The sequence below is a fragment of the Triticum dicoccoides genome, chromosome 5A, assembly GCF_002162155.2.
Source record: "Triticum dicoccoides isolate Atlit2015 ecotype Zavitan chromosome 5A, WEW_v2.0, whole genome shotgun sequence".
In the NCBI taxonomy this organism is placed as follows: domain Eukaryota; kingdom Viridiplantae; phylum Streptophyta; class Magnoliopsida; order Poales; family Poaceae; genus Triticum; species Triticum dicoccoides.
The window spans coordinates 566,710,450-566,777,416 of NC_041388.1; the positions used below are offsets into that span (position 1 = coordinate 566,710,450).

The 66,967-nt window shown below is 44.2% G+C and overlaps 4 protein-coding genes across 6 annotated transcripts; 1 reads left to right on the forward strand and 3 right to left on the reverse strand.

Moving 5' to 3' along the window:
• Positions 1-16,724: 16,724 nt before the first annotated feature.
• LOC119297895 lies at positions 16,725-19,188 on the reverse strand. 3 transcript variants are annotated; one of them, XR_005145756.1, is made up of 4 exons: positions 18,791-19,188; positions 17,885-18,689; positions 17,257-17,322; positions 16,725-17,164 (listed from the first exon to the last, which is right to left on the reverse strand). XR_005145756.1 is itself a non-coding variant. In XM_037575503.1 (4 exons), the coding sequence occupies exons 1-4, from the start codon at positions 18,945-18,947 to the stop codon at positions 17,080-17,082; spliced, it is 384 nt and encodes a 127-aa protein (XP_037431400.1). In that variant the 5' UTR covers positions 18,948-19,188; the 3' UTR covers positions 16,725-17,079. The 3 variants fall into 3 exon arrangements, 1 of the variants encoding a protein (XP_037431400.1); XM_037575503.1 differs by having other exon boundaries at positions 18,614-18,689; XR_005145755.1 differs by having other exon boundaries at positions 16,725-17,322.
• Positions 19,189-40,021: 20,833 nt separating this feature from the next.
• LOC119302878 lies at positions 40,022-44,368 on the reverse strand. Its single transcript, XM_037579925.1, has 5 exons — positions 44,120-44,368; positions 42,689-42,901; positions 42,226-42,374; positions 42,086-42,154; positions 40,022-41,544 (listed from the first exon to the last, which is right to left on the reverse strand). Exons 1-5 carry the CDS (start codon positions 44,354-44,356, stop codon positions 40,302-40,304), a joined length of 1,911 nt encoding a protein of 636 aa, XP_037435822.1. The 5' UTR covers positions 44,357-44,368; the 3' UTR covers positions 40,022-40,301.
• Positions 44,369-48,914: 4,546 nt separating this feature from the next.
• Positions 48,915-52,655, forward strand: LOC119300010. Its single transcript, XM_037577100.1, has 3 exons — positions 48,915-49,217; positions 50,044-52,241; positions 52,339-52,655. Exons 2-3 carry the CDS (start codon positions 50,063-50,065, stop codon positions 52,569-52,571), a joined length of 2,412 nt encoding a protein of 803 aa, XP_037432997.1. The 5' UTR covers positions 48,915-49,217; positions 50,044-50,062; the 3' UTR covers positions 52,572-52,655.
• Positions 52,656-53,538: 883 nt separating this feature from the next.
• LOC119302880 (uncharacterized protein At2g39795, mitochondrial-like) lies at positions 53,539-54,818 on the reverse strand. The gene is made up of 3 exons (XM_037579926.1): positions 54,583-54,818; positions 54,150-54,499; positions 53,539-54,056 (listed from the first exon to the last, which is right to left on the reverse strand). The coding sequence occupies exons 1-3, from the start codon at positions 54,784-54,786 to the stop codon at positions 53,897-53,899; spliced, it is 714 nt and encodes a 237-aa protein (XP_037435823.1). The 5' UTR covers positions 54,787-54,818; the 3' UTR covers positions 53,539-53,896.
• Between the last annotated feature and the right edge of the window lie 12,149 nt (positions 54,819-66,967).

Sequence of the window (66,967 nt, forward strand, 5' to 3'; positions counted from 1 at the left end):
TATATCAAATATACCCTTGTTCACATTGCCATCCTTCTTATCCATCAAATATTCAGGGCATTTCCGCTTCCAGTGACCATTTCCTTTGCAGTAGAAGCACCCAGTTTCAGGCTTTAGTCTAGCTTTGGGCTTCTTCACGGAAGTGACAACTTGCTTGCCATTCTACATGAAGTTCCCTTTCTTTCCCTTTGCCCTTTTCTTGAAACTAGTGGTCTTGTTAATCATCAACACTTGATGCTCTTTCTTGATTTCCACCTTCATCGATTTCATCATCATGAAAAGCTCGGGAATCGTTTTCGTCATCCCTTGCATACTATAGTTCATCACGAAGTTCTACTACCTTGGTGATGGTGACTAGAGAATTCTGTCAATCACTATCTTATCTGGAAGATTAGTGATTCAAGCGATTGTAGTACCCAGACAATCTGAGCACATGCTCACTGCTTGAGCTATTCTCCTCTATCTTTTAGCTATAGAACTTGTTGGAGACTTCATATCTCTCAACTTGGGTATTTTCTTGAAATATTAACTTCAACTCCTGAAACATCTCATATGGTCCATGACGTTCAAAACGTCTTTGAAGTCCCAATTCTAAGCTGTTAAGCATGGTGCACTAAACTATCGAGTAGTCATCATATTGAGCTAGCCAAACGTTTATAACGTCTGTATCTGCTCCTGCAATAGGTCTGTCACCTAGCGGTGCATCAAGGACATAATTCTTCTGTGCAGCAATGAGGATAAACCTCAGATCACGGATCCAATCCGCATCATTGCTACTAACATCTTTCAACTTAGTTTTCTCTAGGAACATATCAAAAATAAAATAGGGGAGCTAAACGCGAGCTATTGATCTACAACATAGATATGCTAATACTACCAGGACTAAGTTCATGATAAATTAAAGTTCACTTAATCATATTACTTAAGAACTCCCACTTAGATAGACATCCCTCTAATCATCTAAGTGATCACGTGATCCAAATCAACTAAACCATGTTCGATCATCACGTGAGATGGAGTAGTTTTCAATGGTGAACATCACTATGTTTATCATATCTACTATATGATTCACGCTCGACCTTTCGGTCCCAGTGTTCCGAGGCCATATCTGCATATGCTAGGCTCGTCAAGTTTAACCTAAGTATTCCGCGTGTGCAAAACTGTCTTGCACCCGATGTATTTGAACGTAGAGCTTATCACACCCGATCATCACGTGGTGTCTCCGCACGAAGAACTTTCGTAACAGTGCATACTCAGGGAGAACACTTATACCTTGAAATTTAGTGAGAGATCATATTATAATGCTACCGTCGATTTAAGCAAAATAAGATGCATAAAACATAAACATCACATGCAATCAATAAAAGTGATATGATATGACCGTCATCTTGTGCTTGTGATCTCCATCTCCGAAGCACCATCATGATCACCATCGTCACCGGTGCGACACCTTGATCTCCATCGTAGCATCGTTGTCGTCTCGCCAACTATTGCTTCTGCGACTATCGCTACCGCTTAGTGATAAAGTAAAGCAATTACAGGGCGATTGCATTGCATACAATAAAGCAACAGCCATATGGCTCCTGCCAGTTCCCGTTAACTCCGTTACAAAACATGATCATCTCATACAACAAAATATAACATCATGTCTTGACCATATCACATCACAACATGCCCTACAAAAACAAGTTAGACGTCCTCTACTTTGTTGTTGCAAGTTTTACGTGGCTGCTACGGGCTGAGCAAGAACCGTTCTTACCTACGCATCAAAACCACAACGATAGTTCGTCAAGTTAGTGCTGTTTTAACCTTCTCAAGGACCGGGCGTAGCCACACTCGGTTCAACTAAAGTTGGAGAAAGTGACACCCACCAGCCACCTATGTGCAAAGCACATCGGTAGAACCAGTCTCGCGTAAGTGTACGCGTAATGTCGGTCCGGGCCGCTTCATCCAACAATACTGCCGAACCAAAGCATGACATGCTGGTAAGCAGTATGACTTGTATCACCCACAACTCACTTGTGTTCTACTCGTGCATATAACATTTACGCATAAAACCTGGTTCTGATACCACTGTTGGGGAACGTAGTAATTTCAAAAAATTTCCTACGCACACACAGGATCATGGCGATGCATAGCAACGAGAGGGCAGAGTGTGTCCATGTACCCTCGTAGACCGAATGTGGAAGCGTTAGCACAACGCGGTTGATGTAGTCGTACATCTTCATGATCCGACCAATCCAAGTACTGAACGCACGGCACCTCCGAGTTCTGCACACGTTCAACTCGATGACGTCCCGCGAGCTCCGATCCAACAAAGCTTCATAGGAGAGTGTCGTTAGCACGATGGCGTGATGACGGTGATGATGTTGCTACCGACGCAGGGCTTCGCCTAAGCACCGCTACGATATGACCGAGGTGGACTATGGTGGAGGGGGGCACCGCACACGCCTGGGAGAGATCATGTTGGAAATATGCCCTAGAGGTAATAATAAAATGGTTATTATTATATTTCCTTGTTCATGATAATTGTCTATTGTTCATACTATAATTGTGTTATCCGGAAATCATAATACATGTGTGAATATATAGACCATAACATTTCCCTAGTGAGCCTCTAGTTGACTAGCTCGTTGATCAACAGATAGTCATGGTTTCTTGACTATGGACATTAGATGTCATTGATAACGGGATCACATCATTAGAAGAATGATGTGATGGACAAGACCCATTCTTAAGCATAGCACAAGATCGTGTAGTTCGTCTGCTAGAGCTTTTCTAATGTCAAGTATCATTTCCTTAGACCATGAGATCATGTAACCCCCGGATGCCGTAGGAGTGCTTTGGGTGTACCAAACGTCACAACGTAACTGGGTGACTATAAAGGTATACTATAGGTATCCCCGAAAGTATCTGTTGGGTTGACACGGATCGAGACTGGGATTTGTCACTCCGTATGACGAAGAGGTATCTCTGGGCCCACTCGGTAATGCATCATCATAATGAGCTCAATATGACCAAGTGTTTGGTCACGGGATCATGCATTACGATACGAGTAAAGTGACTTGCCGGTAACAAGATTGAACGAGGTATTGGGATACCGACGATCGAATCTCGGGCAAGTAATGTACCGATTGACAAAGGGAATTGAATACGTGATTGATTGAATCCTCAACATCGTGGTTCATCCGATGAGATCATCGTGGAACATGTGCGAGCCAACATGGGTATCTAGGTCCCGCTTTTGGTTATTGACCGGAGAGTCGTCTCGGTCATGTCTGCGTGTCTCCCGAACCCGTAGGGTCTACACACTTAAGGTTCGGTGACGCTAGGGTTGTAGAGATATTAGTATGCGGTAACCCGAAAGTTGTTCGGAGTCCCGGATGAGATCCCGGACGTCACGAGGAGTTCCGGAATGGTTCGGAGGTGAAGATTTATATATAGGAAGTCCAGTTTCGGCCATCGAGAAAGTTTCGGGGGTAATCGATATTGTACCGGGACCACCGGAAGGGTCCCGGGGGTCCACCGGGTGGGGCCACCTATCCCGGAGGGCCCCATGGGCTGAATTGGGAGGGGAACCAGCCCTTGGTGGGCTGGTGCGCCCCCCATGGGCCTCCCCTGCGCCTAGGGTCGGAAACCCTAGGGGTGGGGGGCGCCCCACCTGACTTGGGGGGAAAGTTGCCCCTTGCCCCCCCTTGGAGATGGGATCTCCTAGGGCCGCCCCCCCTAGGGGCCCTATATATAGTGGAGGGGAGGGAGGGCAGCCGCACCCAAGTCTCTGGCGCCTCCCTCTCCCCCCGTGACACCTCTCCCTCTTGTTGGTGCTTGGCGAAGCCCTGCCGAGATCACCGCTGCTTCCATCACCACGCCGTCGTGCTGCTGGATCTCCATCAACCTCTCCTTCCCCTTGTTGGATCAAGAAGGAGGAGACGTCTTCCCTACCATACGTGTGTTGAACACGGAGGTGCCGTCCATTCGGCGCTAGGTCATCGGTGATTTGGATCACGACGAGTACGACTCCATCATCCCCGTTCTCTTGAACGCTTCCGTTCGCGATCTACAAGGGTATGTAGATGCACTCCCCTCTCACTCGTTGCTAGATGACTCCATAGATTGATCTTGGTGATGCGTAGAAAATTTTAAAATTCTGCTACCTTCCCCAACAGTGGTATCAAAGCTAGGTCTATGCGTAGTTTCTATGCACGAGTAGAACACAAGTTGTTGTGGGCGTTGATTTTGTCAATTTACTTGCCGTTACTAGTCTTATCTTGATTCGGCGGCATCGTGGGATGAAGCGGCCCAGACCTACCTTACACGTACGCTTACGTGAGACTGGTTCCACCGACTGACATGCACTAGTTGCATAAGGTGGCTAATGGGTGTTTGTCTCTCCCACTTTAGTCGGATCAGATTCGATGAAAATGGTCCTTATGAAGGGTAAATAGAAATTGGCATATCACGTTGTGGTTTTGGCGTAAGTAAGAAACGTTCTTGCTAGAAACCTATAGCAGCCACGTAAAAACTTGCAACAACAATTAGAGGACGTCTAACTTGTTTTTGCAGCATGTGCCATGTGATGTGATATGGCCAAAAGGATGTGATGAATGATATATGTGATGTATGAGATTGGTCATGTTCTTGTAATAGGAATCACAACTTGCATGTCGATGAGTATGACAACCGACAGGAGCCATAGGAGTTGTCTTGATTTATTTATGACCTGCGTGTCAACATAAATGTCATGAAGACACGATTATGGAGATCATGGTGTCATGCCGGTGACGACGATGATCATGGTGCCCCAAAGATGGAGATCATGGTGTCATGCCGGTGACGACGATGACCATGGCGCCCCGAAGATGGAGATCAAAAGGAGCAAAATGATATTGGCCATATCATGTCACTATTTGATTGCATGTGATGTTTATCATGTTTCACATCTTATTTGCTTAGAACGACGGTAGCTTAAATAAGATGATCCCTCACAATAATTTCAAGAAAGTGTTCCCCCTAACTGTGCACCGTTGCGAAGGTTCGTTGTTTCGAAGCACCACGTGATGATCAGGTGTGATAGATTCTAACGTTCGAATTCAATGGGTGTAAGCCAAATTTACGACGCAATACACTTAGGTTGACTTGACGAGCCTAGCATGTACAGACATGGCCTCGGAACACGGAAGACCGAAAGTTCGAACATGAGTCGTATAGAAGATACTATCAACATGAAGATGTTCACCGATGATGACTAGACCGTCTCACGTGATGATCGGACACGGCCTAGTTGACTCGGATCATGTATCACTTAGATGACTAGAGGGATGTCTGTCTGAGTGGGAGTTCATTAAATAATTTGATTAGATGGACTTAATTATCATGAACTTAGTCTAAAATCTTTGCAATATGCCTTGTAGATCAAATGGCCCACGCTAATGTTGCCCTCAACTTCAACGCATTCCTAGAGAAAACCAAGCTGAAAGACGATGGCAGCAACTACACGGACTGGGTCCGTAACCTGAGGATTATCCTCATAGCTGCCAGGAAAGCATATGTCCTTGATGCACCGCTAGGTGAAGCGCCAGTTTTCCCTGCAGAACAAGACGTTATGAACGCTTGGCAGACATGTAGTGATGATTACTCCCTGGTTCAGTGCGGCATGCTTTACAGCTTAGAATCGGGGCTCCAAAAGCGTTTTGAGCAACACGGAGCATATGAGATGTTCCAAGAGCTGAAAATGGTTTTCCAAGCTCACGCCCGGGTCGAGAGATATGAAGTCTCCGACAAGTTCTATAGTTGTAAGATGGAGGAGAACAGTTCTGTCAGCGAGTACATACTCAAAATGTCTGGGCTGCATAACCGCTTGTCTCAGCTAGGAGTTAATCTCCCGGATGATGCGGTCGTTGACAGAATCCTTCAGTCGCTCCCACCTAGCTACAAGAGCTTTGTGATGAACTTCAATATGCAGGGGATGGAAAAGACCATTCCCGAGGTATATTCAATGCTGAAATCAGCGGAGGTGGAAATCAAAAAGGAACATCAATTGTTGATGGTGAATAAAACGACTAAGTTCAAGAAAGGCAAGGGTAAAAAGAACTTCAAAAGGACGGCAAGGGAGTTGCCGCACCCGGTAAGCAAGCTGCCGGGAAGAAGTCAAAGAATGGACCCAAGCCCGAGACTGAGTGCTTTCATTGCAAGGGAAACGGTCACTGGAAGCGGAATTGCCCCAAGTACTTAGAGGAAAAGAAGGTCGGCAATACCAAAGGTATATGTGATATACATGTTATTGATGTGTACCTTACCAGTGCTCGTAGTAGCTCCTGGGTATTTGATACCGGTGCAGTTGCTCATATTTGTAACTCAAAACAGGAACTGCGGAATAAATGGAGACTAGCGAAGGACGAGGTGACGATGCGCGTCGGGAATGGTTCCAAGGTCGATGTGATCGCCGTCGGCACGCTACCTCTGCATTTACCTACGAGATTAGTTTTAAACCTCAATAATTGTTATTTAGTACCAGCTTTGAGCATGAACATTGTATCTGGATCTCGTTTAATGCGAGATGGCTACTCATTTAAATCTGAGAATAATGGTTGTTCTATTTATATGAGAGACATGTTTTATGGTCATGACCCGCTGGTCAATGGTTTATTCTTATTTAATCTCGAACATGATGTTACACACATTCATAGTGTGAATGCCAAAAGATGTAAGGTTGATAATGATAGTCCCACATACTTGTGGCACTGCCGCCTTGGTCACATTGGTGTCAAACGCATGAAGAAACTCCATGCAGATGGACTTTTGGAGTCTCTTGATTATGAATCATTTGACACGTGCGAACCATGCCTCATGGGTAAAATGACCAAGACTCCGTTCTCTGGAACAATGGAGCGAGCAACCAACTTATTGGAAATCATACATACTGATGTGTGCGGTCCAATGAGCGTTGAGGCTCGCGGTGGCTATCGTTATGTCCTCACCCTCACTGATGACTTAAGTAGATATGGGTATGTCTACTTAATGAAACACAAGTCTGAGACCTTTGAAAAGTTTAAGGAATTTCAGAGTGAGTTTGAGAATCAACGTGACAGAAAAATCAAGTTCTTACGATCAGATCGTGGGGGAGAATATTTGAGTCACGAATTTGGCACGCACTTAAGGAAATGTGGAATAGTTTCACAACTCACGCCGCCTAGAACACCACAGCGTAATGGTGTGTCCGAACGTCGTAATCGCACCCTATTGGATATGGTACAATCTATGATGTCTCTTATCGATCTACCGCTATAATTTTGGGGTTATGCTATAGAGACTACCACATTCACTTTAAACAGGGCTCCGTCGAAATCCATTGAGACGACACCGTATGAATTGTGGTTTGGCAAGAAACCTAAGCTATCATTTCTGAAAGTTTGGGGATGCGATGCTTATGTCAAGAAACTTTAACCTGAAAAGCTCGAACCCAAATCGGAAAAATGCGTCTTTGTAGGATACCCTAAAGAAACTATTGGGTATACCTTCTATCTGAGATCCGAAGGCAAGACCTTTGTTGCCAAGAATGGATCCTTTCTAGAGAAAGAGTTTCTCTCGAAAGAAGTAAGTGGGAGGAAAGTAGAACTTGATGAAGTATTGCCTCTTGAACCGGAGAGTGGCGCAACTCAAGAAATTGTTCCTGAGGTGTCTGCATCGACTAGGGAGGAAGATAATGATGATGATCATGAAACTTCAGATCAGGTTGCTACTGAACTTCGAAGGTCCACAAGGACGCGTTCCGCACCAGAGTGGTATGGCAACCCTGTCCTGGAAATCATGTTGTTGGACAATGGTGAACCTTCGAACTATGAAGAAGCGATGGAGGGCCCAGATTCCGACAAATGGCTAGAAGCCATGAAATCCGAGATAGGATCCATGTATGAAAACGAAGTATGGACCTTGACTGACTTGCCCGTTGATCGGCAAGCCATAGAAAATAAATGGATCTTTAAGAAGAAGACAGACGCGGATGGTAATGTGACCATCTATAAAGCTCGGCTTGTCGCTAAGGGTTATCGACAAGTTCAAGGGGTTGACTACGATGAGACTTTCTCACCCGTAGCGAAGCTGAAGTCCGTCCGAATCATGTTAGCAATTGCCGCATTCTATGATTATGAGATATGGCAAATGGACGTCAAAACGTCATTCCTTAATGGTTTCCTTAAGGAAGAATTATATATGATGCAACCAGAAGGTTTTGTCGATCCTAAGAATGCTGACAAGGTGTGCAAGCTCCAACGCTCAATCTATGGGCTGGTGCAAGCATCTCGGAGTTGGAACATTCGTTTTGATGAGATGATCAAAGCGTTTGGGTTTACGCAGACTTATGGAGAAGCCTGCGTTTACAAGAAAGTGAGTGGGAGCTCCGTAGCATTTCACATATTGTATGTGGATGACATACTATTGATGGGAAATGATATAGAATTCTTGGAAAGCATAAAGGCCTACTTGAACAAGTGTTTTTCAATGAAGGACCTTGGAGAAGCTGCTTATATATTAGGCATCAAGATCTATAGAGATAGATCGAGACGCCTCATTGGTCTTTCACAAAGTACATACCTTGACAAGATATTGAAGAAGTTCAATATGGATCAGTCCAAGAAGGGGTTCTTGCCTGTATTGCAAGGTGTGAGATTGAGCACAACTCAATGCCCGACCACGGTAGAAGATAGAGAAAAGATGAGTGTCGTCCCCTATGCCTCGGCCATAGGGTCTATCATGTATGCCATGCTGTGTACCAGACCTGATGTAAACCTTGCCGTAAGTTTGGTAGGAAGGTACCAAAGTAATCCCGGCATGGAACACTGGACAACGATCAAGAATATCCTGAAGTACATGAAAAGGACTAAGGATATGTTTCTCGTCTATGGAGGTGACGAAGAGCTCATCGTAAAGGGTTACGTCGATGCTAGCTTCGACACAGATCTGTATGACTCTAAGTCACAAACCGGATATGTGTATATTTTGAATGGTGGGGCAGTCAGCTGGTGCAGTTGCAAGCAAAGCGTCGTGGCAGGATCTACATGTGAAGCGGAGTACATGGCAGCCTCGGAGGCAGCACAAGAAGCAATCTGGGTGAAGGAGTTCATTACCGACCTAGGAGTTATTCCCAATGCGTCGGGCCCGATGACTCTCTTCTGTGACAACACTGGAGCTATTGCCCTTGCCAAGGAGCCCAGGTTTCACAGGAAGACCAGGCATATCAAGCGTCGCTTCAACTCCATTCGTGAAAATGTTCAAAATGGAGACATAGATATTTGCAAAGTGCATACGGACCTGAATATCGCAGATCCGTTAACTAAACCTCTTCCTCGAGCAAAACATGATCAACACCAGAACTCTATGGGTGTTCGATTCATCACAATGTAACTAGATTATTGACTCTAGTGCAAGTGGGAGACTGTTGGAAATATGCCCTAGAGGCAATAATAAAATGGTTATTATTATATTTCATTGTTCATGATAATTGTCTATTGTTCATACTATAATTGTGTTATCCGGAAATCGTAATACATGTGTGAATATATAGACCACAACATGTCCCTAGTGAGCCTCTAGTTGACTAGCTCGTTGTTCAACAGATAGTCATGGTTTCCTGACTATGGACATTAGATGTCATTGATAACGGGATCACATCATTAGAAGAATGATGTGATGGATAAGACCCAATCTTAAGCATAGCACAAGATCGTGTAGTTCGTCTGCTAGAGCTTTTCTAATGTCAAGTATCATTTCCTTAGACCATGAGATCGTGTAACCCCCGGATGCCGTAGGAGTGCTTTGGGTGTACCAAACATCAGAACGTAACTAGGTGACTATAAAGGTATACTACAGGTATCCCCAAAAGTATCTGTTGGGTTGACACGGATCGAGACTGGGATTTGTCACTCCGTATGACGGAGAGGTATCTCTGGGCCCACTCGGTAATGCATCATCATAATGAGCTCAATGTGACCAAGTGTTTGGTCACGGGATCATGCATTACGATACGAGTAAAGTGACTTGCCGGTAACGAGATTGAACGAGGTATTGGGATACCGACGATCGAATCTCGGGCAAATAACATACTGATTGACAAAGGGAATTGAATACGGGATTGATTGAATCCTCGACATCGTGGTTCATCCGATGAGATCATCGTGGAACATGTGCGAGCCAACATGGGTATCCAGATCCTGCTTTTGGTTATTGACCGGAGAGTCGTCTCGGTCATGTCTGCGTGTCTCCCGAACCCGTAGGGTCTACACACTTAAGGTTCGGTGATGCTAGGGTTGTAGAGATATTAGTATGCGGTAACCCGAAAGTTGTTCGGAGTCCCGGATGAGATCCCGGACGTCACGAGGAGTTCCGGAATGGTCCGGAGGTGAAGATTTATATATAGGAAGTTCAGTTTCGGCCATCGGGAAAGTTTCGGGGGGTAATCGGTATTGTATCGGGACCACCGAAAGGGTCCCGGGGGTCCACCGGGTGGGGCCACCTATCCCGGAGGGCCCCATGGGCTGAATTGGGAGGGGAACCAGCCCCTGGTTGGCTGGTGCGCCACCCATGGGCCTCCGCCTGCGCCTAGGGTTGGAAACCCTAGGGGTGGGGGGCGCCCCACCTGACTTGGGGGGCAAGTTCCCCCTTGGCCGCCGCCCCCCTTGGAGATGGGATCTCCTAGGGCTGGCGCCCCCTAGGGGCCCTATATATAGTGGAGGGGAGGGAGGGCAGCCGCACCCAAGTCCCTGGCGCCTCCCTCTCCCCCCGTGACACCTCTCCCTCTCATTGGTGCTTGGCGAAGCCCTGCCGAGATCACCGCTGCTTCCACCACCACGCCGTCGTGCTGCTGGATCTCCATCAACCTCTCCTTCCCCTTGCTGGATCAAGAAGGAGGAGACGTCTTCCCAACCGTACGTGTGTTGAACGCGAAGGTGCCATCCGTTCGGCGATAGGTCATCGGTGATTTGGATCACGACGAGTACGACTCCATCATCCCCGTTCTCTTGAACGCTTCCGTTCGCGATCTACAAGGGTATGTAGATGCACTCCCCTCTCACTCGTTGCTAGATGAATCCATAGATTGATCTTGGTGATGCGTATAAAATTTTAAAATTCTGCTACGTTCCCCAATAGATCAACAGATCAACTTCTGTGTCTAGAGGTGCCCCCTTGCCCCCGTATATAAAGGAGTGGAGGAGGGGAGAGCCGGCCCTCTCTAGGGCGCGCCATGGGGAGTCCTACTCCCACCGGCAGTAGGATTCCCCCCTTTCCAACTTGGAGTAGGAGAGGGAAGGAAGAGGAAGGAGGGAGGAAGGAAAGGGGGGCCGGCCCTCTTCCCAATTCGGATTGGGCTTGGGGGGTGCCACCTCCCTTGCTCCTTTCCCCTCCTTTCCACTAAAGCCCAATAAGGCCCATATACCTCCCGAGGGGTTCCGATAACCTCCCGGTGCTCCGGTATATTCCCGATCTCACCCGGAACCATTCTGATATCCAAATATAGTCGTCCAATATATCGATCTTTATGTCTCGACCATTTCGAGACTCCTAGTCATGTCCGTGATCATATCCGAGACTCCGAACTACCTTCGGTACATCACGATCGTCACCGAACTTTAAGCGTGCGGACCCTACGGGTTCGAGAACTATGTAGACATGACCGAGACACGTCTTTGGTCAATAACCAATAGCGGAACCCGGATGCTCATATTGGCTCCCACATATTCTACGAAGATCTTTATCGATCAAACCGCGTAACAACATACGTTGTTCCCTTTGTCATCGGTATGTTACTTACCCAAGATTCGATCGTCGGTATCTCAATACCTAGTTCAATCTCGTTACCGGCAAGTCTATTTACTCGTTCCATAATACATCATTCCGCAACTAACTCATTAGTTACAATGCTTGCAAGGCTTATAGTGATGTGCATTATCGAGTGGGCCCAGAGATACCTCTCCGACAATCGGAGTGACAAATCCTAATCTTGAAATACGCCAACCCAACAAGTACCTTTAGAGACACCTGTAGTGCACCTTTATAATCATCCAGTTATGTTGTGATGTTTGGTAGCACACAAAGTGTTCCTCCGATAACAGGAGTTGCATAATCTCATAGTCATAGGAACATGTATAAGTCATGAAGAAAGCAATAGCAACATACTAAACGATCAAGTGCTAAGCTAACGAAATGGGTCAAGTCAATCACATCATTCTCCTAATGATGTGATCCCGTTGATCAAATGACAACTCAGGTCTATATATGCTAGGAAACATAACCATCTTTGATCAACGAGCTAGTCTAGTAGAGGCATACTAGTGACAGTCTGTTTATCTATGTATTCACACATGTATCATGTTTCCGGTTAATACAATTCTAGCATGAATAATAAACATTTATCATGATATGAGGAAATAAATAATAACTTTATTATTGCCTCTAGGGCATATTTCCTTCACTAGGGTCGCCTCCTTGCTTTGATTTAAGTGAGGCTGAATGAGAGTAATTCTTAAGGGCACCCTCAAGGTGGTAGGTGGAAAGGGTGGTTGAGGTTATCTTGATCCAATAGTCCATGATGGAGTAGGGAAGAAGAGGGTGGTGCATGGTCCATGGTGGAGTAGGCCATGTATCCCTCCTAATGAGCTTCTTTGTCTCGGGCCTTTATAATTTTCCTTCTCCTTTTAGTTTCCTATTTTTTTTTACTTTTTGACCATGACTTGTTTCTTTGAATTTCGTTAATTGACTTTGAAAAATTGCCATGTAGAACTAGGTGGGACCTACTAGGTAGGACTAGTTGATATTAAAACAGGAAACCCCTTGAGTTGTAGTCACAAAAGTTATCATTGTGGTCGCCAGTCAAATTTCTCGAGTCTTGACGATCTTCACTCTGCGTGCTCTCCATGTATTATAGATATTTTTCCTGCTTCTCATGGAGAATCCTCAATTTTCTACGATAGTGATGTCTTGTCAAAGATTCAACATCATTTTTCCTCCGACTTGTCCAAACAAATGAATGTTCTCAAATATATTTGGATCGATGAATGATGTCTTGTAGGTGGTGGACTTTAATCTTTACTTTGCTTTTTTGGGTTGTATCCAGCAGATGTAAGGGAGAAAATGTTGGTACCATCTTAATCCAACATCAAGAATAATAAAATCGATGCCTCAGCCGCCCATAACCTCAAAAAAATCCTAGAAGACTTCTCGGCTGCTACTGGCCTCTCTATTAACATCTCCAAAAAAACTTTCGTCCCGCTCAATATTGAACGAGAACTGGCAACACAAATGGCCTCGACTCTTGGGATCTCGGTCTCCTCTTTCCCACAGACATACCTGGGACTACCACTCTCCCCGCACAAATTACCACCGTCGGCTTTCCAACCAGTAATCAATTGTTGTGATGTTTACCTTTCTGGTTGGCGTGCGCTCCTACTCTCTCATGGCGGTCGCCTCATTCTGCTATCTGCGGTCATAGATAGTATTCCCACCTATTTCATGATGTGCTTCTCACTACCAAAAAGCGTTCTCGAGGATATTGACAAACGTAGATGGATTTTCTTCTGGTCAAATGATGACTCCTTCTCTGGGGCTAAGTGTCTGGTAGCATGGGCGGGTGTGCATGCCCAAGTTGGCAGGCGGTCTAGGTGTTAAAAACTTACAAGCACAGTTTTTTTTGCCTTATTTTGAAATTTGCTTTCAAATTCCTCCACTCCCCACTTCTGCCTTGGAAGGATTGGATGTTAAACCATTCCCCCCTCCACATAGGTCTAGGTAGAAATGCCTCCTTCCTTGGCAAAGCTATTTTTAAACACTTACACACGCTCAGAGAGATTCCCTGATATGTCTCCGTCGTATCTATAATTTTTGATTGTTCCATGCCAATATTCTACAACTTTCATATACTTTTGGCAACTTTTTATACTATTTTTGGGACTAATATATTGATCCAGTGCCCAGTGCCAGTTCCTGTTTGTTGCATATTTTTGGTTTCGCAGAATATCCATATCAAACGGAGTCCAAACGGGATAAAAACGGACGGAGATACTTTTTGGAATGTTTGGAAAATTCCGGAAGAAAAATCCACGCGAGACGGTGCACGAGGTGGTCAGGAGGCAGGGGGCGAGCCTGCCCCCCTAGACGCGCCCCTACCCTCCTGAGCCACCCGTAAGGCGGTTGACGCTCTTCTTTTGCCGCAAGAAAGCTAATTTTCGGAAAAAATCACGGTGAAGGTTTCAGGCCAATCGGAGTTATGGATCTCCATATATACACGAAACGGTGAAACAGAGCCAGGAGAGAACGCAGAAATAGAGAGAGACAGAGAGACAAATCCAATCTCGGAGGGGCTCTCGCCCCTCCCACGCCATGGAGGCTAAGGACCAGAGGGGAAAGCCTTCTCCCATCTAGGGAGGAGGTCAAGGAAGAAGAAGAAGAAGAAGGGGGGCCCTCTCCCCCTTGCTTCCGGTGGCGTCGGAGTGCCACCGCACCAACAACTTCACCGCCTTCACCACCAACTCTTCCCCCCTCTATGCAGCGGTGTAACCTCTCTCTTACCCGCTGTAATCTCTACTTAAACATGGTGCTCAACGCTATATATTATTTCCATATGATGTATGGCTATCCTATGATGTTTGAGTAGATCCATTTTGTCCTAATGGCTATTTGATGATCAAGATTGGTTTGAGTTGCATGTTTTATTATTGGTGCTGTCCTATGGTGCTCTCCGTGTCGCGCAAGCGTGAGGGATTCCCGCTGTAGGGTGTTGCAATATGCTTATGATTTGCTTATGGTGGGTGGCGTGAGTGAACAGAAGCACAGACCCGAGTAAGTAGGTTGTTTGCGTATGGGATAAAGAGGACTTGATGCTTTAATGCTATGGTTGGGTTTTACCTTAATGAATCTTTAGTAGTTGCGGATGCTTGCTAGAGTTCCAATCATAAGTGCATATGATCCAACTAGAGAAAGTATGTTAGCTTATGCCTCTCTCTCAAATAAAATTGTAATAATGATTACCGGTCTAGTTGTCGATTGCCTAGGGACAAATAACTTTCTCGTAACAACAAACTCTCTACTAAACCTAACTTAGTTGTGTCTTTATCTAAACAGCCCCTACTTTTTATTTACGTAATCTTTATTATCTTGCATACCTATCCAACAACACCTACAAAGTACTTATAGTTTCATACTTGTTCTAGGTAAAGCGAACGTCAAGCGTGCGTAGAGTTGTATCGGTGGTCGATAGAACTTGAGGGGTTATTTGTTCTGCCTTTAGCTCCTCGTTGGGTTCGACATTCTTACTTATCAAAAACTATTGCGATCCCCTATACTCGTGGGTTATCATTCCCCAGGTTACTATTGGCAATGGTTCCTCAACCTTTTTCTGGCTTAATCGTTGGCTCCTGCTAGAACCACTCTCCATTGCCTTCCCTGCCTTGTTTACACACCATACTAAGCCTAACACTCTTGTTGATAAAATTATGATGGATGGGATTGAACTCGGCTTGCGTAGCCGGCTAACCGTAACCACTACCAATGAACTTGTTTCCTTGAGATCTTTGTTGCAGGGAGTGTGCCTTACAGGAGTACCCGACGACAGGTCCTTGCTTAACGGCACCACTTTTTCCACTAAGGGCGCTTATGTTGCTCTTGCTCCCCAACTATCGGATCCATCTCTTACCCACATCTGTGACTCTCGTGTTCCTAGTAGGGTTTGAGTGTTTGGCTAGCTTTTCTATCTGGACAGGTTAAACACGCAGGCAAATCTCCATCGCAAGACCACCATCGACTCTCCATCGTGCCCATGTTGTAATGCCGCGCCAGAAGACCGTGCTCATCTCTTCTTCACATGCCCAACGGCTGCCTCCATTTGGGGTGCCATGCATAGGGCTGCTTCCCCGTCACTCTCCCCTGCCTGACTTGTGGAATGCGCCGGTTCAAGATGGCCTACCTCAGTCAATCTGGCCTTTCATTTTGCTACTCATATTATGGAAAATTGGGACGCTCGCAACGACAAAACCTTTAGGGACTTGTCCCCTTCTCCGTATAATGTAATTAGGGCTATTATCTCTGATCTCACTCTTTGGTCCCACCGCCTTAAAAGGCGGATAAAAAAATCCACGCCGGATTGTGGCGGGATTTTTTCACCTCTCGTCTTGTCTGAACTATTTTTTTTGAAATATATTCAGGTGGGGAGTCTTCCCCCGGTGATAGTTTCAAAAAAAAAAAGAATAATAAAACCCTCCATCATCATCTAAAGAACATAGAGTAACAAACTGTTTTCATGCATGAGTCAATGCAGAGGTCGAGAGGAAAATAGATAAAGAAAACAAGGTTACAAATAGCAACTATCGGGACAGACTAAGGCACCTGAAAAAAGATCTAGTCCCAGTCACTTTCTTTATGCACCATCCGATTCCCAACCAACTGTTGTAAACAAATAAAGGCACTATTTATCTTCTTCATCCTCGCAACGCCCTTCGTCCTCATTGCGATGCGCCTGACCTGCCCTGCCCTAACCACCGACCTCCACCACCCTAAGATAGATGGTGGGGCAATGGCTTCTCCGACGAGGTTTTTTCTACTCTGGTGAGGTTGGAAGGAAGGAAGGAAGGAAGAGGCGATTGACGGCTGAAACAATTTCCAGGTACCTGATAAATAGCAAAACTGCAACTATCCTGCAGACATGCACTTTTCAACAACATAGGTTTTTGTTAATGAAGGTCTTGCTTGCAACAATTCAAACTGGCGTATTTTTTCATAACCTTATTTTCAATACAGTAGATGCACCCTCATTTGGTCGATCTTACAAGCTCGTCCACATCATTGCTTAGATCTAACCTCGACACCCAACACAACAAGACCACTCTTGTACTCCTCCTGTTGTCTGCATCAGGATGACAGACACCTCATCGTCGTCTTCCTCGTTGTAGAACTCACCCAACTCGACCTCCATCCAGCCGTTAGCCCTTCTCCGAGAGAGCACAATGTTGTCTGTGAGATGAATTGCTCCAGTAACGCGACTGCGCTTGCAAGGTCCCCATTTTTCCTCCCAGCTAGACCTCCAAATATTTTTGTGAGTCACTCCGTCATCCCCAACTTCCATGTAGCCTTGAAGGCAAACTTGCCGTGTTGAATGGATCCATCCAATGCTGACTGATGCCACCTGAAACGGAAAATCCAGCTTGTTGAACCCACTATCTGCCAACTTGAACACCATGTAAGCGGCGTACGCCGAGTTCTGCGAGAGCATCCTACATTGTGCGCATCTTCCCACGGATTTCCAACCGCGAAACCTTGCGGAGCTTGGCTGCTTCCAAGAACCTGCCGAAGAAGTTTGTGGTAATGAGGACCGGGCATTTTGGCTCCCGGGCTCAGATGAGCCCGGAAGTGAACAGCGAACCCACCAAAAATAGTAAACAAAATTTTAAAAATCTATTTTTTGTGATGAAAGATGCTTGAGTTTGTTATGTCCGTGCAAAAGTTTAGGGCATTTGAACATCTGACAAGTTCTCAGCAAAAAGACAAATTTGGGATTTGTGAAAAAGTTAACTGTTTTGCGCTCCTCAGATCTGATTTTTTTTGTGAGAGCTACTCATATTGTCAAAATGAGCCGAAACTTGGCACAACACATACTCAACTATCTTTCACCTGATTTTTTTTTAGAATTTTTCTGTATCTTTTTAAATTTACTGTCCAGAGGGTGTAGATGAGCTCGAAAGCCTAATTGGATATTCACCGGTAATGATTAATATATTCATGTCATCTCATAGCAATGTGTTATACTAGTAGTATATCAAACTTATCGTGAAAAGAAAAATCCAATGGAAAACTAATTGGCCCCCCAAAACACCACAATCGAAAAGGAGGCTCGACTCGATCGAACCTCTCGTTTCCTTGGATCTCGTCGCCGCGGAGGTGGATCCATTGCCAGGAGGAGGGCGTCTCGCCCCGCGAGATATGCAGCGCCCTCGCCGAGAGCAGGAAGCACTTGGCGCCCGTGATATTAGAAATTCTAAAATCTGTTAAATTGATCTCGTGTGATCCTAGCTTCACACACAAGTTTTAGCCATGTACTAGTGTCTATGGAAGATAAAGCCCTAGGGGTAGTGTACGGCAAATCATCTATCTATCGTTCCTGTTAACTCACCTTTCAATAGATGTAGAAACAATATAAATGGAAAAATAATTTGAGAGGGCCAATGATCTTCAGCATGAATATTATCATTTAACGAAAGTAAGAAACTGATCTCCCTCGGAGAAACTACTACTGTTAGCACTGCCATGCTGCCAATTTTTCGTCGAATTTAGTAGGGAAAAAATGCGTTTACAAAAACTCATCCTCTTCAGTTGAAAAAAAAACTCATCCTCTGTACTATGAGAACGCACAATAGACTTGGCAGGGAACTCTAACATTGCTATTAGGTGAGCTAAATGAAATCTCCGTCATTGACCTCATCCATACAGTAGCATTGATTACTTGATTTGTACTCCCTCCGTTCCAAATTACTCATCGCAGTAATGGATGTATGTAGAACTAAAATACACTTAGATACATCCATACCTGCGACAAGTAATTCGGAACGGAGGGAGTACAAGAAAGGGTTTTTCTTACTGTTGCAATGCCTGTACAGCTGCAGTAGCCAGCCTGCCCGTACCCCATGCATTCATTTCGAAATGATAACAGATACCTGAAAAATAAATTATGAACAATCTTTAGATAGATACATGTGCTTTTGAGTTTTGGCATGTACATCCACACCAAGTAGATTATACAGATCGATGCACTTACATTTGGTTAACAACGAAAGTTGAGTTACAAATTGCTGTGCAAAGTTCTGGATCAATCCAGACAACAAGGTTAGTCCAAACAACAAATTTCTGGAACAATCATTCCGGCAGACAACCACACAATCAAGGCCAGCATAGAGAAGCGCAAGAGCAGGCATGCCGATTGAGGGTATATATGCCTCATTCAGCACATGATCTGGTTAGAATTGCTTCACCTCCAGCCGCATGCTCCGCGCCAAAGAAACGAACGAACGAACGGTACGGGGGATTAGTTCATCGTCAGCCGATTCCGATCAAGCGGAAACGAGGAGAGAAATCAAGAGGGCATGGGGAGTCTGTTATCGATGCGTACAACGAGCTTGCATGGCAGGAGGGCCGGGGTGACGGAGAGGCGCCGGAACAGGGCCTTCCTGGACGGCGGCGCGCGGGGGAGCTCGCCCTCGGCGACGAGCTGCGGGAGGTCGCGGGACAGGAAGCCGGACCAGACGGTGTCGGAGTCCGCGGTGGCGAGGAAGGCCCGGGAGACGGCGGCCGCGCGGCAGGCGTCCTGCGGCGACGTGAGGGAGATGATCGTCGCGAGGAGCTCCTCCGGCAGGCGCGGGACCTCGCGGGCTGCGGCAGCTGCCTCCATGGATCCCTGGTCTCTTCTTCACGTCGGAACCAATCTGGCGGTTGCGCGATTGGCCACGCGAACACTACCGGAATCACATATTTTACCGACTGTCACGTGTTTACTAAGTTTTTTTTAACTGAGGTCAGATTAACGATAACCATAAGTATGGGAGTGAGTTGAAGGCGTGTCGTCATCATCGCCGCCTCTCCCTCATCGAAACCAGATAAACCTTGTTGCTGTAGACAGTTAAAAAATCATCGTGCTAAGGCCCCCAAAAAAAACCAGCGCACCAGAGCAGCAAGCATCGCCGATGAAGACGAACGAAAACTGAATCCAAATAGATCCATCAAAGACCAGCACCTACCGAATCTCGCGAGATTCGACAAAGACACACCTTCACACGTAGTCCTGGCCATCTCAGACCCGGCCCTGTCGGCCCACCCAGGCCCGGCCCTAAAATCCAGGGCCTAGGCCCGATGGGCTTGACCGTGGCCCGGCTTGGGCCTGAGTTTTGAGCCCACCAGCAGGGCCTGGGCGGGCTTGGGCTTAGCATATTGACATTTTAAGGAAGAGGCCCAGCCCACGGCCCTAAGCCCTAAGGGCTTTTTACCAAATGGGCCGGGCTTGGGCTTGAAAAGTAGGCCCGATGGTAGGGCCTGGGAGGGCCTGGGCCTCAGTTTTCTGCCATGGGCTTTTTTAGGCCCGGCCCAAGCCCGGCCCGGCCCATGGCCAGATATATTCACACGCCATCCGATAATGTTATGCGCATCGCGAACCAACCTCTGGTTGAGATGGTTAGGTGGACACTGGTATCCCCAACCCACCAGGGTTCAAATCCTGGTGCTCGCATTTTTTCTGGATTTATTTCAGGAATTCCGGTGATACGCTTTCAGTGGGAGGAGACGTTCCCGTCGACTACGAGGCGCCTACGGTGACTTCGTAAAATCTCAAGATGATATGCCGGCTCAGTCTCTCGGAGGTGCTCATAAGGGTAGGGTGTGCGTGTGTGCGTTCATACGGGTGAGTGTATGCGTGTTTATATGAGCGCTTGCGTCTGTACTGTGTTCAAAAAAAAGATAATGTTATGCGCATCATAGGGACGGAAAATCGAACGTGAAAGACATTATTCCTACTGAGGGACATCACCACAGCCACACAGCCCCAACGAAAACGTTGAACTTAACAAAAACGAGATCGGGTCCCTCCCGTCGGCGGGGGCCCGAGATCCTCCACACCTTGATGGCCCAAAGCCCATCGGAGGCGAGGCGGACCGGCGGCGACACCGACGGGAGGAGGAAGGAGACATAGAGTCATCTGGTTGTTATGATGTCGGATTTTAAACATGACAAATCCAGTCTTTTATAGCAATTTATGGTTGTGTGGGGATGACCAATTTAATTTACAAACACTGTAAATTTTTGAGAAAAAAAACTGAAACAGATTTGTCATGCTTACCAACTAAATATAAATTGCCATAAAATAGTTTCTACTTGAGTCTTACTTAATACTGTAACATCTATGTGCAAACACATACACTCGGTCATACACATAGTATGTTTTTAACACAGTACATACAAAGATGCTTACATACATGCACATACACTCATTCTTTTGAATACCGGCAGAACATGTTAAGATTGACTATGAGAATATCTCCTCCCATTAAACAAGCATTGCAGAAAAGCCTAAAATTAATCCAGAAAAATGCAAACACTAGTGCAAAGTGTATGACTTAACCTCTGGTGAGCTGGTTCCACCACAAGAAACTCAACCATCTGAACTATGCTCAATTCACCATACACATGTATGTGAGGATAACTAGTGAAGGAAATATGCCCTAGAGGCAATAATAAAGTTATTATTTATTTCCTTATATCATGATAAATGTTTATTATTCATGCTAGAATTGTATTAACCGGAAACATAATATATGTGTGAATACATAGACAAACAGAGTGTCACTAGTATGCCTCTACTTGACTAGCTCGTTAATCGAAGATGGTTATGTTTCCTAACCATGAACAAAAGAGTTGTTATTTGATTAACGGGATCACATCATTATAAGAATGATGTGATTGACATGACCCATTCCGTTAGCTTAGCACTCGATCGTTTAGTATGTTGCTATTGCTTTCTTCATGACTTATACATGTTCCTATGACTATGAGATTATGCAACTCCCGTTTACCGGAGGAACACTTTGTGTGCTACCAAACGTCACAACGTAACTGGGTGATTATAAAGGTGCTCTACAGGTGTCTCTAAAGGTATATGTTGTTGGGGAACGTAGTAATTTCAAAAAATTTCCTACGCACACGCAAGATCATGGTGATGCATAGCAACGAGAGGGGAGAGTGTGATCTACGTACCCTTGTAGACCGACAGCGGAAGCGTTAGCACAACACGGTTGATGTAGTCGTACGTCTTCACGGCCCGACCGATCAAGCACCGAAACTACTGCACCTCCGAATTTTAGCACACGTTCAGCTCGATGACGATCCCCGGACTCCGATCCAGCAAAGTGTCGGGGAAGAGTTCCGTCAGCACGATGGCGTGGTGACGATCTTGATGTTCTACCGTTGCAGGGCTTCGCCTAAGCACCGCTACAATATTATCGAGGATTATGGTGGAAGGGGGCACCGCACACGGCTAAGAATAAGATCACATGGATCAACTTGTGTGTCTATGGGGTGCCCCTTGCCTCAGTATATAAAGGATGGAGGAGGAGGAGGCCGGCCAAGGCTTGGTGCGGCCAGGATGTGGAGTCTTACTAGGACTCCAAGTTCTAGTAGGAGTCCATCAAGAGGGGAGGAAGGGAGAAGGAAGTGGAGGAGAAGGAAAGGTGGCCGGCCCCCCTTTCCCTAGTCCAATTCGGACCAGAGGGGAGGGGGGGCGCAGCAGCCCCTTGGCCCTTTCTCCTCTTCCCACTAAAGCCCATCAAGGCCCATTGCTTCTCCCGTAACTACCCGGTACTCCGAAAAATACCCGAATCACTCGGAACCTTTTCGATGTCCAAATATAGTCGTCCAATATATCGATCTTTACGTCTCGACCATTTCGAGACTCCTCGTCATGTCCCCGATCTCATCCGGGACTCCGAACTCCTTCGGTACATCAAAACTCATAAACTCATAATATAACTGTCATCGAAACCTTAAGCGTGCGGACCCTACGGGTTCGAGAACAATGTAGACATGACCGAGACACGTCTCCGGTCAATAACCAATAGCGGGACCTAGATGCCCATATTGGCTCCTACATATTCTACGAAGATCTTTATCGGTCAGACAGCATAACAACATACGTTGTTCCCTTTGTCATCGGTATGTTACTTGCCCGGGATTTGATCGTTGGTATCCAATACCTAGTTCAATCTCGTTACCGGCAAGTCTCTTTACTCGTTACGTAATACATCATCTCGCAACTAACTCATTAGTTGCAATGCTTGCAAGGCTTAAGTGATGTGCATTACCGAGAGGGCCCAGAGATACCTCTCCGACAATCGGAGTGACAAATCCTAATCTCAAAATACGCCAACCCAACATTTACCTTTGGAGACACCTGTAGAACTCCTTTATAATCACCCATTTACGTTGTGATGTTTGGTAGCACATAAAGTGTTCCTCCGGCAAACAGGAGTTGCATAATCTCATAGTCATAGGAACATGTATAAGTCATGAAGAAAGCAATAGCAACATACTAAACGATCGGGTGCTAAGCTAATGGAATGGGTCATGTCAATCAGATCATTCACCTAATGATGTGATCCCGTTAATCAAATAACAACTCTTTGTCTATGGTTAGGAAACATAACCATCTTTGATTAACGAGCTAGTCAAGTAGAGGCATACTAGTGACACTCTGTTTGTCTATGTATTCACACATGTATTATGTTTCCGGTTAATACAATTATAGCATGAATAATAAACATTTATCATGAAATAAGGAAATAAATAATAACTTTATTATTGCCTCTAGGGCATATTTTCTTCAGTCTCCCACTTGCACTAGAGTCAATAATCTAGATCACATCACCATGTGATTAACTTTGATAGTTCACATCATCATGTGATTAACACCCATAGTTCACATCGCCATGTGACCAATACCCAAAGGGTTTACTAGATTCAGTAATCTAGTTCACATTGCTATGTGATTAACACCCAAAGAGTACTAAGGTGTGATCATGTTTTGCTTGTGAGAGAATCTTAGTCAACGGGTCTGCCACATTCAGATCCGCATGTATTTTGCAAATTTCTATGTCAACAATGCTCTGCTTGGAGCTACTCTACCTAATTGCTCCCACTTTCAATATGTATCTAGACCGAGATTTAGAGTCTTCTAGATCAGTGTCAAAAACTTGCATCGACGTAACCCTTTACGATGAACCCTTTTTGTCACGTCCATAATCGAGAAACATATCCTTATTTCACTAAGGATAATTCTGACCATTGTCCAGTGATCTACTCCTAGATCACTTTTGTACTCCCTTGCCAAATCAGTGCAGGGTATACAATAGATCTGGTACACAGCATGACATACTTTATAGAACCTATGGCCAAGGCATAAGGAATGACTTTCATTCTCTTTCTATCTTCTGCCGTGGTTGGGCTTTGAGTCTTACTCAACTTCACACCTTGTAATACAGTCAAGAACTCTTTCTTTGACTGCTCCATTTTGAATTACTTCAAAATCTTGTCAAGGTATGTACTCATTGGAAAAACTTATCAAGCGTCTTGATCTATCTCTATAGATCTTGAAGCTCAATATGTAAGCAGCTTCACCGAAGTCTTTCTTTGAAAAACTCCTTTCAAACACTCCTTTATGCTTTACAGAATAATTCTACATTATTTCCGATCAACAATATGTCATTCACATATACTTATCAGAAATGCCGTAGTGCTCCCACTCACTTTCTTGCAAATACAGGCTTCACCGTAAGTCTGTATAAAACTATATGCTTTGATCAACTCATCAAAGCGCATATTCCAACTCCGAGATGCTTGCACCAGTTCACAGATGGATCGCTGGAGCTTGTACATTTTGTTAGTACCTTTCGGATTGACAAAACCTTCTAGTTGCATCGTATACAACTCTTCTTCAATAAATCCATTAAGGAATTCAGTTTTTTTATCCATTTGCCAGATTTCATAAAATGCAGCAATTGCTAACATGATTCGGACAGACTTAAGCATAGATACGAGTGAGAATCTCTCATCATAGTCAACACCTTGAACTTGTCTGAAAACCTTTTGCGACAATTCTAGCTTTGTAGATAATAACACTACTATCAGCGTCCGTCTTCCTCTTGAAGATCCATTTATTTTATGGCTTGCCGATCATCGGGCAAATCCATCAAAGTCCATACTTTGTTCTCATACATGGATCATTTCTCAGATTTCATGGCCTCAAACCATTTCGCGGAATCTGGGCTCATCATCGCTTCCTCATAGTTCGCAAGTTCGTCATGGTCTAGTAACATGACTTCCAGAACAGGATTATCATACCACTCTGGTGCGGATCTTACTCTGGTTTACCTACGAGATTCGGTAGTAACTTGATCTGAAGTTACATGATCATCATCATTATCTTCCTCACTAATTGGTGTAGTAGTCACAAGAACAGATTTCTGTGATGAACTACTTTCCAATAAGGGAGAAGGTACAATTACCTTATCAAGTTTTCTACTTTCCTCCCACTCACTTCTTTCGATAGAAACTCCTTCTCTAGAAAGTTTCCGAATTTAGCAACAAAAGTCTTGCCTTCGGATCTGTGATAGAAGGTGTATCCAATAGTTTCCTTTGGATATCCTATGAAGACACATTTCTCCGATTTGGGTTTGAGCTTATCAGGTTGAAACTTTTTCACATAAGCATTGCAACCTCAAACTTTAAGAAACAACAGCTTAGGTTTCTTGCCAAACCATAGTTCATACGGTGTCGTCTCAACAGATTTAGATGGTGCCCTATTTAACGTGAATGCAGCTGTCTCTAATGCATAACCCCAAAACGATAGTGGTAGATCGGTAAGAGACATCATAGATCGCACCATATCTAATAAAGTACGGTTATGACGTTCGGACACACCATTACATTGTGGTGTTTCAGGTGGCGTGAGTAGTGAAACTATTTCATATTGTTTTTAACTGAAAGCCAAACTCGTAACTCAAATACTCTTCTCTACGATCAGATCGTAGAAACTTTATTTTCTTGTTACGATGGTTTTTCACTTCACTCTGAAATTCTTTGAACTTTTCAAATGTTTCAGACTTATGTTTCATCAAGTAGATATACTCATATCTGCTCAAATCATCTGTGAAGATCAGAAAATAATGATACCTGTCGTGAGCCTCAATATTCATCGGACCACATACATCAGTATGTATGATTTCCAACAAATCTGTTGCTCGCTCTATTGTTCCGAAGAACGGAGTCTTAGTCATCTTGCCCATGAGGCATGGTTCGCAAGCATCAACTGATTCATAATCAAGTGATTCCAAAATCCCATCAGCATGAAGTTTCTTCATGCGCTTTACACCAATATGACCTAAACGGCAGTGCCACAAATAAGTTGCACTATCATTATTAACTTTGCATCTTTTGGTTTCAATATTATGATTATGTGTATCACTACGATCGAGATCCAATGAACTATTTTCATTGGGTGCGTAACCATATAAGGTTTTATTCATGTAAACAGAACAACAATTTATTCTCTTACTTAAATGAATAACCGTATTACAATAAACATGATCAAATCATATTCATGCTGAACGCAAACACCAAATAACACTTATTTAGGTTCAACACTAATCCCGAAATTATAGGGAGTGTGCGATGATGATCATATCAATCTTGGAACCACTTCCAACACACATCGTCACTTCACCCTTAACTAGTCTCTGTTTATTCTGCAACTCCCGTTTCGAGTTACTAATCTTAGCAACTGAACTAGTATCAAATACTGAGGGGTTGCTATAAACACTAGTAAAGTACACATCAATAAGATGTATATCAAATATACTTATGTTCACTTTGCCATCCTTCTTATCCGCCAATCACTTGGGGTAGTTCCGCTTCTAGTGACCAGTCCCTTTGCAGTAGAAACACTTAGTCTCAGGCTTAGGACCAGACTTGGGCTTCTTCACTTGAGCAGCAACTTGCTTGCTGTTCTTCTTGAAGTTCCCCTTCTTCCCTCTGCCCTTTTCTTGAAACTAGTGGTCTTGTCTACCATCAACACTTGATGTTTTTTCTCGATTTCTACCTTCGTCAATTTCCGCATTACGAAGAGCTTGGGAATCGTTTCCGTTATCCCTTGCATATCATAGTTCATCACGAAGTTCTACTAACTTGGTGATGGTGACTAGAGAATTCTGTCAATCACTATCTTATCTGGAAGATTAACTCCCACTTGATTCAAGCGATTGTAGTACTCAGACAATCTGAGCATATGCTCACTAGTTGAGCGATTCTCCTCCATCTTTTAGCTATAGAACTTGTTGGAGACTTCATATCTCCCAACTCGGGTATTTGCTTGAAATATTAACTTCAACTCCTGGAACATCTCATATGCTCCATGACGTTCAAAACGTCTTTGAAGTCCCGATTCTAAGCCATTAAGCATGGTGCACTAAACTATCAAGTAGTCATCATATTGAGCTAGCCAAACGTTCATAACGTCTGCATCTGCTCCTGCAATAGGTCCGTCACCTAGCGGTGCATCAAGGACATAATTCTTCTGTGCAGCAATGAGGATAAACCTCAGATTATGGATCCAATCCGCATCATTGCTACTAACATCTTTCAACACAATTTTCTCTAGGAACATGTCAAAATAAACACAGGGAAACAACAACGCGAGCTATTGATCTACAACATAATTTGCAAAATACTACCAGGAGTAAGTTCATGATAAATTTAAGTTCAATTAATCATATTACTTAAGAACTCCCACTTAGATAGACATCCCTCTAATCCTCTAAGTGATTACGTGATCCAAATCAACTAAACCATGTCCGATCATCACGTGAGATGGAGTAGTTTCATTGGTGAACATCACTATGTTGATCATATCTACTATATGATTCACGCTCGACCTTTCAGTCTCCGTGTTCCGAGGCCATATCTGTATATGCTTGGCTCGTCAAGTATAACCTGAGTATTCCGCGTGTGCAACTGTTTTGCACCCGTTGTATTTGAATGTAGAGCCTATCACACCCGATCATCACGTGGTGTCTCAGCACGAAGAACTTTCGCAACGGTGCATACTCAGGGAGAACACTTCTTGATAATTAGCGAGAGATCATCTTAAAATGCTACTGTCAATCAAAGCAAGATAAGATGCATAAAAGATAAACATCACATGCAATCAAAATATGTGACATGATATGGCCATCATCATCTTGTGCCTTTGATCTCTAACTCTAAAGTATCGTCATGATTTCCATCGTCACTGGCATGACACCATGATCTCCATCATCTTGATCTATATCAATGTGTCGTCACATGGTCGTCTCGCCAACTACTGCTCTTGCAACTATTGCTATCGCATAGCAATAAAGTAAAGAAATTATTTGGCGCTTGCATCTTATGCAATAAAGAGACAACCATAAGGCTTCTGCCAGTTGCCGATAACTTCAACAAAACATGATCATCTTATACAACAACTTATATCTCATCATGTCTTGAACATATCACATCACAACATGCCCTGCAAAAACAAGTTAGACGTCCTCTACTTTGTTGTTGCAAGTTTTACGTGGCTGCTACAGGCTTAAGCAAGAACCAATCTTACCTACGCATCAAAAAAACCACAACGATAGTTTGTCAAGTTGGTGCTGTTTTAACCTTCGCAAGGACCGGGCGTAGCCACACTCGGTTCAACTAAAGTTGGAGAAACTGTCACCCGCTAGCCACCTTTGTTCAAAGCACGCCGGGAGAACCGGTCTCGCGTAAGCGTACGCGTAATGTCGGTCCGGGCCGCTTCATCCAACAATACCGCCGAACCAAAGTATGACATGCTGGTAAGCAGTATGACTTATATCACCCACAACTCACTTGTGTTCTACTCGTGCATATAACATCAACACATAAAACCTAGGCTCGGATGCCACTGTTGGGGGAACATAGTAATTTCAAAAAATTTCCTACGCACACGCAAGATCATGGTGATGCATAGCAACGAGAGGGGAGAGTGTGATCTACGTACCCTTGTAGATCGACAGCGGAAGCGTTAGCACAACGCGGTTGATGTAGTCGTACGTATTCACGGCCCGACCGATCAAGCACCGAAACTACTGCACCTCCGAGTTTTAGCACACGTTCAGCTCGATGACGATCCCCGAACTCCGATCCAGCAAAGTGTCGGGGAAGAGTTCCGTCAGCACAATGGCGTGGTGACGATCTTGATGTTCTACCGTTGCAGGACATCGCCTAAGCACCGCTACAATATTATCAAGGATTATGGTGGAAGGGGGCACCGCACACGGCTAAGCATAAGATCACGTGGATCAACTTGTGTGTCTATGGGGTGCCCCTTGCCTCAGTATATAAAGGATGGAGGAGGAGGAGGCCGGCCAAGGCTTGGTGCGGCCAGGATGTGGAGTCCTACTAGGACTCCAAGTCCTAGTAGGAGTCCACCAAGAGGGGAGGAAGGGAGAAGGAAGTGGAGGAGAAGGAAAGGTGGCTGGCCCCCCTTTCCCTAGTCCAATTCGGACCAGAGGGGAGGGGGGTGCAGCAGCCCCTTGGCCCTTTCTCCTCTTCCCACTAAAGCCCATCAAGGCCCATTGCTTCTCCCGTAACTACCCGGTACTCCGAAAAATACCCGAATCACTCGGAACCTTTCCGATGTCCGAATATAGTCGTCCAATATATCGATCTTTACGTCTTGACCATTTCGAGACTCCTCGTTATGTCCCCGATCTCATCCGGGACTCCGAACTCCTTCGGTACATCAAAACTCATAAACTCATAATATAACTGTCATCGAAACCTCAAGCGTGCGGACCCTACGGGTTCGAGAACAATGTAGACATGACCGAGACACGTCTCCGGTCAATAACCAATAGCGGGACCTAGATGCCCATATTGGCTCCTACATATTCTACGAAGATCTTTATCGGTCAGACCGCATAACAACATACGTTGTTCCCTTTCTCATCGGTATGTTACTTGCCCAGGATTTGATCGTCGGTATCCAATACCTAGTTCAATCTCGTTACCGGCAAGTCTCTTTACTCGTTCCGTAATACATCATCTCGCAACTAACTCATTGGTTGCAATGCTTGCAAGGCTTAAGTGATGTGCATTACCGAGAGGGCCCAGAGATACCTCTCCGACAATCGGAGTGACAAATCCAAATCTCAAAATACGCCAACCCAACATTTACCATTGGAGACACCTGTAGAACTCCTTTATAATCACCCATTTACGTTGTGACGTTTGGTAGCACACAAAGTGTTCCTCCGGAAAACGGGAGTTGCATAATCTCATAGTCATAGGAACATGTATAAGTCATGAAGAAAGCAATAGCAACATACTAAACGATCGGGTGCTAAGCTAATGGAATGGGTCATGTCAATCAGATCATTCACCTAATGATGTGATCCCGTTAATCAAATAACAACTCTTTGTCTATGGTTAGGAAACATAACCATCTCTGATTAACGAGCTAGTCAAGTAGAGGCATACTAGTGACACTCTGTTTGTCTATGTATTCACACATGTATTATGTTTCTGGTTAATACAATTATAGCATGAATAATAAACATTTATCATGAAATAAGGAAATAAATAATAACTTTATTATTGCCTCTAGGGCATATTTCCTTCATATGTTGGGTTGGCATATTTCGAGATTAGGATTTGTCACTCCGATTGTCGGAGAGGTATCTCTGGGCCCTCTCGGTAATGCACATCACCTAAGCCTTGCAAGCAATGCAACTAATGAGTTAATTGCGAGATGATGTATTACGGAACGAGTAAAGAGACTTGCTGGCAACGAGATTGAACTAGGTATTGAGATACCGACGATCGAATCTCGGGCAAGTAACATACCGATGACAAAGGGAACAACGTATGTTGTTATGCGGTCTGACCGATAAAAGATCTTTGTAGAATATGTGGGAGCCAATATGAGCATCCAGGTTCCGCTATTAGTTATTGACCGAAGACGTGTCTCGGTCATGTCTACATTGTTCTCGAACCCGTAGGGTCCGCACGCTTAAGGTTTCGATGACAGTTATATTATGAGTTTATTAGTTTTGATGTACTGAAGTTAGTTCGGAGTCCCGGATATGATCACGGACATAACGAGGAGTCTCGAAATGGTCGAGACATGAAGATTGATATATTGGACGACTATATTCGGACACCGGAAGTGTTCCGGAGTAGTTTCGGATAAAACCGAAGTACCGGGGGGTTACCGGAACCCCCCGGGGGGTTAATGGGCCTCATGGGCCTAAAGTGGAGAAGAGGAGGGGCAGCCAGGGCAGGCCGCGCGCCCCCTCTCCCCCTAGTCCGAATTGGACAAGGAGGGAGGGGCGGCGCCCCCCCTTTCCTTCCTCTCTTCTCTCCCTTCCTTCCCCCTCTCCTACTTCGACAAGGAAAAAGGAGGGAGTCCTACTCCCGTTAGGAGTAGGACTCCTCCCTGGCGCGCCTCATCATGGCCGGCCGCCCCTCTCCCTTGCTCCTTTATATACGGGGCTAGGGGCACCTCTAGACACAACAAGTTGATCTTCATGATCGTTCTCTTAGCCGTGTGCGGTGCCCCCCTTCACCATAATCCTCGATAATATTGTAGTGGTGCTTAGGCGAAGCCCTACGACAGTAGAACATCAAGATCGTCACCACGCCGTCATGTTGACAGAACTCTTCCCCGATACTTTGTTGGATCGGAGTCCGGGGATCGTCATCGAGCTGAACGTGTGCTAGAACTCGGAGGTGCCGTAGTTTCGGTGTTTGATCGGTCGGGCCCTGAAGACGTACGACTACATCAACCGCGTTGTTATAACGCTTCCGCTTTCGGTCTACGAGGGTACGTGGACAACACTCTCCCCTCTCGTTGCTATGCATCACCATGATCTTGTGTGTGCCTAGGAAATTTTTTGAAATTACTACGTTCCCCAACAGTGGCATCCGAGCCTAGGTTTTATGTGTTGATGTTATATGCACGAGTAGAACACAAGTGAGTTGTGGGCGATATAAGTCATATTGCTTACCAGCATGTCATACTTTGGTTCGGCGGTATTGTTGGATGAAGCGGCCCAGACCGACATTACGCGTACGCTTACGCGAGACTGGTTCTACCGACGTGCTTTGCACACAGGTGGCCGGCGGGTGTCAGTTTCTCCAACTTTAGTTGAACCAAGTGTGGCTACGCCCGGTCCTTGCGAAGGTTAAAACAACACCAACTTGACAAACTATCGTTGTGGTTTTGATGCGTAGGTAAGATTGGTTCTTGCTTAAGCCCGTAGCAGCCACGTAAAACTTGCAACAAACAAAGTAGAGGACGTCTAACTTGTTTTTGCAGGGCATGTTGTGATGTGATATGGTCAAGACATGATGCTAAATTTTATTGTATGAGATGATCATGTTTTGTAACCGAGTTATCGGCAACTGGCAGGAGCCATATGGTTGTCATTTTATTGTATGCAATGCAATCGCGTTGTAATGCTCTACTTTATCACTAAGCGGTAGCGATAGTCGTGGAAGCATAAGGTTGGCGAGACGACAACGATGCAACGATGGAGATCAAGGTGTCGCGCCGGTGACGATGGTGATCATGACGGTACTTCGGAGATGGAGATCACAAGTACAAGATGATGATGGCCATATCATATCACTTATATTAATTGCATGTGATGTTTATCTTTTATGTATCTTATCTTGCTTTGATTGACGGTAGCATTATAAGATGATTTCTCACTAAATTTCAAGATAAAAAGTGTTCTCCCTGAGTATGCACCGTTGCCAAAGTTCGTCATGCTCAGACACCACGTGATGATCGGGTGTGATAAACTCTACGTCCATCTACAACGGGTGCAAGCCAGTTTTTGCACACGCAGAATACTTAGGTTAAACTTGACGAGCCTAGCATATGCAGATATGGCCTCGGAACACTGAGACGGAAAGGTCGAGCGTGAATCATATAGTAGATATGATCAACATAGCAATTTCACCATTGAAAACTACTCCATTTCACGTGATGATCAGTTATGGTTTAGTTGATTTGGATCACGTGATCACTTAGAGGATTAGAGGGATGTCTATCTAAGTGGGAGTTCTTAAGTAATATGATTAATTAAACTTAAATTTATCATGAACTTAGTCCTGGTAGTATTAGCATATTTATGTTATAGATCAATAGCTCGCGTTTAGCTCCCCTGTTTTATTTTTGATATGTTCCTAGAGAAAACTAAGTTGAAAGATGTTAGTAGCAATGATGCGGATTGGATCCGTGATCTGAGGTTTATCCTCATTGCTGCACAAAAGAATTATGTCCTTGATGCACCGCTAGGTGACAGACCTATTGCAGGAGCAGATACAGACGTTATAAACGTTTGGCTAGCTCAATATGATGACTACTCGATAGTTTAGTGCACCATGCTTAACGGCTTAGAATCGGGACTTCAAAGACGTTTTGAACGTCATGGACCATATGAGATGTTCCAGGAGTTGAAGTTAATATTTCAAGCAAATACCCGAGTTGAGAGATATAAAGTCTCCAACAAGTTCTGTAGCTAAAAGATGGAGGAGAATCGCTCAACTAGTGAGCATGTGCTCAGATTGTCTGGGTACTACAATCGCTTGAATCATGTGGGAGTTAATCTTCCAGATAAGATAGTGATTGACAGAATTCTCTAGTCACCATCACCAAGTTAGTAAAACTTTGTGATGAACTATAGTATGCAAGGGATAACTGAAACAATTCCAAGCTCTTCGTGATGCTGAAATCAATGAAGGTAGAAATCAAGAAAAACATCAAGTGTTGATGGTTGACAAGATCCGTAGTTTCAAGAAAAGAGCAAAGGGAAAAGGGGGAACTTCAAGAAAAACAGCAAGCAAGTTGCTGCTCAAGTGAAGAAGCCCAAGTCTGGTCCTAATCCTGAGACTAAGTGCTTCTACTGCAAAGGGACTGGTCACTGGAAGCAGAACTACCCCAAGTGATTGGCGGATAAGAAGGATGGCAAAGTGAACATAGGTATATTTGATATACATGTGATTGATGTGTACTTTACTAGTGTTTATAGCAACCCCTCAGTATTTGATACTGGTTCAGTTGTTAAGACTAGTAACTCGAAACGGGAGTTGCAGAATAAATAGAGACTAGTTAAGGGTGAAGTGACGATGTGTGTTGGAAGTGGTTCCAAGATTGATATGATCATCATCGCACACTCCCTATACTTTCGGGATTAGTGTTGAACCTAAATAAGTGTTATTTGGTGTTTGCGTTGAGCATGAATATGATTTGATCATGTTTATTGTAATACGGTTATTCATTTAAGTAAGAGAATAAATTTTTGTTCTTATGAATAAAACCTTATATGGTTACACACCCAATGAAAATGGTTCATTGGATCTCGATCGTAGTGATACACATATTCATAATATTGAAGTCAAAAGATGCAAAGTTAATAATGATAATGCAACTTATTTGTGGCACTGCTGTTTAGGTCATATTGGTGTAAAGCGCGTGAAGAAACTCCATGCTGATGGGATTTTGGAATCACTTGATTATGAATCACTTGGTGCTTGCGAACCATGCCTTATGGGCAAGATGACTAAAGACTCCGTTCTCCGGAACAATGGAGCGAGCAACAGATTTGTTGGAAATCATACATACTGATGTATGTGGTCCGATGAATATTAAAGCTCGCGACAAGTATCATTATTTTCTTACCTTCATAGATGATTTAAGCAGATATGAGTATATCTACTTGATGAAACATAAGTCTGAAAAGTTCAAAGTATTTCAGAGTGAAGTGGAAAATCATCGTGACAAGAAAATAAAGTTTCTACGATCTGATCGCAGAGACAAATATTTGAGTTACGAGTTTGGTCTTCAATTAAAACAATGTGGAATAGTTTCACAAACTCATGCCACCTGGAACACCACAACATAATGGTGTGTCCGAACGTCATAACCGTACTTTATTGGATATAGTACAATCTATGATGTTTCTTACCGATTACCAATATCGTTTTGGGATCATGCATTAGAGACAGCTGCATTCACGTTAAAAAGGGGCACGATCTAAGTCCATTGAGACGACACAATATGAACTATGGTTTGGCAAGAAACCGAAGTTGTCGTTTCTTAAAGTTTGGGATTGTGATGCTTATATGAAAAAGTTTCATCCTGATAAGCTCAAACCCAAATCGGAGAAATATGTCTTCGTAGGATACCCAAAGGAGACTGTTGGGTACACCTTCTATCACAGATCCGAAGGCAAGTTATTCATTGCTAAGAATGGATCCTTTGTAGAGAAGGAGTTTCTCTCGAAAGAAGTGAGTGGGAGAAAAGTAGAACTTGATGAGGTAACTGTACCTGCTCCCTTATTGGAAAGTAGTTCATCACAGAAATCTGTTCCTGTGACTACTAGACCGATTAGTGAGGAAGCTAATGATGATGATCATGTAACTTCAGATCAAGTTACTACCGAACCTCGTAGGTAAACCAAAGTGAGATCCGCACCAGAGTGGTACAGTAATCCAGTTCTAGAGGTCATGTTACTTGACCATGACGAGCCTACGAACTATGAGGAAGCGATGATGAGCCGAGATTCCGCAAAATGGCTTGAGGCCATGAAATCTGAGATGAGATCCATGTATGAGAACAAAGTATGGACTTTGATTAACTTGCCCAATGATCGGCAAGCCATTGAGATTAAATGGATCTTCAAGAGGAAGACGGACGCTGATAGTAGTGTTACTATCTACAAAGCTAGAATTGTTGCAAAAAGGTTTTTGACAAGTTCAAGGTGTTGACTACGATGAGAGTTTCTCATTCGTATCGATGCTTAAATCTGTCCGAATCATGTTAGCAAGTGCCACATTTTATGAAATCCGGCAAATGGATAAACAAAACTGCATTCCTTAATGGATTTATTAAAGAAGAGTTGTATATGATACAACCAAAAGGTTTTGTCAATCCTAAAGGTGCTAACAAAATGTGCAAGCTCCAGCGATCCATCTATGGACTGGTGCAAGCATCTCGGAGTTGGAATATGCGCTTTGATGAGATGATCAAAGCATATAGTTTTATACAGACTTGCGGTGAAGCCTGTGTTTACAAGAAAGTGAGTGGGAGCACTACAGCATTTCTGATAAGTATATGTGAATGACATATTGTTGATCGGAAATAATGTAGAATTATTCTGCAAAGCATAAAGGAGTGTTTTGAAAGAAGTTTTTCAAAGAAAGACCTCGGTGAAGCTGCTTACATATTAAGCATCAAGATCTATAGAGATAGATCAAGACGCTTGATAAGTTTTTTCAATGAGTACATACCTTGACAATATTTTGAAGTAGTTCAAAAATGGAACAGTCAAAGAAAGAGTTCTTGGCTGTGTTACAAGGTGTGAAATTGAGTAAGACTCAAAGCCCGACCACGACAGAAGATAAAAAGAGAATGAAAGTCATTCCCTATGCATCAGCCATAGGTTCTATGAAGTATGCCATGCTGTGTACCAGATCTATTGTATACCCTATACTGTGTTAAGCAAGGGAGTATAATAGTAATCTAAGAGTAGATCACTGGACAGCGGTCAAAATTATCCTTAGTGGAATAAGGAAATATTTCTCAATTATGGAGGTGACAAAAGGTTCTTCGTAAAAAGTTACGTCGATGCAAGTTTTGACACAGATCTGGATGACTCTAAGTCTCGATCTAGATGCATATTGAAAGTGGGAGCAATTAGTTAGAGTAGCTCCGTGCAGAGCATTGTAGACATAGAATTCGCAAAATACTTACGGATTTGTATGTGACAGACCCGTTGACTAAAATTATCTCACAAGCAAAACATGATCACACCTTAGTACTCTTTGGGTGTTAATCACATAAACGATGTGAACTAGATTACTGACTCTAGTAAACCCTTTGGGTATAGGTCACATGACGATGTGAACTATGGGTGTTAATCACATGGTGATGTGAACTATTAGTGTTGAATCACATGTCGATGTGAACTAGATTATTGACTCTAGTGCAAGTGGGAGACTGAAGGAATTATGCCCTAGAGGCAATAATAAAGTTATTATTTATTTCCTTATATCATGATAAATGTTTATTTTTCATGCTAGAATTATATTAACCGGAAACATAATACATGTGTGAATACACAGACAAACAGAGTGTCACTAGTATGCCTCTACTTGACTAGCTCGTTAATCAAAGATGGTTATGTTTCCTAACCATGAACAAAAGAGTTGTTATTTGATTAACGGGATCACATCATTAGAAGAATGATGTGATTGACATGACCCATTCCATTAGCTTAGCACTCGATCGTTTAGTATGTTGCTATTGCTTTCTTCATGACTTATACATGTTCCTATGACTATGAGATTATGCAACTCCCGTTTATCGGAGGAACACTTTGTGTGCTACCAAACGTCACAACGTAACTGGGTGATTATAAAGGTGCTCTACAGGTGTCTCCAAAGGTATATGTTGGGTTGGCGTATTTCGAGATTAGGATTTGTCACTCCGATTGTCGGAGAGGTATCTCTGGGCCCTCTCGGTAATGCACATCACCTAAGCCTTGCAAGCAATGCAACTAATGAGTTAGTTGCGAGATGATGTATTACGGAACGAGTAAAGAGACTTGTCGGCAACGAGATTGAACTAGGTATTGAGATACCGACGATCGAATCTCAGGCAAGTAACATACCGAAGACAAAGGGAACAACGTTTGTTGTTATGCGGTCTGACCGATAAAAGATCTTCGTAGAATATGTGGGAGCCAATATGAGCATCCAGGTTTCGCTATTGGTTATTGACCGGAGACGTGTCTCGGTCATGTCTACATTGTTCTCGAACCCGTAGGGTCCGCACGCTTAAGGTTTCGATGACAGTTATATTATGAGTTTATTAGTTTTGATGTACCGAAGTTAGTTCGGAGTCGCGGATATGATCACGGACATAACGAGGAGTCTCGAAATGGTCGAGACATAAAGATTGATATATTGGACGACTATATTCGGACACCGGAAGTGTTCCGGAGTAGTTTCGGATAAAACCGGAGTACCGGGGGGTTACCGGAACCCCCCGGGGGGTTAATGGGCCTCATGGGCCTAAAGTGGAGAAGAGGAGGGGCAGCCAGGGTAGGCCGCGCGCCCCCTCTCCCCCTAGTCCGAATTGGACAAGGAGGGAGGGGCGGCGCCCCCCCCCTTTCCTTCCTCTCTTCTCTCCCTTCCTTCCCCCTCTCCTACTTGGACAAGGAAAAATGAGGGAGTCCTACTCCCGGTAGGAGTAGGACTCCTCCCTGGCGCGCCTCATCATGGCCGGCCGCCCCTCTCCCTTGCTCCTTTATATACGGGGGCAGGGGGCACCTCTAGACACAACAAGTTGATCTTCATGATCGTTCTCTTAGCCGTGTGCGGTGCCCCCCTTCACCATAATCCTCGATAATATTGTAGTGGTGCTTAGGCGACGCCCTGCGACAGTAGAACATCAAGATCGTCACCACGCCGTCGTGCTGACAGAACTCTTCCCCGATACTTTGCTGGATCGGAGTCCGGGGATCGTCATCGAGCTGAACGTGTGCTAGAACTCGGAGGTGCCGTAGTTTCGGTGCTTGATCGGTCGGGCCGTGAAGACGTACGACTACATCAACCGCGTTGTTATAACGCTTCCGCTTTTGGTCTACGAGGGTACGTGGACAACACTCTCCCCTCTCGTTGCTATGCATCACCATGATCTTGTGTGTGCGTAGGAAATTTTTTGAAATTACTACGTTCCCCAACAACTAGTATATCACCAAAATAGATTGGAAGTTTCTCACGGAAAAAAAAACCCTAGTATATCACCACTCACATGATGCCATGCTCCCATTTTGGAAAAAAAAACTTAAAAATTGGTGTTTTGATAAATTTTGATCTTTTGAATTATTTAGAAGGCACTTCTCTACATCCCCTGAAAAATTCAAATTTCAATTGAAATACACAAAGGAAAAAAGAAATAAATAAAAAACTGGCATGCATAATGTCAAATTTTGTTTCTCCCATAGCTTTCGATACTCCCCCTCCCATCATCCGCTTAGCTCGCGGCATCGACCAACTCTGCCGGCAAGTTTAAATTTGAAAGTGGGTGAACATGTTGGTGGATTAGCACAATAGTCCAACCAGGCTCGACATCGACAATCTCAGCCAATAACATTATCAATAAAAACAAATATTACCCAGTAGTCAACTCCAGACGCAGTCGTCACCTTTTTCTTCAAGAAAAAAACTTGTGGTTATTCTACCTCCGCCTCGTCTTCTGTGGTCCTAGGATCATGGAGGCCAGGTGGACCCCGGCCCTTGCGACAAGAGGGATCATGCTTCGTTTTTAGGTTTTTTTTGTGATTGTGTTTAGAGTTTTTGTTCTTGTTCTTGTCGGGAAGATGAGATGGTGATAACTCCCTGAAGATGGAATAATATTCTCCCCGCTTAGCCCTTGTTCTAGCGATGTGTCTAGCGTTTAGCGTCATCGGTGGGCGTGTGGAGTTGCGTCTCCGACGGATCTCACGGGAGTCGGTCGGTGCTGGTATTCGGTCGATTTGCTGGGATCCGGTCCTTATTTATTTTTGTCCATGTGTCTATAGATTGGATCCTTTCGATCTATACTTTTCTTCGTCGACGACGGTTGCTGTTCTAGTGCATTTGTTATGTGGGTCCTTAACACGACGACTTCACGATTGTCTACTACAATAAATTTGGCCTGACTCTGGTGAGGAAGAGTGATGACGGTGGCGCACCTTTGGCTCTCACTTTAGTATTTGTAGTCGTCGCCAGGTGGTATATGGATATGAATGTAATTTTTGTTATTTGCGGTGTTTTTTTTTAACTTTTATTTGTGGTGTTCTTTGTGTTGTCATTAGAAGATGAATAGATCAAAAGTTTTCTCGGAAAAAAAAAGTCGGCCCAGGTTGTTTATTTAATTATTTTGAATGAATTGGTTGAGACAGGTCAGTTTGTTTATTTACTTATTTTGAATGAATTGGTTGAAACAGGTCAGTTTGTTTATTTACTTATTTTGAATGAATTGGTTGGTGCATGCGTCCCTGATCGAGGCATACGGGTACGGCATCGATCGTCTCGGCCTGCAGGTCAGGCCGTCAGGGCGCGGTGAAGCTCAAGGCTGCCATTGCTGCTCTGCTGCCTGCTGAGAGGTACACCACAACTATGCTAGCTAGCACCCTCGATGGATGCAATGGGAGGAATCCACCTGCCTCCAGTGTGTAGAGAGACAGGGTAGAAATGCCGTTGAGGGCGAGCACCATGCAGATCGACGCAGATGCATGGTAGCCCAGTCGGTGAACTGCATTCATTTGCCACCATTGCAAACAGCTCAGATCTTGCAAAAGGCCCACCATGCATTGCACGCCATGCAGCAGAAAGAAACCACATGTGCAGCAAATGAACCATGCACTCGAAAAAGTATACAGCTAAAAAGATATCTACTTGGATCTCAATAGAGTTTATTCATGGACTTGCTAGGAATATGGACCGACTGTCATCGACAGTTTTTCAGCGAGTTCCTTGGCTCTGCATGACTCTTCTAGTTAAATTCTCTTTGAGCGCCGTTGACACTCCAATGCTAATTACTGCCTCTTTTCGTCTCCTGTGGAAAACACCAACTAATAGTTACCGGTAGCAAGAGCTTCCATCAACAGTGAGCGAAGAATAAGGATCTATAGCTATGCAGCCTTCTGGTTCATCTCGTTTGTGATTTCCTGGAAGGCCCGCCGGCGGTCCGGTGTCCTCCACCGTCCTGTGCTCGCCGGGTTCTCAGGCCAACGGCTGTGACTGGCACCCTGAGAGCGCCCGCCAACACCTAATGGTACAGGGCCGTGGAAGAGCGAACGCTGAGCTGCACTGCTTCTCACTGAGCTTGGTGTTTGCTCGCCTCGAGCTTTCTCACTGAGATGGGTCGTGTTAAGCCTTTGGCAGACTCGGTCGCCGCGATCTTGAACCTTCCGCTGCTTCCATGCTGGAGCTGTCCTGACGAAACTCCGGTTCACGTTCTCGTCTGTCGAGGTTCTGGCTGAGTCATTGCGTCTCCATGAACCCGCTGATGAGCTCTGTGGCCGAACACCTGCGGCCGGGGTTCTGAGGCTGCTGCTTCCTTGAGATGATGAGGATGGTGTTTTGTCCCTCTGCTCACTCACATGCTTGCTGCTTTCACTTTGCGGGGCGGTGGTGTTCTTGCCATCGGCCAGCTGCTTCTGTTCATCCTCCTCCACCATGTCGGCCCAAGTTTTTCTACCGCCACCAACCAAACCCTTCCCCTTCTGCATAGGATTCTCACTAGCACCTACGTCGCCATCAGAGTTTGGCAAGCATTCAGCTGGGCTAGGAATCTGACCTTGATTCTGTGCGCTGATACTGGGTCTGTCCTTTTTGACCAGCCGCTTTCGTAGTTTCTCAAGTAGAGACTGTGGCGTGGCAGCATCATTGAACAGTCTAGAAAGATGATGGTACTCCTCCAGACTTTGTCCAGTCTTCTCTCCGTCAGTAGCAACCATAAGCTGTGACTCTTTACGCTTCATCTGAGTTATCGGAGATGGAAGCGCGTGTGAGTTGCAATCTTCATGCTTCTCTGTATCCGCTGAAACTGAAGCCTGGGTTTCTTCATAAGTCAATTGAGTTGAAGCAGAGAATATTTGTGGATGTAGATATTCAAGGTTGCCCACATCAGTAGCAAGCAAAATCCGTGAATCTTTAGACTTCATCTGAGTTATGGGAGAAGGGAGTGCCTGTGACTCGAGTTCCCTAAGCACTTCAGTAGCCCGGGCAAAAGATCTCACATGGTTTTCATCATTGCAGTTGTAAGGTATAGCTTGGAGAAGGTATTTAGCTTCAGCTACCTTTCCCAACTTCATCAGGCAGATGGCTAGATTGCACTCTTTGTTATAATCAGTTTCTATAGCAAGAGCTTGCCTGGGTCAAGTGAAAAACACATAGTCAGTAGCAGCTGGATATAGTTGAATGAGCTTTACTGGAAATGATGCATGGGGTTATTACAGGAAAACAGAGTCCCCTTCTACTAGCATCAAGCATTAACAGTGCTGAGAACAGTCATTTCTGCATCCTTGGTGTGGAGTGAGAAAATACTCCCTCCGTCCAAATACGCAAGGCCCACTAAAATTTTGAGCCTAACCTTGATAATAAATTTGACTAACAAAATATGAGTTATATGCCGTAAAAGTTATACCGATGGAAAGCTCTTTCGGATATGGATCCACAGTGGTATACTTCCTATGGCATACAACTCATATTTTGTTAGTCAAATTCATGGTCAAGTTAGGCTCAAAATTCGAAGGGGGCTTATATATTTGGATGGAAGGAGTACAATGGTGCCATAATATTTACTCGTTTTTACAAATAACACCAAAAAAGGATTGAGAAGTTCAACAGAATACATATCATGTCTAACGAAATCCATATCAGATTAATAAGTGCATCCCCAACATAGATATACCTGTAGAGCATTTCAGCTTCCTCATAGTTTTCAGATTGCATATAGGCCCAGGCGAGGTTACCCAGCAACCTTCATGACAAAGCAGAGCCTTAGAATGGCGTTCAAAGGACAAATGAAGATGTATGAATGATTTTCAATACCTTGCCTTTTCATCCCTGAGAGAGAGATAGAATACTCTTCCATGAGATTTAGAAAGCTTAGTTTTCCACCGGCCAGAAGCTAGATCCTCATCAATCATTCTCAGCTTCACTGTCAGCATTTCAATCTGCTCTTTTGTCCTACCGCATTTCTGGTTGAACATAAAAAATGATTTGTATCAATACTTGGCTAGATATTTATCTACAATGCGGTGTAGGTATATTATTAGCTGATGACTTTTTTGCATGGCTTCTTGCAATATATTCCCTCCGTCCAGAATTACTTGACGCTCAAACTGATGTATCTAGCACTAAAATACATCTAGATACATCCGTTTGAGCGTCAAGTAATTCCGGACGGATGAAGTATTGAGCGTGTTCAGGATTTACTAGTATAATCAAACCTCAAAAATGGGCTTCGAAGAAAATTTTAGCTTACATACGTAAATTTACAGGACTGAGGTACCTTGTACAAGTCAAGAAGAATATTGTCAAGAGACTCCTGGGCTTCATTGGGACAACGGTCGCGGAAGGATCTTATCGCTTCAATGGCTTCTTCAGTCCTATTTGCTTGTTTCAGTACAGTAGCCATATCCTTCAGTGCACTCTCAGTTCGTTCACCACTATTAATAGCTGCCCAGAACAATGAAACTGCCTTGTTTGGATCTTTTTCAACTAACTGTAATAAATGGATAATAGAGCAAGGTGAGGAAACAAAAAGAAACACAAGCTTCTCTTACGAAAGCTTCTATTGTCAAGATTGTAAATGCATCTTGATTCAAAAGCCTGCAGGTGCTACAGAAAAACTAACACTGTGGAAGCACAGGTAATGTACAGAAGTTTGAACTAAAACCACGACACTTATTTTGGAACCGAGGGGGTATGTCAGCATATTTAGAAAAACAAAACTTCAGGGAGAATGAGCATATGTGGAGACAAACATACGGACGCTGTACACCATCGGATCTTGCCAAAACTGTTTTGATATAAGCTTTTGATAGAACATAATTCTGATAATAGGACACCTAGTGACCTACTCATATCCGCTAAAAAAACTTAAAATCGGCTTAAAAAGGTAGGAGGGCACCACTTCCGTGTCACTTTAAGCTAATGTCATCTTTACCAAAATTATTAGTTATGCCAGTGAGTGTGTACATTCATCCTTCTCTATTCTTGTGCAGTTAACTGTTAACAAATATCCTGATACAATGGAAGATGCTCCAAAACAAGCATATAATGATTCTTCACTGAAAAAATGCAACGCTTCAAGGCCACTACATCGTTCTCCCCCGTATACTACTCTTGGATCAGGCCAATTTAGCAAGCATGTTCTGAGATTCAGCAAGAGACAGTCATTGCAGAATACCATTACAATGCAACTAATAGAACAATTCTATGTTCACTGAAGATAAAATTTAATGCACCGACTCACAGAGATCAGTTCCACGATGCATATTTAATGAAGTATTGATATGCCCCCGGGAAAATGGACGCCAATGGATTTTCACAAGAGAAACGTTGTAGTCCTAACAATTGAGGCAGCCTAGTGGCATTTGAGCTCTACATGCAACTGCGCAAGTCAAGGAAGCTGGCACTAATTTTCAGCCGTGGCACACCACCCTGACGGAACACGTTAGGAGCAAATCAAGTTCCCTCAGACAAAATCGAATATCTCCTAAATTTCAGCTCCACAATCATCCCGAGAAGAAGTGTAGCCCACGAGTTTCTACTAACGATCAGGAACACGAAGCATAGCACATCAAGTTGATCTACCATATAATTAGCCACCCCGAATCCCTCCCCGACGGAGAATGGTCCGAACCACGAGATAGCACGGCGCTACCCTGAACAGGAAGGGATCGCGCCTGATGGTGGCGGTGGTGGTCGATCGTGTTACCTGCGCCTGCTTCGCCCTCACGTACGGGGAATCCAGCGCCGGCGGCGCCCTCGGCGGCCGGGAGCACCCGCCGCCGCTCGCCGGCGGGGTGACGCGGTAGGAGCAGAAGCCGGCGCTCAGGGGCGGGGTGAAGTGGCTCCCGGAGCCCGCGAAGCCGGCGGGGGTGCCGGGGCTCCACCTCTCCGCCGCGCCCCTCGGCGACGTCCACGGCGGCAGCCGCCTCCCCACGCTCGGCATTGCTGTGCCTCGAGCGGTGGCGTTCCGTGGCTGCCTAGTAGGCCCGGTGGCCCCGTTGGTCCCGCTGCTCGGTATCGTGCCGTTGCTCTGTCTCTTGGTGGGCTGGTGTTTCCAGCCTGCTCTCTCGGCCCGATGGTGGTGTCAGCCCGGCCCGGTCCTGCGATTTCGAGGGTTGGGTACTCCCTCCACTTAAAATGTGGATACCGCTCAAAAAAAAACTTAAAATGTGGACAATCCCCATTTCTAAAAAAAAGTGGACAATCCCCTCATTTAAAAAAAATATGGGCAAGTATGTTTTGTTTAGAATGTCTTTGACCATTGCTATGATTAATAATTTATGCTATCATGGTGTAAGGGTTGTATCATTTTTTTTGCGTTCCCATATTAATTTGGCGCCATACTTTTTTGTAATATATTGCTCTAATCCATGCTCAAAAGGCAACCTCAAAAATCATTAGGTCATATATATTTGGATGAAGGCAGAAGCCTTGCGGGGTATAATATCCGTGTGGAGATATCGATTTTGTGAGATATCTACATTTTTAGTGTTTTTTGATAAAAGCGGTAATTGGGTTCTGGTTTTAATTAGTGGTGGGGCAAACCTTCATGATTTAGTTGATTATATCATTTCCAAATAATGTCCTCTTTTTGCGATAAAAACATCAGCTGTATTCATCAAATGTCATAGTAGTACAAGAAACACTAGAAAATAACCAAAAAATACATTCAGGTCCACCGTCATCGCCCCTTCCTCACCGGAGTCGGACAAAACTTATTTCAGTAGATAGTCGGGAAGTCGTCGTGCTAATGCCCCACAGGACAAGTAAACTCGAACAAGGACCGCCATCGATAAAGAGAAGAATACATCGTAAGAATCCAAGATGTAGACACACGAATGGAAGACTAGATGTATGAAGATCCATTGAAGACCAACAACGACCGAATTTCATGAGATCCGTCGGAGACACACGTCCACATGCTCTTCAGGCCCTATACCATCTTTTGGGAGCAACCACTACCTCGTCTTCCTAATAAAGAAGTAAAATTGTGTTTTCTTAAAAAAGATCCTCTAAAAACTCGTTTTCCAAAACATCTCGTCTAATTCCCGTCATCCAAACAACCGCTAAGCATGTCCTTACCTAGGACTTGTAACTGACCATCAACTATAGATTATGGTGTCCAGATGCTCTTTAACTTTAGCAATTAGCTGGCTTCTGTCTAACGTCAACCTTGTCAATGATCTGTGGTACATGTGTTACTTGGCTATTTTATCTTAAAAATGTTGTGGCTTAGTGTAGTTACAAGATAAAAAGAGTAAAAAAAAAATATGGCAATGATGAACAATTGAACAACTTTTTTTTCTAGAAAATTTCTGATCTATTCATTTTCAAACATGGCAGTACAACGAATATCAAAAATAATAGAAATTACAACCAGATCCGTAGACCACCTAGCGACGACTACAAGCACTGAAGCGAGCCGAAGGCACGCCGCCGTCATCGCTCCTCCATCACCGGAGTCGGGCACAACTTGTTGTAGTAGACAGTCGGGAAGTCGTCGTGCTAAGGCCCCGTAGGACCAGCGCACCAAAACAGCAACCGCCGCAGATGAAGAATACCGTAGATCGGAAAGATCCAATCCGAAGACACATGAACGTAGACGAACAATGATGAGATCCGAGCAAATCCATCAAAGATTGATCCGCCGGAGACATACCTCCACACGCCCACCAACGGTGCTATCCGCACCGCCGGAACGGGGGCTAGGCAGGGAGACCTTTATTTCATCTTCAGGGAGCCGCCGCCGGCTCGTCTTCCTAAGTAGGACACAAACCTTAGCAAAACTGAACGAAACGACTAAAAACGGAGCCCTCCCGCCGGCCCTTGCCGAGATCCACCGCGCCCCCATGGTCCTAGGACCACCGGAGAGGAGGTGGACCTACGGTGGTGCCGGCGGGAGACGGAAACCCTAACTTTTTGTGGAGGAGGAGGTGGCGGCGGCTAGGTCCGCAATTGTACATGGCAACAATTGAACAGTTGGATAGTCCAGGACATTCAACTTCATTCAACTAAGATCGCTCAAAACTAAAGCAATGAATTGAGAAAAGCATATCCATCTTTAGTTTATACTCTTTACTCTGATTGCAAGAAACGCATCCTCCAAATTCAATGCTTCTTTATTCTTCTGCTACTTTAGCGTTGTACTACAAGAAAGGAATAAGGAGAGCGAGAGCAAGAGACCTGGATGGTCTACCAATCTCTATATATTAGAGCTCAATTATGTATTGATAAGGTATGCCTCAGTAATAAGATAGACAAATCTTTCGATGTATAGTTGTTCTCAGTCCATCCATTATAAGGTATGAACAGGTCACACGTGCATACTCTTTTTTTTTACTAGTTTATCTATATTCGGTGACTGTTTCTAGTTATGAACAACACTTGTCTCGGATGAGGTGCTTATATATGTGCAATAGCATGAACTCTTGCATTCTTCTTCTCGTGGTGCTTCTGGTTATAGGATTATTATTAGAGTATCAAACGTAGTATATTTCCTTACACCCTGCTTGTATGATTGTAGATTTTTTTAGGGGTATATGATTGTAGATAAGATAATCATATATATGATGAGTGTAGATAAGATAATCATATATATTATCTCCTGGCGATTCCAATCAGCCTTTCATCTAGAATTCAGTTAAATGTAATTTAAGTGTTAGAGATCCATATGAATTGATATGTCTATTACTATTATTTATTTGATGTGGGATGCATGTGAATTCTTAATTAAGTATAAAAATGGCATAATTCACTAAGGTTTCATTGATGTTTGTTTACCAAGTTGAAATTTGTTACTGTTATTATTATAGAAAGCAACCATGTTCGGTCGATCGACCTCAACCTTCGCAAGTAGCGTGCGCGTCATGCAATCCACATTGATCCGTTGCTCCTTGTTGCACCATGTGCGCCCTTGCGTGTGAGAGCCATGCCCCCCCCCCCCCACCCCTATGCAGGCCCCGCCTACCAACAATGTTGAACCTTGTCCACTCAGGCGCGAGCGATTCTTCCCAACACCATTTTGTTGTTACCGCATCTGGTTCTGCTGCGGCGACCCCACAGGGCTAGGACAGGGTCCCATTAACGCCCATGGTGTGGCTAAAGGGGATGCCCTATGACCAAGCTCCTGGCCGAACAGGCACCATGCTGGAACCGACAAGGCATCATGGTACAATCGGCAATCGGCGCGGCTGGAGACGAATGACCCCGGTGTTGAAGACGCGGTGACCCTGTCCTGGAACCGGCCAACATCTTTGCTACAACTGCAGTGAAAAATTGTTGGAATCGGCCGACAACAAAGCTGGAACAGGAGGACAACAAAGCTAGAACTGCACTCACTACATGCTGCAACGACAATCGCGGCATGCTAGAACCGACGACCACTCGTGCTGGAACCATCACGTTGGAATGTTGCAACGGTGCTATGACCGGTCGTGCGAGAAGCCGGAACTCGCAGTTGACAGTGCTGGAACTAGGCTGCATAAAAGCCGCACCCAAGTCGGCGGTGCTCGGGGTTGCTAGACTGATGGCGAGGGTAATTAATGTGACCAATGATGCATTCTCCTGTGACTATCGAGGCATTTTGCTGGGACTGGTGAGGCATTCTTGTGCGACCACTCGACTATAGCGTTGGTGTTCCAAGGCGGGTGAGCCAGGAGGTTCTCCGGCGACCAGCCGACATGTTGCAACCAGCGACGGCGAGAAGCTGCAAATGGGCAGTGGGTCGTGCTTCGACGACGACGGCGAGGCTGCGAGTGGGAGCAACAATCGGGTGTCCAAGCGTGCGCGGACAGTTCTTTGATTTTGAAAAAAAATGTTCTGAAAATAAAAAAAATGTTCATGATTTTGAATTTTTTTGCATATTAAAGCTGTTCATGAATTTGAAGAAATTTCGCAAATTAAAAAATGTTCACAAAATATAAAAAAATGTTCATGATTTTGAAAAAATGCATATTGAAAAAATGATCAAAATTTCGTGATTTTATGAATTTGAACAAAATTTCGTGAATTAGAAAAATATTCACAGAAAATCAAAAAATGTTCATGAATTTCAAAAACTGTAACCAAATTCAAAAAACTCCATCAGTTCCAAAAATGTTGGCAGATTGAAAAAATGATCATGCATTTCATAAAAAAGTTTGTGAATTTTAAAAATTATTTACATATTTTAAAAATGTTCACGGGTTTCAATTTTTTTTATAAATTTAAGGAATGTTCACGAATTTATAAAAAAAATGTTCATGAATTTTCATAATTTTGAAAAAATGTCCAATTTTTCTGAAAGATGTTCGAAAAAATTGGAAGGAAAAAAATAAAATAAATAACTCTAAAAGAAAGGAAAAAAGAAAATAAAAAGAATGAAAATGTAATAAAATTTAAAAATAAAAATCATAATAAGAAGAAAAAAAACGGTTCGGGCACATGTCGAATGGGGAAGAAACCCAAAATGGGCCGGCCAAACAGAGTATCGGGCGCTCGAGTGGGTACGGCCTAGGTCGCTAACGCGCTATCTAAAAAAAAGGTCGCTAGCGCGCGCGCCAAATAGGAGAAGCCAGCTGTATACATGCTCTTGCCTCAAAAAAAGAAAAGAAAAGAAAGCTGTATACCTGCTCGCCCCGACACACTGTCTGCTGCTGCCGTGACCAGCAACAAGTCTTGGTCTTTCTTTCAAGAAAAACCAAGTCCTGGTCTTCCACCCCACCCACCCCGGCTGGCCACTGCTGCTCGCTGCCTTGAGGAAGGACCTGCCGGATCCGCACCTCGCCGCCGCCAATCCAGCCGCCGGCCGCTGCCCCGACCTCGAGGTGAGGGCCCAACCAGCGTCTCCTCAACTTATCAGCGCCCCTCCATTCTTCTCTTCCTACGCTACTACTACTAGCTCTCTTCCGTTGTGGTTGTGGCCCAATGACCCACCCACCCGAGATCTATCTTCTGCTACTAGCTTACTACGTACTACTACTACTACGAGTTTATCTACGAAGCTCATCTCCTAATGTACGAGTTTATCTTGTCGCAGATATGGATGTATCTAGATGTATTTTAGTTCTAGATACATCCATTTCTGCGACGAGTAATTTGAAACGGAGGGAGTAGCTCACTGTCGCTGTAAATTTCTACTTCTCCTAAGGAGTTCCGAGGTTCTGTGATTCTTCTTTTGTTAACCTGTCTGTCTCTAGTAGATTTACAAAGTTGAATCTTACCTAGAAAGAAAAGCAGCATATTCCGATGCTTCAAGACAAATAGCAATCCTCATTGTCATAGAAAGCTGTGATTTCGTGAACAAAAGCACAAATCATTTTGTCACATTCATGTTGGTTTGTGGACATTTGCTGCGACTTTTTAAACCATGGGGGTTCTTTTCTCCGCATGGCATGCATTTGCATTACTCACAGGCTGACCACATTTCCAGTGGCCGACAGTTTGTAAAGAAGCAGTGTAGCCAGGTTCAGTCCACACTCAGTATGTACGGTAACAAAGGAAAAATTCTGAGATTACACATATATACAGTAAAAAAAATATGAAATAAAAAAATCTCAATGGACGTAACTCATTTCATTAGTTTGCTCTCATCAGAGATATATATACAGTGGCCAATTTAACTTGCATTTGATTTACATGTGTCTCCAACAGTTTCAGTGGGAGCGGAGCAATGGGCGGAGGGCTAGCATCGTTTTGGGAAGAACGGAACATCCAGACACTGGTGATCCTCAGCTTCGCCCTGCAAGCCATCCTCCTCTGCTGCGCAGGGATCCGGCGTAGTCGAGAAGCCTCGGGTGTGCTCAGAATCCTCCTCTGGCTGGCCTACCTGATGGCCGACTACACCGCAATCTACGCCCTTGGCCACATGTCCATCACCATGAGCAGGAGCAGGTCTCCTCCAGGTCCAGCCGACCACCAGGTGCGGATGGTGCCATTCTGGGCTCCCTTCCTGCTGCTCCACCTTGGCGGGCCGGACACCATCACCGCCTACGCCTACCAGGACAACCAGCTCTGGTTGCGCCACCTGCTCACGCTCGCGGGGCAGGTGCTCGGCGCCATCTATGTCATGTACCTCTTCGTCGCGCCCGGCAGGAACCCGGCTGGGACGTTGCTCACCGCCGCCGCGTTGATGTTCGTCACCGGCTGCATCAAGTACGGCGAGAGGACGTGGGCGCTCAAGTGCGGCGGCATCGACAGCATCAAAAAGTCCCTCGATGACGACGGCAAGTCGTCGGCCACCGGTGGCCCTTACCATGGGAGGGAGGGGGCAAAGAGGCTGGACACGGAGGAGGTCCTGCTGGGGGCACACCACATGCTCAATTTCTGCAAGGGCCTCCTGGCTGATGGCCCGGTGATGCAGAAATCTGAGTACGAAGTCATGCGGCAAGGCATCCAGCTCAACGGCGGCAACTACGTATTCCATCTGGCCGCTATGGAGCTCTCCCTCCTGTACGACATACTCTACACCAAGGCGGCGGTGCTCCACACCTGGCATGGCTTGTGCATTCGGATTGTCGCGCCGCTCTCCATGGTCGCCGCGTTTGTGCTGTTTCAGCTCAGCAGCAAGGACGCCTACAGCAGGGCTGACATCGCCGTCACCTACGTCCTGCTCGTGGGAGCCATGGCATTGGAGCTCGCGTCGTCTCTCAGGGCGGCAGGGTCTTCCTGGGCGTGCGCGTCCTACCATGCCCGGGGATGGCACTGGCTCTGCGACACGGTGATGCGCCTCCGCCGAATGCTCAAGGTTGGAGCAAGGAGGAGTGCCTCCCTGGACTCGCTTGGGCAGTACAACCTGCTGGACCTCTGCACCGACGCCAACAAGGACGGCCACCTGAGAGGCAAGATCGCCAAGATGATTGGACTTAAGGACCGGTGGCAGAAGATGCACTACTCGAGCACCGCCCCCGTCTCCGACGCCATCAAGACTCTGGTGCTGAGAGAGATCAGGAAGAGGAAAATAGATGATCTGAGGAATGCACGGGGCAGGTGGATCCTCAAGGAGAAAGAGATGTACGAGGATCTCACGCGGATCGCCGACGACACCGAGCTGGACCGTAGCATCATGGTGTGGCACATCGCCACCGATCTCTACCTCTCCATGTGCCCTGGCCCTGACCCTGACCCCGACAAGGAGGTCCGGGACAGCATAAGGGTGCTCTCCAACCACATGCTGTTCCTCATGGTGGTGCATCCCTACCTGTTGCCCGGAGTCGTTCGCACCGGCCGGTACAAGGAGAACTTGAAGTACTATGATATGGTGTGGTGGGTTAATTTGAAGGCCACCAAGGAAAGCACCATGAAGCTGTCCAGATCGGAGATCATCAACAAGATAGCCGACTGGCAGCTCCCGACCGATTCGAGGCAGGAGTACATTTACGGCATCGGCGAGGAAGCTGCTGACGACGTTGGTGACAGGCCGGTCTATGCGGACGGATCCTGGCTCGCCGGGATGCTGCGCGGGAACAGGTGGCACTTGTCCGCTGCTGACATGCTGGAGGTGATCGCCGGCGTGTGGGTGGAGATGTTGTGCTATGCGAGCCACCACTGCGGTGAGGAGTCCCACGCCAAGAAGCTAAGCACCGGAGCAGAGTTCATGAATGCCGTCTGGCTTATCATAGGGCATGCCATGGTGTACGACAGATACGCACCGTCTGCTGAGGGCTTGACAGGGGGTTTAGGGCTTAGCAATCCTCCGCGCAAGCGGAAGATCCCTGCCAGATGGATGCAGCAGCCGGAGGCGGACGTAGGAGCCCGACCGCCTGGTGTACCACCCGGTGTTCACCAGGTTGATGTTGAAGCACGCCAAACACCGAGCACATGCGCAAAGACATCACCAATAAAACCAATACGTGAGTTGTGTTACTCCTGTTAATAATTTTATTAAGAGATGCAAGTGCCACAAGTTCATAGATCCCCCCACTCTTATATATCCAAGTGATTCAACAGCGCTGGGCTCTACTGCATGTGGTATTCCTCCCGAGGAGCTCTCGGCGCCAAAGCTTCTCCAGGCTCCAAGTGGATGTTATGGTGCTTCTTCTTCACGCAAGATCTTCTTCAGTGCCCTTGTAGTTTATTATTGTGTTATCTGTGTACTAGAACTCTATTTAAATTCTGAACTTCTCATGGAGTCAACTCTTATGGAATATTTTGTGTTGGAATGTGAGAGGATTAAACTCTGAGAATAACTAACTTGTGTTTCGTAACAAATTGGATGAATCGGTATGCTCGATTGTTTGTTTGCAATAAACTAAGAAGGGTGATTTTGATCATTCGTTCATTAGGAAGTGTTGTTCCAGATGATTTGATAAATTTGAATTCATGCCTTCCAATGGAGCATCGGGTGTGAGATTGGTCTCTCATCAGCTTAATAAGATCATTAACTCTCCTTTCATTTGCCATGTGTGTTCTCAAAGTTTCCCACCAAGGTGATTGAGTTGTTTGATCGTGCTAGAAGGCATTGTTTATGGAGAAAGGTTATGGATCGCGAAGCTTGTACTCATTCGTTAGCTGCCTGGGAGCTAGTATGTCGACCGAAGCAGAAAGGGGGGCTGGGGATTTTAAACATCAAAGTGCAAAATTAAGCTCTTCTTCTGAAGTTTATTCATAAATTCACACATAAGGCTGATGTCTTGGGTCATGTTGTGGTTTAAATATTATGATCAGACCCCGCATGCATTGCATCCCTGCAGCTCCTTTTGGTGGAAAAATGTGTTCTCCTGGACATCTACAGGGGGATCGCCACATGTATTCCTGGCTCTGGTGAAACCATTCTGCTCTAGAAAGATGCCTTGGATAGTGGGGTGATTTTGCAGGATAGTATACCATATTTGTTCTCCTTCTCCACCAATGAGGATGTTTCTCTGGCTCAATTTCTAGAAACTGATAAGTTTGATTTTTTTCAGAATTTCAGACTCAAGGGAGCTCGGCCTCCAAAACACCCTAAGCCATAAGTAAAGAGCTGACAACACTAGAATGTACAACTACACAAACACATGAGGTGCTTCTAAGACAAAAGATGAACCTGAATTTCGTGTCAGAAACTGACCAACTGGAACTGTAGTTGTATTTTCAAAATTATATCAGCTTTCGCAATCTAACTGTCTTTTAGTGTCCTCCGTGGAATGGGAAAGCAAGGCAAAATGTTCAGGGAGCCCAATATTAACATTTCACAAAGATGAACAAAACTCGTGCACCGAGAACAATCCTTTCACACTTCAGGAAGTGGAGACTAGCAAACACAAACTTCATTGTTGATCTCTAGATTTAGACGATTTGCGGACCTTATCACAGGCAGCCACCAGACTAAGTCGTTTTTTGAATATAACCAGCTTGAAGATGGATTGTTGGTTATTGTTACCTCCTCAAATGTTTATGGCTCATTTCTGAAGGTCAATTTGTTCTCAAACTCACAACATTGTCTCCTCGTATCATTCATCTCCATAACTCTGAACATATGTATGAGGATGAAAAAAATGACCTGCTAATAAGCCTGCAGCTCCTTAGCTTACTTCTCGACGAACGATTCGACTGTCTTCAGCCACTGGAGCATCTCCATCTTCTCCTTGTTCGCAACGTAGTCGTGCAAGAACTCCGCAAGCTCGGCATCCACCTCCCTCTCCTGCAGGAACTTCTTCACCGCCTCCCTCTCCGCAGGCTCCAGCTTCCTGCGGCTCGAGATCAGTGACAGCGAAAAAAATTCAGAAAGCACAGAAACCAGAGTACACAGCCAAAATGGACTGAACAAAACTAGACCGTACGTGAAGTCGCGGGCACCGCGGTCGTCGGTGGCGGCGCCGGTGCCCCTGAGGGTGAGCACGTGGCGGACGGCGAGTTGGTCGGGCCAGGCGGAGCAGATGAATCCCAGTACGCGGTCGGCGCGGGCCACCTCGACGATGAGGCTGAGGTGGAGGCGCGGCCCTTGCTCGAGCGCCTCGACCCGGTTGAAGAGGGACGCGTCGGGGGGCAGCTCCGCGACGCCGTCGAACAAGGTGGCGTCGATCTTGATGGCCTCCTCCCCGGCCCCGGCGCCTCGGCGGGCGGCGCGGAGGCGCACCCACTGCTCCCCCGGGCGGTCCTCCACGGCGAAGGATTTGAAGCCCGTCGGCGGCTGCGAGGGGACGGCGGGCGAATCAGACGGGGAGATCACGTGCGGTAGAAAAGGGCGAGGAGTGAGGGGGAGAGGGGCGGTACCTGGTGGGGAGGGCGGCGGTCGGCGACGTAGGAGATCTCGGAGCTCAGGAGGCGGAGCAGGCGTTCGTCGAGCGGGGAGCGCAGCGACGCGAGGGAGGAGGCGGCGGCGGAGGAGAATGACGGGACCAGCCTGGGCGTCGTGGGGGCGGCCGGCGAGAGGAGAGAGGGGAGCGCGCCGCGGTGGCGGAGGAGGGCGCGCGCCATGTGCTCGACTCTTTGCCTGGACGACAGGAGCGCACCGGGGAATGGATGCGATCGGCGCTAGGAAATGGGCCAGGCCCTGACGCATTTGGCGCGTCAGCAGGCCCCCAGATTGTTATTCTAGCCCAGCTGTGGTTTCACCCCCACACGGGTCTAAAAAAATATATTCATTCTAATCATATGAGGACTAATAAAATTAAAAATATTCTCCCTCTGTTTTTGTTTACTTTGCATATTAGCTTTGACTGAAGTCAAATTTTAGAAAGTTTGACCAAGTTTGTAGAAAACAAAATAAACATTTACAGTAAAAAAATTATATGATGTGAAAATATATGCAATGATGAATCCAATGGTATTGATTTGGTGGTGTATATGTTAATACATTTTCTACAAACTTGTTAAAAGTATATAAAATTTGACTTTAGACAAACCTAATATGCCGAGTAAATAAAAACGAAGGAAGTATATGATTTGCTGAATTAATTATTGAGGTGGGTCTTTGACTATGCATGTTGGCATGCTCGTCGTGTTTTTTTTCATGCATGCTTGCATGTTGAGGTGGCATGCATGCATATTGAGAGAAATAGATTAATGGGGTTCATTATTTAGTTATATATTTGCCTAAAAAACTATTTAGTTATATATATCCTACAACTAAAATAAAATCAAAATCAACAAAATATATAAATTACAGTTTCAAAGTCTCATATTTTTAATCAAAATACTAATGTTCATTTAACTAAGTCTGGCCGAAATAATTGCAGGCAATTCTTTAGCAACACATGGAATATAATTTCTAGTGTATATCTTTTTTTGTTAGATTTATACACACTGGTAACCTTCTACAGTTCTGTAGATATTCTAAGACTAGTACAAACATGGGCACTTATAAAATGCATATAATACATTCAGATACCTAAGTTATTTTTAGAACAATATGGTAGCTTTTTATCCGCTTAAAATTACATTGAAATCCATCGTAAAATAATTTGAACAATGCAAACCGAATTACTAAAATGTAATAATTTACCAAAAACTATTTTTCCTACTTAGCATAATTTTTTTGTAACAATAAATATTAGAATTGTATGACATATCTCTATCTCAACATACATAAGTGTGGTTATTGTTATACTATTAGTTGTGTTAATTATTTCACAAAACAAAGATTTAAGATAATTTTTCAGATGGTGAATCTAAAGTAGACCACATACATTTAGTGGTAAGAGTTAGTTTTGGGAAATAAAAAGATTAATATAAAGAGGTTACAACGGTTGTTTTTAACTAATTTATGCCATAAAAATAGTTGTATTGCCTAGACGTATAGAGAAGGGAGAAAAAAGCATGGAGCCAGATCAATCTCCTATCCTCGCGCTGATAATACTCCTTTATGGAAAAAAAACCCGGATGTAATCATTGGTTTCCTAAATGGCAGCAACCTTCGAGAGACCACTATAGAGTTGTCATTATTTACATGAGAGTGAACACCTTGCACGCAGCGGTAGCTAATCGTAGTTATTTAGTCGGTCGTGCACCGCGAGGTGATCCGTGCAATATAATTTGCCAAAAAGAGAAAAGTGGACATATATCGCTTGATAGCAGCAAATACAATGCACACGTCGGTCTGGTGGACTCGGCTAGGATACTATTTTGACGAGCAAAGGGACCTGTCGTGCAGTGTGGGTAATGCGTTTTAATTCGATGCGGCAGGGCGTGGTTGAGGATTGAGTTTATTATTTCGATGGCGGTGTATGTGTTTTTGACCGAGTGGGCATTGCCAATTATGCCTCTGCACACCTGAATGTAAAAAAAATATCGTTGATGGGTGGTACACGTAGTACATAATAGCCCGAATAATTAGAGCAAATAATTGAAGATTAGTTGTCAACACGATTACAATAGTTCTACTGCACCAAGTGTGCACACAGACCTGCTAATTGCACAACCTATAATTTCAGTTATAATTTTTTTTCTCCATCAAGCTCTTTGGCGTCGTCATGGGGGGTACACCCTCTACGTTCCGTACTCTCACTTGCGCACGTACAGTGCTCTTGCAGCAGCGTGTCAGCTCGTCTGACAGTGTGTGGTCCTTCGAATACAACAACACGGTGCATATTGCTCTCCAACGAATCGCGACGTAGTGCACGTCATCGATGCGCTGCGTGCAGATGCGACTGCGTGTAGCGATGCACTTCTCCTGTTTTCCGCCAAGAAACATGCAAACCGTAGTAGAAAGATTCAGCAGAAAAACTATTTACTAATAACAACTTTAAAAATAAAACACACACTTGTTAGCAAGACACAAGCAAGACACAAAAGAAAAAGTTGTTCCGGGATTGCAACAGGTAAGCCTCCATCACAAGGTCGCAACACAAACGCAAACGCAAACACGACTAGTCCTTGCGGTCAATCGGATTCGGATCTTGGGGTGTGTAGATGGCGTGTTTGTATATTGCGCTCACGTTGTCACATGTATTGGTTCCAGGACATAGCACATCTACATGGGTTCAACCTACTGATATCAGTTTTCGACCAAATTTACTTATGAAGGGCCAATCGTTTATATTGTACCTAATTAAATAAAGAGGAAGGCATGAAAAAACAGAACATGATATGGCCACTCTCGCTCCACACACTGAATCTGAATGCCACACATTTCAAATGTACATTTGAAATGAGAAAGACAACATGAGGACTTTACAGGAGGTCAATTCGTCAATCGTTTTTTTTTAAACTCAATTTTTCAATCTTGGCTAAGTAGGAGTCTCTCCTGTGTAATTATCGTGTGAGTTCCCTTGTCTTGTGACGACGAGACACCCCATCACCACAGCGACAGCTGCTCCGGCAACGACGATCCACACCAGAGCAGTGCGGAGACGGGTCCCTCGGTTAAGCACAGCAACTCGGATCTGCACGATGCTCGTGCCAACAGAGAAGGTGACGGTGAGCAGGGCGACGACCTCCACCGCGGTGAAGACGATGACGATGTCATCGACCGGCGAATGGTCAGACAGGGGCCTTACAATGGCTTCGATCCACAGGGAGTGGCCGAACAAGAGGTTGGCAACAGTGATCACGAAGCGAATGTGAATGTCCATGGGCAATTATGCTTGCACAGATGATGGGGGTCGATATATAAAAGCTCAGTTAGTCGCCGGACCAGGAAAGAACAAACGCAAACCGCCGAACCTGCATCTGCATCGATCACTACACTTCCGCCGTCGTTGCCTCCGCTTTCTGTCCGCTTGTGCGTACACCACCGGTGTGGTCGCCAGCCTGCAACCAACAATACGAGCTTGCCGACCCAGCGTGTATACAGTTTAAAATTCGCTTTGGAATCCACACGCAGGAGTAATATAGAACCGTTACTCACAGCAATTCACAAGTCAACTGCTACCGAAGCCAGACTGCTCTCGTTTATCGTGTTAGCGTTTTTTGTCCCTGTTTTGTACTGCTTTTTTTTTCTTTCTCTGGACGATCATTGTTGACCTGTTGTTTGTATGTTTTGTGCACCTTTTGACTTTCTGCTTCCGGTGTTGCATCTGTGGTGGCAGGTTCGCGAGAGCCTTAAACGCGCGTGAGTTGTGCTGGTGCTATGGGCGCGTTGGAGGGGAGAAGTTAGGGCATGCACAATGGTTGATAGGATGGTCTTATCTTAAATCTTGCATGTAATTTGGAGATGACAAAAAAGTAAGTCTGCAATGAGTTATATCTTAGCCTTATCTTCAATAACTTGTCATTCCTTAAAATATGATGAGACAAATTGTGCTAAGAGATCATCTATTATCTTCTCTTAAGGGCATGTACAATGGTTAATAAGATAATTTTATCTTAAGTCTTGCATGTAATTTAGAGATGACAAAGAAAAATGTCTATAATGGGTCATCTCTTAGCCTTATCTTCAATAACTAGTAAATTCCTAAAAATATGGTGAGACATATTGTGCTAAGAGATCATCTCTTGTCTTCTCTTAAATAAAAAAAGACAAACCTTTTCTTATGAGTTCTCTCTCCTCCACTTCATCATTTATCCTACGTGGCACTGCTAAGATAGCACCATTGTACATGCCCTCAAGAGAAGACAAGCCTTTTCTTATGAGTTATCTCTCCTCCACCTCATCATTTATCCTACGTGGCACTTCTAAGATAGCACCATTGTACATGCCCTAACACACCAAGCCGGAGAACCGGCGGGACAAACGTTGCCGAACACAGCCAAATTGTCATCGGACAATGTCGGCATGTAGGCCTTCAACAGGGCCGGTCCTGAGATTTTGGGGGCCCGGGGCGAGACCAAAACCTGGGGCCTTTAATGTAGACATCATAACAATAAAAATTAATATGCATACGTATGAAATATTACCAATAACATTTAAATGCATCCAAAACTAGTACATATATCGAATAATTTATACATATTACCTACAAATGTCCTAATCCATCATATGCTCAGGATATCTGATTCCTGCTAATGGTAGATTGAAGATCTTATAGTAGAAGCAAAAAACTTTGTCGACATTTTTGGAATAAACTCCTACTAACTAGACTTGAATATCTTACAACAGAAGCAAAAAGCTTTGTCGGCATCTTTTGAATAAATGACTCATTTATTTTATTATGTTCCTCCCCACTGCTTAATTTCCTATGATAATGAGCATATGAAAAACGTCTTTCTGCATCGTCTAGATGGTATGCCATTTTTTGTCTTCTCTCTTAGACACTTTCTCAACTAAGATGTATGTTGTTTTTATCAAGATGATCCCAAAATTTTCTTCATAAACATCAGTAGTATAAACTGGTTGTTCATGATCACTAGCTGACTGTGCATGTACATCCAATGAACCTACATGCTCAGAGCCACTTACATTGTTGTTGTTGTTGTTGTTGTTGTTGTTGTTGTTGTTGTTGGTGGTGGTGGTGGTGGTGGTGGTGGTGGTGGTGTTGATATTTTCTTCTCGCTGATCAAATTCCGATTTGCCATTAGTTTGTTGCCCCTCCTCTATGGCAACTATGCAAACTCTCTTAGAAAAAATCTTGCAAAAAAGAACTCTCTTAGAAAAAAATATGAATATTTTTGCACTGTGATTGTACTAATTCATCCACAGCTTTCTTACTTTTCCTTTCATTGCTACCAGATTGATACTTTCCTACGGGTGACAGGATAAGACACAATGCTGAAAATAAAGAAAATTTGCATCAATTGACAAATGTTGAACAATGCTGATGTGCCAGCTATTCATCTAGGAGACTAGGAACCTCAATATGTAGAAGATATACCTCGGATGGTCGAATCATTGATGGACGGATGGAGAGCAAAGCAGGGTCCGACGGCCCCTAGGAAGGCAGGGAATTGAAATCCGCGGTTGATCTATAAAATTGATTTAGAAGAAAATGGAAAAGGAGTGCGGAACTCGCAGTCGCGAAGAGATGAAGCATCGACGCCGGCTGAGAAATTGGGAATCGCTGCGTGATGGAATAGGAAGGGATCAATCAGTTTCTTTTTTTTAGACATGCACGTACTAACTTATACTCCCTTCGTTTCTAAATATTTGTCTTTTTAGAGATTTTAAATGAACTATCACATACGGATGTATATAGACATATTTAGAAGTTTAGATTCACTCATTTTGCTCCGTATGTAGTCACTTGTTGAAATCTCTAGAAAAACGAATATTTAGAAACAGAGGGAGTAGAAACGAATCAGAAAGGATCAACATGTTCCTTTTTTTTTCGACGTGCACGTAGGAAAGAACGAATCGATCGTTGGCTCCCTTTGCTCGCTAGGAGTAGATGCGTACATTCCATTGTGCTACATGAGGCCCAGCCATCTAGAACATAGAATTTTTGACCGAAAATATGTTGGGCCATAGCCTACATGTACCTGGGGAGGGGCGACCTCCTTGGATGTCCAAACGGGACGAAATTTTGTACGGACATCACGCACACGAACATCTTCCATACAAAAAAATTCCAGATTTTTTATTTTTTCTAGTATTTTTTTTAATTTACTGTAGCTCGGGAGCAGATGAGCCCGGACACCGAGTTGGATTTTTGAAAAGGGTGTGCTTTCTTTGGACAAGATCAAAGCATTAATCATTTATTTTTTTGAGTCCTCTACTGCTAGGCTCATTTGGAGCCCGCTGTAGTGTGCATTTGATCTAAACCACTCCTTTGCATTTGAAGGCTGTTTTGGAAATTGGCTCAAAACCTTCTAGAAACCTGACAAGCAGTTGGTCCTAGTTGGGATTTCTGCAATGTTTTGGTACATTTGGAAGTGCAGGAATGATAATATATTTAGAAAGAAAAATATACATGATCACATGATTCTAGTGAGACTAATCTGTAACTAGATCATGGATTGGTCCATTTTGCAGAGGAAAAACCCAGAGGAAAAGCTGCGGATGTTGGGAGCAAGATTGGTACCTATGGGTCCATAGTAGTAGCTAGATGATTCTCTCTCTCTCCCTCTCTCTCTCTCTCTCTCTGGATCCTCAATACCATGGCCCCCTTCTTCCTTGTGTGTTTGGGGTCAATTCAATGTAATTATTTGGCGTGTTTGTTGGGACATGACGGATTGTGTTTATGACCAGATTGTTCATTGAATATTGTTGAATCTTTGAAGTTTGTTTGCTGTATAATTAATTAAATAGCTATGTATGCTTTTCGATCTATTTGTCTTCTCTGGTCAAGATTGATGGGTAGTTCTTCATAAGGAGTGGTGCATAGTTGTGGGCTCAATCTTGCGGTGCTCTAACCCAGTGACAATAAGGGATAAGACACTTATTGTATTGTTGACATTAAGGATAAAACGACGAGATTTAATCTTATTGCTAGATTTCTTTATGTCTATATTATGTCATCTTGCTTATTGCAATACTCTGTTTCTTGTAAGCTTAATATCTTGAGGTGGAGTATTAGTAGTAGACGTCAGTAAGTTTAACGGTCTACTTATCACAGACGTAATGACGTAATACCTATATGAGATCATGCCATAAACGATCATAGTCATAAAGATTACTCTTCTTGTCAATTGGTCAACTGTAATTTGTCACCATGCCAATTGCCTGCTATGTGGGGAGATTGGACAAAGGAATGAGTGAAAAGAGGGGACACTACTTTTATAAAAATGTTCTATACAATGCTGTCGAAATACCCCAACGGTGACAGCCCTTCATCTAGGTGTCAGTGTAAAAAAAACTGATGGTGCGTACGTCCATGCAAATCCTATTATGTGCTCCCTTTACTTGAGCATGATCTGGGAAATGTAGACTATGAATGAAATAACTGAAGAAATAGTGTCGTATTAGAATGATGTCTTTTCTACCTTTTATTTTCTAATCCGGGACCTCTCTAGTATTCGGGTATAATATTTTTTACACAAGTTTTCAATTTATTTATCTTTATATTTACGATTTCATACATGCATGTATCAGTTCAAATTATTCAACTTTATATTTACCAATTCACACATGTATGTCAATTTTGAGCATGTCACGGAGCTAAATTGAAGATCTCTTATTCCTCTTCCTACACAGCATTCTGCATTCAGCTCATTCTCTTTCTTTTCTAATGGCGAAGTATACGTGCACAATAATAGCGAGGTATATAGAAAAACATACTAACATTAGATGGCTCCTCTCCTCCACACGCTCAATAAGTCAATATACATCAACACCACCTGGCGCATTTCAACTATACATTTTTAAGATCAGCGTGTATTTCTCGATGCAGAGGCTAGAGACTATGATAGCTCCCTCATTTAAAATATTGGTTACGTCGGTGTTAAGTTGTCGCGTGAGTTCCCTTGTCTTGCAGCCATGAGAGACCCCATGGCGGCAGCCACAATTGCTCCGGCGACGACGACCAGAACCCAGACCAGAGCAACGTGAACACGCATCACTTGGTTTAGCACGGCAGCTCTGATTTGTACGATGTTTGTGCTGAGACGGTGAACGCTCTGGGCGGGAAGATGACGATGATGTAGCCGTTCGCTGAGTATTGGGCCAGTGGCTTTGGCTACGGCCTCGTCGCCTCGATCCAGAAGGGACCGACCGACGGCGAGGATGCCCACTGTAATGGTAAAGTACACTCTAGGGGCTAGTGCTGCTGTGATATTGCATTTTTCGGCGCCAAAGGCATGTGCATTTATAGGGGCGGATGTGCCCTTGCTTTTGCCGTTACGTTCTTCGTGAGAAAGTTGAAAATATATTAACAAACTGCTCACTACTGTTCTAGCAAAGCTTGGAAACTCCGGCCATCATCGATGGCACAGTAACAGGATAATCTCTTTATTATTAATAAGGTGGTCCGGTCTCTCCAAAGCGTACAAGGCGAGATGTTTTTGTCACCAACGAAACATCCATGAAATGAGAAAATACATAGGCAATCATATATATTTACTCATACACCGGTTTGGCCGCCTGAAATAATCACTTGATCACAAGCCCGGATGTGCTGCTCATGAAACATAGATGTCCAAAGTATGTCAAACAAATCTCGACGTGTTAATATTTTTTTTTCAGCGCGGGGCGGTGGCTTTTACTCGTGGTGGAGACAACTGAGTGGCGCTTTTAAGGGGCGATAGTCGACTAAGGGGGTGTTTGTTTTCAGGGACTTTTTGGTGTAGGGACTAGAAAAAGTTCCTCTTAAAGACTTTTTAACCAAACGGGAAGGACTATTAGGGACTAAAAGTTGCTTTTTGAGACTAAATGAAGAAGACTCTCAAGGAGAGTCTTTTTTGAGACTTTTTCAACAATGCCCCTTCATGCATCCATTGGTCCGTCACTCCATGGTGTTGTTTGATTGTTATTTTTCTATATACTAGGAGTAACATGTTTATTTAATAACCTCTAGGAAGGGACTAGGAACTTTTTAGTCTCTGGAAACAAACAGGGAGAGACTTTTTAGGGACTAGGGACTTTTTAGTTGGGACTAGAAAAAGTCCTAAGACTTATGAACCAAACAGGGCCTAAGCCGTGAGGAGTGGGCTGCATTCGGCCACAGATGGCTTATCCACTCTAGGGCCCAAGCGAGTCATGGTGTGTACCTGTGGGCGGTCGGTGTATATGGTGGCAAGTAGAAACACAAAGCGGGGGCGCTCAATCCACCCCACTTCATATACATCAAGGGGAAATTTGTTAACTGGATTGTAGTGCGGTTACCTAGTGAGACATGTAGTAAGCAATCCAAATTATTAAAAACAAGAATTATAGTGAGACTAGTTTAATTTGAATTGGCTTATCATTTCTGCGGGCCATTGCAGGATGCCGCGTTGCATCCCTAGTGACAAAGCTACTAGTTGTTGTTCGAAGAGAGCATAGTGCGGAAGCAGCGGGAAGTGAAGAGATGGCGTCTCCATTTCCAACAAAATTATATTTCGACTAGCTTTGTTCTGTGTGAGCATGCTAGAAGAGTGGTGGATGGCAATATTACTGGTTGACATCGAAGTTTTCTACTCTCCAGGTGGAGACCCATGCATGATTTAGAATACTAGATAGATCAGATAATGTTGTCAGCTGCATGTTGTTTTCTTGTTGAAGGTGTTGGCACGAAGTTCTACTTCATTTGAGAGTGATATACCTACATTTAGCTTGCGCTTGGATCAAGCAGCATCGTTGTGTGAGCGTCAATTTCTTTTTGACAACATTATCTTGGAGTTTTGCACCCTTTGTAGGTCACATATCGCTCGGGTGGTTGATTTTGACCCACTGCCATAGATTTTGTTGTAGGATTGTAGAGATGTTGCCACAATTAATGCTGGTCCAATATATATGGTCGTCCATTTTAAGATTTGCTTGGTATTAATGTGAGGTATTATTTTACTAGTATAATATATCGGGTGGTGAGCATCAATAGAGGCCATAGGTTGACCTCTTTTTAGAGAAGAATTCAAAACGACCTATCTTTTTGTTGCAAAAGCAGTTTCAACAGAGTAATGAATCAGCTTAGTCTGTATGTCACAGATCAAGTGCTTTATACTAGTTGGTTAGGGTAGTCTGGCGACTTCAGGCATTTAGGAGAGCAGCTCTTGACACCTCTTGCTGGAACCGGTTCATTCTCATCTTGGTTCTGGGCATAGCACGTTATAAAAACCGAACATGCTTAAATGACGGGGTGGCCCTGTAAATGCAAAGAGAGGTTCATAAATTTCCGGGCATCTTTAAATAGATGGATGAGACTGATTACTTGTACATTCTCCCTTCGTCCTTAAAAGAGTGTACTTCCAACTTTATTGAAAAGACATTTTTTTAATGTTTGACAGTATTTATACAATAATACATGAACATATATGCCATCAAATTAGTAGCATTAAATTCATGATAAAATATATTTTTATCATATACCTATTTGATTTCACAAACAGTGAAATATTTTTGCATAAATTCGGTCAAATTTTGAGATAGTTTGACCCTCCAACAAAGCTGGAAGTACAATATTTCGAGGATGGAGGGAGTAATAACTGATTAAGGATGGGAAGAAGAAAACCAGACACGTAAATGTACCCACTTTCTCATTCCGATGATTAAATGTTCAACAAAGAAATACTAATACTGAAATATGTGTGTTCATGATGTGATTATAACCTGCACTGTTGCCTCCAACGCAAATTTACCATGGTCATGTTGGAACTATAATAATAAATGATGATCCCATAAGTCCAGTGGATAACACTTGAATGCACGATTGCACACACCTGAGGTGCTTCCAAAACAAACGATAAACCAGACTTCGGAGTCAACAAGTGACTGGAAGAGTATAGTTGTGTAAATTAAAATTATATCAGCCTTTCCACCATTTAGTCTTTTAGGATGCTCCATGGAGTGGGAAAACAGAATGTTCTGGGCCGACTGTTCAATATTAATATTTCAGAATGATGAATAGAGCTCATGCATTGAGAACACTCTTTTCACACCAAGGAAATGGTGATGGGCAAGCATTGATTAACTTCATATATTTCTGTACTTGATTCACAACTTAGGGACTTATGAAGTACAGTCATGAGACTAAACCATATTAGAAAAATAACCATCTAGAAGAATAGATTGTTAACATACACTCCCTCCGTAAACTAATATAAGAGGGTTTAGAATACTAAAATAGTGATCTAAACACTCTTATATTAGTTTACAGAGGGAGTATTTTCTTACCACAAAATGTTAACAGTTTATTTATTAGCACTAGTCACATAGTTTATTTCATGCATAATCATGCCTTCCAACTACGAGGAATTGGTTCAGTGCTAGCTGCACTTGTGAGTTTCATCTCTGGAAACAATAACTTTGTAAGCATCAGAGTAAATAACGAGTAATTTCATCTCAACAATAAAATAAAGTAACGAGTAATTCAGTGACCAATCCAGTCAAATTCCAGCTAATATTGCCACATGGTTTAAGAGAAAATAAACTGATAGTTGGCAAACACCCTCTAAGATGCATATACAATCGAGTGCATAGAAATTAAAATTATTTACCTGGACCTTGAAAAAGTAAATATGGAATCAGCAGCATAACCCCAAACATACAAGTTGGTTGGAGCAAGATTACAATAGGTAATTTTGATGGGATAGCAATTTCATAAGTCGAAGACACAAGCACATGCAAGAAAAAAAAAGATAACTCGTGAACAAATTACCTAAGCTATGTAAGAGGAAAAGAAAACAATCTATCGAGCTAACACAAATGAATTATTAAAACGAGATGGATCCTTCACGTATAATCTGAATATAACCAAGACATGGTGCACATAGAAAATGTAAAATTTAAGGAATTGTGTGCATCTCATATTACCAAAACCAGAAGCCAGGAGAACTTCATTTTCAAAAAGGAAAAAAAAATCTTAGCTTACCTACGTAGGTGTGTAGTTTTCGTGTGAGCTCCCTCGTCTTGGAGCGGCGAGAGAACCCACAACCATAATGGCGACTGCTCCGATAATGACCAACACCCACACCAAAGCAGGGTGAGAGCGCGTCGTTTGGGTGAGCAAGGCAGCTTTGATCTGTATGAAGTTCGTGCTAACGGAGAAGGAGATGGTGAACAATGCAACAACTTCCACAGAAGCTGAGATGACAATGATGTCATCATCTGGTGATTGTTGGGTTAGTGGCTTGACTATAGCTTCGATCCAAAGGGACCAGCCGAACACGAGGTTGGCCAGAGTGATCACAAAATAAGCACGCAGATTGGCCA

Bases quoted from the DNA above. Each gene is read 5' to 3' on its own strand.
- LOC119297895 (XM_037575503.1), bottom strand. From the start codon at position 18,947: ATGCCTGCTCTTGCGCTTCTCTATGCTGGCCTTGATTGTGTGGTTGTC. The intron at 18,690-18,790 runs GTAAGTGCATCG...TTTATTTTTCAG, and splicing joins ACTTTCGTTGTTAACCAAAT to GTATCTGTTATCATTTCGAA. The intron at 17,323-18,613 runs GTAAGAAAAACC...CTTCTTCGGCAG, and splicing joins GCTGTACAGGCATTGCAACA to GTTCTTGGAAGCAGCCAAGC.
- LOC119302878 (XM_037579925.1), bottom strand. From the start codon at position 44,356: ATGCCGAGCGTGGGGAGGCGGCTGCCGCCGTGGACGTCGCCGAGGGGC. The intron at 42,375-42,688 runs GTACCTCAGTCC...ATGTTCAACCAG, and splicing joins TTCTTCTTGACTTGTACAAG to AAATGCGGTAGGACAAAAGA. The intron at 41,545-42,085 runs GTATATCTATGT...CACTTGACCCAG, and splicing joins GAAGCTGAAATGCTCTACAG to GCAAGCTCTTGCTATAGAAA.
- LOC119300010 (XM_037577100.1), top strand. From the start codon at position 50,063: ATGGGCGGAGGGCTAGCATCGTTTTGGGAAGAACGGAACATCCAGACA. The intron at 52,242-52,338 runs GTGAGTTGTGTT...GTGATTCAACAG, and splicing joins ATCACCAATAAAACCAATAC to CGCTGGGCTCTACTGCATGT.
- LOC119302880 (XM_037579926.1), bottom strand. From the start codon at position 54,786: ATGGCGCGCGCCCTCCTCCGCCACCGCGGCGCGCTCCCCTCTCTCCTC. The intron at 54,500-54,582 runs GTACCGCCCCTC...GTCCCCTCGCAG, and splicing joins ACCGCCGCCCTCCCCACCAG to CCGCCGACGGGCTTCAAATC. The intron at 54,057-54,149 runs GTACGGTCTAGT...CTCGAGCCGCAG, and splicing joins CGCGGTGCCCGCGACTTCAC to GAAGCTGGAGCCTGCGGAGA.